The following is a 72,089-nucleotide window of genomic DNA, read 5'->3' on the forward strand; positions in this document are numbered from 1 at the left end:
AAACAGTCCCGGAACATACCTCTAGACCTACATATATATATATATATATATATATATATATATATATATATATATATACACGGAAAAAAAAGCTTGGTTGAATTTACCAAGTTTTTCTTGGTTACATATATATTGGTAACTACAACCATTGACTTGGTTGCCGTAACCATGTACACTGAGTTAGTTTGACAATTCAAATTTGGTAAGAACTATTGGTGCTTATAACCAACGCAATTGGTTGAGGTAACCAAGAAACTGTATTCCGATTGGTCACCCAGAAATTAGTTCTCACAACCAATAACCGTAGCTAGTTTAACCAAGTTCTTGGTGAATTAAGACATGGGGCCATGGCCGCCATAGCTGCATTGCAGTCGAAGCCTGAACGTGCTGACGTGCGGACGTGATGTCGTTTGACCTGTCGTTGCGTCGTGTCAAAAGTCTTCGATTTTTCTCATCGGCGTCGTGTGCGGGTATCGGCCGGGCGACGCTTGCGAACCCCGAGGGGCTCATCGACTTTTTCCGCGCGCTCGGTCACGTCGGCGACCGATCGGCGACCCGGGGCGGCGCGGCACCGCGCGCGTCACGTCGCGACGCGGCGGCGTGGCGCGGTTTGGCGCGGCTTCGCTCGGCTTGGCTTAGGTCTGGCTACGCTCCGCTTCGGTCGACTTCATAGATATTGGACACGCGCCACGTACGTACGCCGCCGTCTCGACCGCGAAAGGACGGACGAGGCCGCGAGGGGAGAAGTAGGAGAACTCGCGGCTTGATAGCCGCGGATCGCGTGGAGGTGAATTATGAGCGTGCGACGTTTCCCAGCGCGCCGTCATCGTCACCGTCATCATCATCGTCGTGGTCACCGTCCCGCGATCGCCGGTTGCTTTGCCGCAATCGAAGACTTTTGACACGAGTGCACCGACCGCGCGAATCTTCGTCGTCGTCGTCATCGTCATCAACAACAGAACCGCAATTAACTAGAAAATTATACATTTTTATGTGAAATATTTTTTGTAGCTCAGTTTATCCGTTAAAATATTTTTTCTTATTATATATAAGAAATATTATTATATAAGAAAAAATATTTTAACGGATAAACTGAGCTACAAAAAATATTTCATAATGTATAATTTTTTAGTGCTTCGATCTATTAATTTCATCAATAAAGATGGTTAAATTAACTACGGCCGTTGGTTACATCAGTCATGACAGTTGGTTCCATCAACCAATTTCTTTTGGATGGTCCAATCAAGTACCATGGTTGCTCCAACTACGGCAGTCTAACCAAGTGCCGTTGGTATATGTAACCAAGATATCAGCTGTCTTATATATAATCAAGGCACTTGGTCGAGGCGACCATTTTTTTGGTTATCTCAACCAAGTCTTTTTTTCCGTGTATATATATATATATATATATTAATAATATGAAATAAATGTTATTAGGCACGAAATCCGTTGAAAACCGTTTCCATCGTTATTTATAACGATAAAAACGATTATCAGCGGATCTTATGTCTAAACAACATTTATTTCAGATTATTAATATTTCATCATTAACATTAATAATTAATTTAATATACTGATGCTAATAAGCATCTTTATGTAACTGAATCTCATTTAAATCTACAAGAAATTTATTACTGAAAAGTATTCATTAAATATTATGACAATTTGCCTTATATAAACTATTTATTAGCATCATATTTAAAATGTATATTTTATACTAATAAACCTCTTGTTTATGAGATTAAGATTAAGATTTTTAAGATGCAGCAGCATCATTTATATAAAGAATTATATAATGCTCATTAGTATTGATATATTAAATTGATTATCAATTTAATGATAAATTATTTATTAATTAAACAAAATAAATATTGTAAGATTTGTTAATGGTGATTTCTGCCATTATTTAAACTTACATTAAATGAAATTTATTAGCCGACTTATAATTTAAATTTGCACACATAAACTAATTCCTGACTTTTTTCCTGTGCATAAACATTGTGTGCAAAAAATAATTTAAGTAATAAAATTATAATATATAATAATTATGATGGACTATGGTACGAGCTTTTTTCGTAAGAGAGAAGATGTCTTTCGTTTTCTTAATAAAATTTATTTCATAACCTGTATTGTCATCTCGACTTCTGTTTTAACGTTACTGCTACGGAAATCCGTCACAATTGTATTGCAATTTCGGGCGCTACAAAGTCCATTTTATTGTAAAAAAGATATGCGAGTGATTATAGGTGATGCACCGAAGTCAACGCAATTGTGAACGACCATGCGCGCCTGCTCGAATGGGCAACCCGCCGTACCGCTCTGTATCGTCTTGATATTACAATTTTGGCGTTCCGGGAAGACTAAAACTTTGCCTTTAAAGTCAGTTCAGCACAGATTTAAGAAAGTTTCTGATTTGAGGTCATTATTGTATAGGTGGGAGGCGTAAATTAAAAAAGATGGCACGAGAAATGAAAAATTATTACAAATTTCGAAGTATGTTTTGGATCAATTCAAAATTTCCTCTAAAAGATGGCTTTCTATTCATGACATTGATATAAAAAGATGTTCGAGAGCACGCGGTAGCGCGGTATCGCGCGAGGTAACAAAACGACCACAAAAAGAACAAAAATGAACAGCAAGTACAAATGAAAAATAATGTATATAATGTTCCCAAAATTCAAATATGTACAAGTTATTTACAGAGTCTTTAATATTTCCAGTGAAGGAAAAAGCCGTGAGCGCGCACAATGGTTAGCACGGCAAGAGCGGCGAGCGGTTACGCGAATGCGAAAATGCGGTTGAAGCAAAGTACAAGAAGTCGTATACGATGATACTTTAGCGGGTGATCTACGAACGAGAATCGAGCCCGCGCCGAGGCGGCGGTCGTTTTATCACCTCCGAGGCGAAACTCCCTCCAGACAAATTTCTACGAATTTCGGGAGGGTGATTGGCCGTCGGAGCCCTACGTCATCGCGCTGACGTCACTGTTCGCACGTGACGATCCGCGGATCGTTACTTGTTTGCGCTCGCTTTTGTTTATAGCATGGACCTTTCTATTGTGTAGCTTGACTTTGTTTGTTCACTCGGTCAACTGTGGCAATGTTTTGCTGGCGATTAACGAACTTTCTGGAATATGAGCGAAAGAAAGATCCATGCTATACTGACGAATTTAATATTGAAGGGGCGATTTGCAATGCGGTTAAGACGACACGGTGGAAATTGAATCTCGTCGACCGCCCTCCCTGCATGCATGCGTGTTGCGCGGTAAAAGTTTACAATAACTTACACAGCTCGGATTACTTTGACCTTGACATATGTTGTCAAGGACATAATACTGAGTAACTTTTCCATAACTTATTCGGCGGTCGCTTTTTATTAAAAAGTTATTAACAAAAAAAAGTTTGGCGACCTCACCGATTTCAATGACCTTGATATATGTTGTCAAGGTCATGACCCCGAGTGACCTTCAGAAGGTTTTAGCCGTTGCTCGTTATTCGTTAAAAAGTTATTAACAAAAAAAATTTGGAAAATACGTAGGTTAGATGACGCGCTTTACAAGTATTTAACTGTTTAAAGCGCGTCACTAATCTACATAGGTTAGATGACGCGCTTTAACAGTATTTAATTGTTTAAAGCGCGTCAACTAACCCATGCGTAAACTATTTCAGGGCTACCGCACCTCCCCCGAAAGCAGGGGGGGGTGTGGGTGAACCTCGGTTCGCGTGAAAAGTATATGCGTGAACTATTTCGGGGCTACCGCAACTCCCCCGAAAGCGTGGGGGGGGTGTGGTTGAACCTCGGTTCGCGTGAAAAGTGTATGCGTGAACTATTTCGGAGCTATCGCACCTCCCCCGAAAGCAGGGGGGGTGTGGGTGAACCTCGGTTCGCGTGAAAAGTGTATGCGTGAACTATTTCGACATATTAGATTAGTCATTTATGCCTTCCAATACTCAAAATAGCTGCTATATTTTTCAAACTTTTTTTGTTTATAACTTTTTAATAAGCAGCGACCGCCGACTAAGTTATAAGGAAAAGTTACTCAGTATTATGTCCTTGACAACATATGTCAAGGTCAAAGTAATTCGAGCTGTGTAAGTTATTGTAAACTTTTACCGAAAAATTATTACAAGCATCAAGCGAATTTGTTTCTAAAGTAAAATCAGAGATCATGTTAATAAGTGAAGACAATGTCTATAATTCCGATCAATCGGGGTTCAATTTAGAAACGCATGCAGGTCGCACGCTTGCTTTAAAAGGATCATTAAAAGTCCAGTGTTTAGCGCAATTTTTTAATTCTTGGACGCACAGCTACACTATTCAGCCAATCGTTTCTGCCAACGGAAATTTAAAGTCCCCTTTATTAATAGTCCTGCAAGAGACTAGTGGTAAATTTGGACCAATCGTTGAGAAAACTTTGTACAAAGCAGACAATATTGTCGTATTTGCATCAAAATCAGGCAAATTAACATCCGACCTTGCCATTAATTTTGTTAGATTCTTGGACTGGCCAGACTGAAAAAAGTTTGACAATATTAATAAAGATAATAAAAACGTCCAAATTTTTACGATTTCCGCTGGAACCACTGGTTTAATTCAACCGCTGGACGTTTACACTTTTAGGCTTTGGAAGAATTTTTTAAGACAATTTTCTGATATTGTCATGCTGTATAACTATGATGTAAATTTACATTTAAGGAATAACATCCTCAAAATACAAATACATAATCAGTTTTCCTCGCCCAGATTTAAGAATATATTTCGATACGCTTGGTGGAAGTGTGGGTATATTGCAGAAAAACCCGACAAATGCGAAGTCCCTGCAGATTTCTGTTTCAAAAAATGCAATGGCATACATGTGAACTCTGCAATGATATTGCAATAATTAAATGTGCTTGGTGTATGACATCAATGTGCATGCAGCACTTCTTTACCGTAACAAACGCTAACTCTCCACATTACTGCACTAAATTTAAAGTGTAAGTCGAAAAGCACCCCGATTCGTGAGAAGCAAGGGGACTCACGTTCTAAAAGCACCCCGATTCGTGAGAGGCAAGGGGACTCACGTTCAAAAAGCACTCCGATTCGTGAGAGGCAAGGGGACTCACGTTCAAAAAGCACCCCGATTCGTGAGAGGCAAGGGGACTCACGTTCAAAAAGCACCCCGATTCGTGAGAGGCAAGGGGACTCACGTTCAAAAAGCACCCTAATGGGATGAAAACCCTCTATCACGTCCACGTCGTTCATCCTGGGTAGCGCTAAGAAGGGATTGATTTTTAGATGCATCACTACTTGTAGGGATGGTTTTCGATGTTTCGTTACTGTTAGGGGTAGTTTTCAATTAAGACCTTTTTGCTACAAAGTCGCCTCAAAGTTATGCTCATTTCTTACTTTTTTGCAATTTTCGCACTTTTTGACAGAATGTAAAACTTTTGAAAAAATGCGACCGCCATATTGGATCCGCCATTTTGAATACTTAAAAACGGACTTCAGATTCGTTATCAGCGACCCCAGAAATCCTAAGTTACCTGATTTTGCAACAATCGTAAAAATAATTCGTAAAATAGTCGAACCTACCCCCAATATCGATAAGGGTGATTTCTACCCTTCAAACGGCTTTCGGGCCGATATAACAATATACGTGTCCAATAGTTTTCCATGTACTACTTGTATGCCAAGTTTCAGGAAAATCGCCGTATGGCACTTCCCTAGTGTTACTTGTGAGTCTAAAAAGTGCTTAAGAAGTTTACATCTAATAACTGAAGGAATTTTCTCCGTGTTATAATTGCCTGTGTTGCTAATAAAAGGATTATCGTGATATGGATTATAAGCTTTATGGATCATATCTTGAATAACTTTATTAATATATTCAGTCTGTGTTTGAAGATACAATTCAGTGGTGCGCACTCTGGGGAGATTTAGAATGATGCGGAGAAACTTATTTTGCATAACTTGTATGCGATTGATGTGCAATTTATGTGCTGCTGCCCAGACCGGAGCTGCGTAGAGTAACACTGTTCTGGCACAAGTTTTATACAGTAATAGTTTATAGTCCAACTTGAGATCGTTAGTTCCATTTATAAAAGGATATAGTTTTCTGAAAGCGCCCTGAGTTTTACTAATTCTATCATCAATAGCTGGTTTCCATTTTAAACAAGCGTCAATGTTGACGCCGAGATATTTCACTTTAGTAGCCCAAGGAACTCTAAAATTTGACATTTTTATTAATGGAGGTTTTGGAAATTTTTTGCTAGTAATTATTATTGCCTCGGTTTTCTCGTTATTGATAGTCATCTTCCAATCCCGAAAGAATTGAACGATGACATCAACGTGTCTCTGCAATCTATTGACAAGCAATGCCGGGCTCCAGGAGGAAGTGTACACGGCAGTGTCGTCAGCATAGATTGCGAGCTCTGTTTTAGAGTCCTTGGGAATATCGTTAATAAAAATATCAAATAGAATAGGCCTCAAGATAGAGCCCTGAGGGACTCCAGAAATAGCCTCACAAATAGATGAAGTTTCACCCTCAAAATTCACTATAAAGGGTGTGTTTCGATATTCACTGTAAGTACTGACGATATGACGTCATTGAGTAGAACTGCAGGAGCGTTTCTATGTTGCTGCTGTTACTTTCAGGCTGGAATAACGGAACGACGACCACAGTACTGCCAGTACTGCCAGTGAATGTCGAAACGCACCCGTATAAGAAAAAAATATAACCTATCTTAACCTATCTTAGACACGACGTGACACGACGATAGGAGCACCTATTCTAAATATATAAAAAAAAATCTTGTACTTAAACAATAATGTTACAAAAGTCATGTCTATAAAATAAATAACAGTTTTCAGATTTATAAAAATATCGAAATTATTTATTATTATATTAATTATATTAATTTAGTAGTAGTAGTAGTAATATTTTCAGGCCTTTTCCGCATCTTCGTAACTAACGATTACTGTATATTTCTCGTTGTTGCCTTCCAGGTCCACAAGGACCAAACCTATGATGTGAACCTGGCACCCGACTTCCGAAAAATTAATTTTTGTACAGAAAACGTTAGCATTTTGTTTGTAGTTGTTTGTAGTAACAAAAATTTCGTTTGTAGTTCAATACATTAAAAATGATAAAAATTAAAAAAATTACTTGCACCCCACTTTGAGATATCTCAAATCCGTTTGCGCCATCTTCTTTAGAATCATTTGTAGTTGTTTGTAGTGCTTTTCTTTTTGTTTATAGTTGCACCATTCAAAAGTTATTATATTTTTGCAATAAACAAAAAGAGTAACTTTGCCAATTTTGGAGATATCTCAAATCCGCTTGCGCCATCTTCTTCAGAATCATTTGTAGTGCTTTTCTTTTTGTTTATAGTTGCACCATTCAAAAGTTACTATATTTTTGTAATAAACAAAAAGTGTAACTTTGCCAATTTTGGAGATATCTCAAATCCGCTTGCGCCATCTTTTTCAGAATCATTTGTAGTTGTTTGTAGTGCTTTCTTTTTTTTTTGTTTGTATTTGCACCGTTCTATATATATCTAGTTATGATATTTTTGCAATATATAAGAAGTGAAGAAGAATTTTACTTTATATACCCCAAGGGGCCTTAAAGAGCGTTTTGAAGGGACGTACCCAACCCTAACCTCCAATTCATCCACTACCTTACTGTTTCCTCCTTTGGACCAACGGTTTAACGTCTCTTCCGAAAGACGGAGCCCAGTTTTCTCCGCATCTGCACGGAGGGGCGCGGTTTTTTCGGAAAAAAACTTTTCCATGATTCATGGCTCCAGTGGACTCGAACCTGGTTCCTCAGATTACGAGTCTGGCGCTCTACCACTAGACCATACCGCCGCCCTTATACCAGAAGTGTAACTTTGCCAATTTTGGAAATATTTTAAAACTAATTGCGCGACTCGATGTAGAATTGTTTGTAGTTGTTTGTAATAGTTTTCGTTCCGTTTCGTTTAAAATATCTCCAAAATTGTCTCTCAAAATTATCTCTTTTTGTTTATTGCAAAAATATAATAACTTTTGAACAGTGCAATTACAAACGAAAAGAAAAGCATTACAAACAACTACAAACGTTTCTGAAAAAGATGGTACAAGCGGATTTGAGATATCTCCAAAATTGACAAAGTTACACTTTTTGTTTATTGCAAAAATATAATAACTTTTGAATGGTGCAACTATAAACAAAAAGAAAAGCACTACAAATGATTCTGAAAAAGATGGCGCAAGTGGATTTGAGATATCTCCAAAATTGGCAGTTACTCTTTTTGTTTATTGCAAAAATATAATAACTTTTAACAGTGCAATTACAAACGAAAAGAAAAGTACTACAAACAACTACAAACGATTCCGAAGAAGATGGCGCAAGCGGATTTGAGATATCTTCAAAGTTGGCAAAGTTACACTTTTTGTTTATTGCAAAAATATAATAACTTTTGAATGGTGCAACTATAAACAAAAAGAAAAGCACTACAAATGATTCTGAAAAAGATGGCGCAAGCTGATTTGAGATATCTCCAAAATTGGCAAAGTTACTCTTTTTGTTTATTGCAAAAATATAATAACTTTTGAACAGTGCAACTACAAACGAAAAGAAAAGCACTACAAACAACTACAAACAATTTTGAAGAAGATGGCGCAAGCGGATTTGAGTTATCTCAAAGTGGGGTGCGAGTAATTTTTTAAATGTTTATAATTTTTAATGTATTAAACTACAAACGAAATTTTTGTTACTACAAACAACTACAAACCAAATGCTAACGTTTTCCGCAAAAAAATTAATTTTTCGAAAGTCGGGTGCAAGGTTCACATAGGTAAGGACCAATTTTTTCAAGGTGCCGCCATAACCTCCATGTTCTTACTGCGAATGCCTCACCTCGCGAGTCGCAGTAATGAAAGTAGGGAGTGACAACAAAATCTATGACGTCACATGAACACGAAAACGCTTTGACAGCTTACTGCCGCGTATATTGGAACGGATTTACAGTGCTGCCAGTACTGCGAGTGAATAGCGAAACGCACCCAAAGTTGCGTTCCTTTAGATAAGAGCGTAAAATCTTAATTATATACTCAGGCATACTAAGAGTATTTAACTTGTACAGCAAAGCCTTGTGCCAGACCGAATCAAAAGCTTTTTGTATATCGAGTAGCACCATAGCTGAACTTTGTTTTTTATTTATCTCCATGGCAAAAGATTCTGTGACTCTAAGTAGCTGTTGTATCGTTGAATGGCGCGATTTAAAGCCAAACTGTTCGTTTATTACAATATTATTCTCTGATAAAAAGGCATCAATCCGCGTGAGTAAGACTCTCTCGTAAACTACTTAAAGAGTAGCTTAATAGGCTTATAGGTCTATAATTAGTCGGTGAAGTTTGTGGCTTACCCGGCTTAGGAAAAGCAAGAATTTTAGCTGTCTTCCAACATGAAGGAAAATAATATAATCGAAATGAATTTGATAATATAGAATTTAGAATTTGTTCGATCGGCGCTCGTACCAGGCGTCAAGATCGAGTTGAGCGTCCGTGGTTTTCGCGATCGCGAGACGACGATCGAACTCATACTGCCGGAGCACGCGCCGATAGGCACGCCGAAATTCCGTCGAGTGAGGGAAACGGGATTTGGCGACACAAAGAGTTTATTAAAACTTCACAAATGTTCATTTATTGAGTGTTGAACAATGATGGGTGCCTCGTGGCGACACGCACAGGCGAAACACAGGCAAATCGAGCCGTCGCGGGGCTCCGAACCCAGCAAACGCAAAAGGATTAAAAAATATTAAAATTTTTTAATACCTTTGAATCTCTTTTTTGGCGGAATTAAATGAAATTAGATGGGATTCGAAATGAGATGGTCCAATCCCATGGAATCCAAAAAAGAAATTTTCAATTCCATCCAATCCTATGGAATCCGTAAAGGTTATGGAATTGCATGGCATTAGACGGTTTAGGAAACGTCTCGCGCCTCCGTTGGGCGACCAAGCGCCGTTGTTCGTCGGTGAGCTTTTGTGTATGCCTAAGGGCATTACACGCACTACTGCCGACGGGCAATTAGCCCGAAAATGAGATTTGTAAGATCTGTCAGGCCCCGTAGGAGGTCCCTTTACATAGCGGTCGAGACGAAACTTTGAACTCGAGAAGATGCCCCGGCGATGCGACGCCTAGCGGCATCGACGCGAACTGCCGGTAATGCAGATACCGCGCAGGCGTGTACTATTGGTGGCGCGTACCGCCACAAAGTTCAACACGGACACTTTTCAATCCCTATCCTGGCATTCAATGGTATTCATTTTATTGTCGGAATAGACGGAATTCAATGGAATTCAATACGGAAATTTTTAATTCCTAGTTTGGCATTCAATGGTATTCATTTCGTTAACGGAATCAATGGTATTCAATGGAATTCATCACGAAACTTTCCAATCCCTAACCTGGCATTCAGTGGTATTCATTTCGTTAACGGAATCAATGGTATTGAATGGAATTCATCACGAAACTTTCCAATCCCTAACCTGACATTCAGTGGTATAATATTTTTGTGTCAGAATTGGATGGGATTCAAAAAAAACAAATTCTTTCCAAAATAAGGAATTCCATGATATTGAAACTATTTCAATCCCTTTTTTGGACAGAATGGAATTCGGAAAGTCCTTAATTGAATTCCTGGCAATCCCGTTTTAATTCTTTTCAATCTTTTTTTGTTTGCTGGGAAGAATCCGCTCACAAACGACGGTCGATTCCCGAGGAGAGCAGCGGACTAGAAGATCGGGATATCAGTCGGATCGGAGGTGATCCGATCGCGGAAAACTCTCGGCAGTCGCGGACTGGAGATGTTCGGTGGAGCGATACCCGCAAACGAACGACTGCCACGAGCGTCGCTCCGTTGGTTCTTTTATCGGTTCTGACCTTCCAGAAGGTTCCCCGTGCAGGGAGGGGTATTACTTGCCGTTAATGAACCTTCTAGAAGGCCAGAGACGAATTGCGCAAATGAGCGTTTGCCAAATTACGGTCTTTGCACGGCGCGCGCTTGTAATTGGGCGTCGCGGTAGCGAGCGTCGTGGTAGGCTTAAGGCTGAGTTTCCACTGAGCGCGTCACGCGTCGCGTCATCCAATCAAAACATCCCATTTCGATTCCGTCACAAGAATGTAATGAAATGGGATGTTTGGATTGGTTAACTTGTGACGACGCGACGCGTGACGCGCTCAGTGGAAACTCAGCCTTAAGCTCGCGGTGCACTCACGTTGCGAGAACGTGTGGTCGCTGCGTCACGCGCTTGGGAGCGCGCGCTCGCTTCAAGCAATTTATCGGCCGCGATATCTGCAGCTTTGTATGTACAATGGGTTACATGTGTTTCTTTCAAGCTCATTTCTTCTCTTACACTCGATTTACTTTCCAATTTACGCTTTACTAACGTTTGTTTTACGTTTTATTTTCACCAGGGATATGCATACATACATCATTCGAACTCCTCTGTTCTTACCATCGGTAATTATACATATATATAAACTTTATAATTATATTATATAATAAAACACAACAAAATAAAGTATTACATTATTATTACTTTAACAGTCTTTTATCTCTACATTTTGTTTTTCTCTTCTCCCCTAAACTCCACCATCCATCTCTCTCCCTCTCCCTTGCCATTCAAAATTCTTCTTACTTTTTCCCTTACTCCTTCCCCCATGTCATCACCCCCTTTTCTCGCGCATTTCTCCAGTGTATGTTCTCAGGTTTCTTTCTCTGCTTCACATACTCTGCATCTTTTTTTTTCCTCTGATTCCTAGAGTCCTATATTAGTAGAGAAACGCAAACTTTACCCCCACTTTGCTGCCGTCGCCATCTTGTGATCGTACCCCCACCTTGCTGCCGTCACTATCTAGCCCATGGTGTTTCTACTTTTAGCCAGCGCAATCAGTGCTGTTTACTAAAATAAGTATTTATTCTTCGTTGCAGTTCAATACCTGTATCGATTTACCATTTGCCATTACATCAATTTTTATGTAAGAAATGAAATAATGAAATGCATCGAACGTGACATTTTCGAATATTGAGAGACTTGTTGCTCGTTTGAGGTTAGGCTCCTACCAAGTTTTACGCTTTTCAATAATTTTCTTTTGTGCAGGGAGAAAGAGCAAGTTGTTTCACTGTCATATCGGCGAACCTGCTGGTCCATTTCTGAATATGTGTGAGGTAAATTTAGTTTTTTTTATCTCAAATAAATTACAAATATCCGTCGACCCTAGTACTGTTACTTAACCTTGATCTTTCTGCAGAGCTCCAATTTAAATCTCATCTCTGCTCCATCGTCTAAGGTGGATGAAATACAGTATCTCAAATTCCAGACCAGAATAGTGGAAGAAAAATTAACAAATCTTCAAGAGGAGTATAACAATGACTTTGCTACTTTTGAAAAAGTGGTTTGTGAGATACACCTAATGAAGCAGGAGCTATACGTTGGCAAGCGCTTGCTAAAGGTTTTAAGCTATAAAGGAGTTTGTAAAGAGTCTTAGTGTTTTGGGCTCGTTCTGTCTATAACGTAATTATAAACGGACTAATTGTATATTTATAATTTATAATGTAATAATACAGTGCCTCGCATTAATATTCAGACATCATAATACTTGAAAAAAATTAATCCGTATATTTATTTAAGAAATGTTGTTTTTTTTAGTAAGTTGAAGCACAAAATGATACCCTACAAAATATTGAACTATTGAAGTTATAGTAATTTAATTCATATGTAAATGTAATTTATACAAAAATATATTTTTTGTTAAATGTCCGAATATTAATGCAAATCACTATATACATATATAAAATTGTATAATTGTTCTAATTTTGAAATAAATTATTATTTTCACAATATATTCTTTATTTTATGTAAATTTACATTAGTGGTTTATCAGTCTTAAAATATGTAAAAATAAAAATAAAATAAAAATATCCTGCCAGAGAGCATAACACAAATAATATACTCTGCATATGAGCATTGGTACATAGATAGATAGATAGAATAATTACTTTATTTGCCCCGAAGGGGCCTTAAAGGGCGTTTTTGAAGAACGTACCCAAACCTGTACAGTTTCACAACATCCTTTCTCACCTCTTTTCCGACATACACAAAATGGCGTTTTGAAGGGATGTACCCAACCCTGTACATTTTCCTCATCCTATTCCGTCCTGGTTCTTGGCTTGTACATTCTCATGCCCTCCCACCCCTTCTCGTTCTTTATCCCTTTCCGTCGCTGCATCCTTTCTTTCCATTGCTCCTATATCTCTTCTTCTTTTCTTCTGGAGATTTCAATGCAAGTTTGTTCTTTCTTCCTCTTTCCATCTCGATGCTCTGTCTCTTGCCTTTCCTTCCTTCCAAGATCCGCCTTCCTTCTAAACAATCAAATCAAGAACTGGTTGTATGACACCTTCCTTTCCGTTCTCTTCTTCTTCTTACTTCCTCTTCTCTCTCTTCCGTCATTCGCCATAGTCTCCTCCATATTCTCTGCCCCTCCCTTTCTTTTCTTACTTCTTTCCTCCCCTTCTCGGACTTCCGGCCGGATCACCTCCTCGTAGGAGTTCCTACTGTCCTTTCTGCTCACTTCCTCTATAGTCGCCGCTTCCATTGCTGTTCTCTTCCCCTTCCTCTTCTGATCTCTCCCTCATCGGCATAGCTCTTCTGCATTTCCCTGTCTTCTCTACGTCCCAGGCGTGCCACTCACCGCTCGTCCGTTTCTCCTCCCCTCCTCCCGTTTGCCTCGGCCGCCACGGTAGCCACGCCATTCGTCACCACTCGCGCAACGACTGTGCCCCGACAGCCCGCAGTGGTGCCAACCTACTCTTTTGGAGAGGTCAGCACCCCGCGCCATCTCCGCCCAGCCTGCGCCCGCTATCACCTCGCGCCGCCTCAGCTCTCACCTCAGCGCCCTCTCTCCTCACCGCTCGCGCATGGCTCATCACCTCGTGGCACCTCTTCCGGCTCTCACCCCTGCTCCGCGCGCGCCTGCGCTGCTCCCTTTTCTCGTCTCGCTCCGCACGTCTCGCACAAGCTCCGTCCTAACCTTCAAACTGCCTCCTCTTCGAATTACTTTGTTTCTCCTCTCACGCTCTGTTCTTCTCACCTCCTTCATTTCCTCGGCCTCTTCTATGTTTTCGCCCTCGATTCAGCCACCTCTCGGCGGCTATCTTCCTTTTCCTTTCCTTTTACTCCAATCTTCTCACTCTTCCATCCTCGAGCCATCCGCTCACTCCAACGATCCGACCGGAAGTCTGAGCATTGGTACATATTATATATATTTTATATAGAGATAAAATTTATGACCAAAATATATTATATATAATACTAAAATATATTATATATAATACGTATGTATTGTGAGATCATGAAATAAACAGTCATAAATTTTGCACAGGTAAGAGACCGAATCAGCGAACGATAGCAAACCTGGCTGCAGTCTTACTGTTATAAACACGTTCAGAGTTTATTTCAGTACGTTTTTTTCTTATTTTCAATCCATACATTTTCGCATTGTGATAAATCTCTTCAGGATTTTAGTAGTGACATCATGGCAGAGAGATACATCTGCTCCTTCCCAGACATACTGTAGCTCTTTTACTAAGACGTCCACAATGCTCATATTTTTGGCTTCAGTAAGTGTGTCTATCAGGTTGCGGAAAGTAATTTCACTCTTCAAGATTGCTTTGAAACAAGGATTTGACACATACAGAAGGCTCCTCTCTTTGTAGCTCTTCATTTGAACAACAATGGAATAAGGGTGATGCCCTTCACCTTTCCAAAAAACACTTTTGAAACAGTTATCGCAGACTGTCATGTTTGTGCACTTCACACTATGCACAACTGATTCAGCTATGTCATATATTATTGACCACTCCCATGGTATATATCATATATTATTGACCACTCATCAATGCTGTGCATCTGGTCATCAGTCACCTGTGGGACTTTAATAACACATGTTTTGAAAAATGCATTCAAGTCTTCTTGTTGTTGTCGTGAGATTGCTGCAGCTTTAGAAAACTCCAGGAAATCGTGTCCAATTTTTTCAACTACAGTGTCATCAACATCATTATCGTAGTTGGTGTTTTTCTTGGTATTGATGCACAGCTGTGACAAGGTAATCATTTTCAAATTTTGTTTCAGATGAAGAGCGTAAGGAACAGGCTGTCTGAAGCGCAGAAGAGAAAACAGGTTTTTGAAACAATCCTGGGTGAAGCGGCTAAGTAATAAAAAAGAGAAACCAACTTTATTCAAAAAATAATTCTGCAGCAATAATAGACAATCAACTGCCATGAGTAGTCTGGACTGGTTTCCAGTGACCTTTTGTACCAATCTTCATGTGTTGGAATACATAAACTGTGAATTTAAGACGCTCAATGGCTTTGTTTTGTGTATGCATCTTCATTTTTCTTACTGACAAGAGCTAACTTCTGACCTCTGTTAGTGACAAGACTGACAAGAGCAAACCAAAGATCTACAAGGGAAATGAAGAAAACTGTAGTGAGAATTTTTGTATCTCCTGTGGTCTTAGCATAGATCTTGAGGCCAATTACCGTTCTTTGACAAATGACAGACCTTGCTGTGGAAACTTTTATTGTGGAGAAGTGATTACTTTTCGTGTGAAGACTAGACTCTTTTAATTTGTTTGCGATATTAAATTCAAACTTGTTTTTATGACGCATTAGTTCTTCTAAGTGTTTAACTTCCACAATAGGATAGCTGAGGCCTTGAGCATGCACAACTGATTGAGGCAAACAAATCACTTTCTGACTCTCCAACATGGAACGGATGTTTTTGAATAAATGCACAGGATCAGGCATGATGCATAATCTGTCTTGTGGTCGTGCTGGGTGAGGGATGGTGCATCTCACTTTATCGTTTTCATAGCGTTCAACATTCCAAGCCCTCCACAAAGATAGATTGTCAGGCCCCATGTTTGAAGTCACAAAGGCAACTTTCAGACCAATGTTCTCAGCTCTTACAATGATGTCTTACTGATGATGTCTTTTAATGCATTTTTTGTAACATTACAGTTTGTTTGGTTTGATTCGGAATCAATCTTGTTTGTGAAATAATATGCCACGGCGTACTTCCACCGAGTGGTGATTCCTGCTAATGCAATGATTAATGCTTTCTTTGCCAGGCCAGTGTGCCCAGGAAACGTACATAAGTCAATGATCCTTTTACTGGAAGAGTCATACATTTCACCGGGCTTAATAGCCATTTCATCTAATGCTACCATGCAATGCCTCTCACAAAGTGCCATATATGGAACTTGACACTTAACTACATCAAATACTTCTTCCAGAATGCCTGACTCAAACTTTATGTGTTCAACAGCTTGCTGAAGTTTTCTGACTGAAGGAAAAATTGGAAACTTTCTGACGAAATCTGAGTAGCCTTGCGTGCCCCATTTTATTTTGTATATTAGTCCGTCAGTAATAAAATAGTTGGAGTGCTCCAACACATCGTGCGGGCAAGTATCGTCACGCTCGCTCGAAAGGGAATCTCGCGAACGTATTAATTGAGATATTGTGTTGTACTCGTGGAGAAATCGTGTTGTACTCGTGGAGATATCGTGTTGTATCGGTTGTATCGGTTGTAAAAAATTGCGTTGTGTCGGAGATAGTGCGCTGTACTCGTCGAGGGTCGAGCAGGTGCTTCGAGTCGTTATATCGAGACTCACATTATATGGAATTGAGACCCACAGCCTATAAAATATATTTTTATTGTTATTATTTAAACTGTGTCGATTGCGCTACGCTCCCTCTCCACCTTCCCCCCTCACGACATAGAACTACGCTCTGAGCTTGTGTCTGGACTGCAGAAACGGATATCGGGAATCGAATTGTCAAAACGTGGTGCGCGTAATCGCACCTGGCGCCCATTTGGAATGTTTCGTCGGGAGGAACGTATACTGTGGATACTTTGGAGAAATTGATACCGCGGATACCTCGGAGCTACCGTCTGCCCATTAGTTAATTTGCGGCAGCGCCCCTTCGGCTAGCGAAACCGAAGGAAAACGGGTCGTACTCTGCACTCTATCTCTTCTATACTGCTTCATCCTTCTTCTCTCTTTCTTTCAATCTCTTCCGCTGCATATCCTCTACACTCGTAAAACTTTCTTTGTTCTATTTCTTATTTTAACTTTTCTTTTCTTACGTCTTTCTTTATTTCCTTCCAGCATGCTCTTGCTATTTTGTTTCCCCCTCCGTTTTCTAAATTTCTTCGTATCCCATTGCCCTTTTTGCGAACCTGAGGTACGCGAGCACACCAGCACCGTAACTCCCGTTGGCCGCGAGGTCGGCGGGGGTTGGGGAGTCTATTCGGGGACTTGCGAGGTAGGCGGCCTGTATAAAAAGTCCGCCCGGTCGGACGGGACCGTGAGGGACGAACCAGCTTAGGCTGGCTCCGTTACCCGGCCGTCCTATGGGAAGGAAAACTCAGAGAAAAAACCGGGGAACCGGCTGCCCTGCTTAGGAGACTGGCTAGCTTCCGCGAACCAGCCTCCAACAGCCGGTAGGGGAAGGCGACCCCGACTACAAACGCCCGGTCAGTCGGGACCATTAGGGAGATTGTGATTCTCCCACCGGCCACCTAGTGGGGTGGGCCTTCCTCCGTCCATTGCACGCCGGTGCTCCGGCAGGATGGAGGACAGTCTCAGGATCATTGCCTGTTGGTGGTCCGGCAGATCCTGGGATTGCGGGCCCACCTGGGGCTGTCCGGGCCGCTCGGAAATGATCCGAGACCGGGGCCGGGCAGCTCCGAAGGAAGGAGGACCCACCGGGCCGCCCGGACGTTTCCGGGTTAAGGCCGGTGGTGTCCTGCCGCCGGACGGAAGAGCCGGCGGCGCGATAGGTAGCCCGTCGGTCGGCGACTGTGACCACTGGGGGGGATTGTGTTCCCTGTGCCCTATTCTCTCGCGGGCGGCGGGGGGCCGAAATAGAGTTTGCTCGGCTGGAGCTCTGGCCTCTCGCTTTGCGCGCGGGAGGGGTATGGTGGGGGTCCCCCCTACCCAAAGCTGGCCGACGAGTGGCGGACTTTAGGCTGGTCACTCTGGTGGGAGGGGCGTTGGAGGGGTCACAGTCTCCTTCGTCTCGAACGTCGGGGGGGCCTTTCCCCTGCGTGGCGGCGCCCTCCGCGGTGCCCCCGGGTCGGAGACGGGGGACCCCTGAAAGCTCACGGTGCGGCGGCTCCTTGATAGGCCTCGCCCGTGGGTGAGTAAGAAGCTGGGACCCGCCCCAGATGTACATGCCTGGGGTTACGGTGTAGCCAGCCCCCCGGGGGAACTCGGGGCCCGACCGGCCCTAGAGGACCGGTCGGTGAGGGCATGCCCTGGCTGGCAGAGCCGCGGAGAGTCTAGGGGGAATATATTTTCATGGAAAACATTAATCTGGGGAATAACAAAGGGGGTAATGGTAATTCTAAACCTTTTGGAGAAATTGTAGAGAAGGACAGAAAGAGAAAGGCGGAGAATACTTCACCGCCGAAGGGAGGGAAGAAAGTGGAGAAGGATGAGCCCAAGGATAAATTAGTCCCGGACACGAGTAAGGGTCCATCCTTGGCTGAGGGCGAGTTTGAGATGAACGCGAGAATGTGGATGTCCGGGGGACAGGTAGATCCGGACCTGGAGCAGGCGATCTACGTTAATAAAACGCTTGATCCCGAGATGAAATGGGGCAACTTTGTTGCCAGAATGAGGTTGTCAACCGAGATAGCGAAGCCTACGGTTGCAAAAAACTTTAGGAGGTTGGCATTGATGGCCCCAGCTCCGTTGGAGGATCATATCAGGGTGTTTACCCCTGACGAGATGCGAAAGTTCCAACGTTTATGCCCGTTTACTCGTTGAGCCCTATCCTGGGGAGGAGGTGTCGGCGCTGGAAGATACCTATGCCAACGTTATAGAGGAGACGATAAAGGAGCTGACGCGCAGAAATAATGCGCATGAAAAAGGGAGGATAGCGTCACATAAAAAGAGAGATAGGCTGGAGGAGGAGTTGGAGAGGTGCAAGAAAGAGATGGCTGACCAAAAGGCGGACTACGAGAAGCAACTCAATAAGTTACGGACACGCGTGGCTTCATTGGAGATGCGGGCGGAGGTGGAAAAAACAACCCCTCCTGCCCCCAATACTCTGATGGAGGTGGAAATGACTTCGGTGAGACCTGCGGAGTGCAGGGACTCCTCTATCCAGACGGAGGGCTCCCCTGTGGTGAAAAAAAAAGTCGTCAAGGGGGACGCTGGTTTGGCCACATTGGACCGAAAGTTGGAGGGTATGGCAAGGGAAATTAATTCTCTTAAAAGCGCGATGGAAAAAGTTTCCTCCCTCTTGAAGGTGAGAAGAGATCAAACGGAGATGGAGACCACCGATCGCGTGGGCGGGGGCAATAAGCCTGTGCTACCGTCGTCGGTGGTCGGAGGGAAAGGTGTTCCCTCCTCGAGGACCTATGTCGCCGTTACTGAGGGGAGAGAGTGCGTCGGGCCGGGGGTCGGTTTTTCCCCTCCCCGGGGGAGGAGCCACCGACTCGAAAGGTCGGCGATCGTAGGGGGAGAAGGACGCGTACCCTGGTTTCTCCGCGGACGGCTGCGGTGATCATAACCGCCCCGTCCGGAAATCGCGCCGCATATGCAAAAATTGTGAGGACTGCCAGGGAGAAGATGTCCCTGGCGGACTTCGGCATGACCAGCTTGTGATTTAGAAGGGCCGCCACTGGGGGTCTCTTGTTGGAGATCCCTGGTGACGGCTCTGCTGAGAGGGCGGACTGGTTGGCGGCCCGACTTAGAGAGATTTTTGCGGGAGGGAACGTGTGGGTCACCCGGCCCTCCAAGCGTACCGATGTGCGCATTGGGGGGCTGGACGACTCATTTTGTCAGTCACCAAGAACGAGGTTGTCGAGGCTCTGTCCAAGATGGGACGGTGCTCACCCGGGAAGGTCAGGGTCGGTGAGATCCGTCGGCCTCCCCGGGGTCTGGGGACGGTGTGGGCCCAGTGCCCAATTAGTGTTGCGAATGCGGCAATAGAGGAGGGCGGTGTTGAGATGGGCTGGGTGAAAGCCCGTCTCGAAGTGTTGCGCCCCCGCCCTCTAAGGTGCTTCAGGTGTCTGGAGGTTGGACACACAAAACTTGAATGCGCCTCCTCGGTGGATCGCGGCAGTTGGTGCTACCAATTCGGCGACGTGGGCCACCGGGCCAACCTGTGTCGCGCGGCCTCCCCGAGGTGCCCGCTCTGTGCGGACTCGGGGGCGCCGGCCGGGCACTGGCTGGGAGGGGAGAGGTGCGCGGGCGTGAGGGGTGGCGAGGGGGACGAGGGCCGCTGGAAACGGCGGTTTCTCTTCCCCTCTCTGGGACGGGTGGCGGCTTACGCCGCCGCCCGCCCCGCAAGAGATAGGGTGTTCTGCAGCTTGGGGGGGGGGGGCTCGGGCGGGTCCACCCACGGTCCTGCTATCGTGCCCCTCCCGGGTCGCGGGGAGGTCGGGGCCCGGGGCTCGGGCCCCTTACCCTCCTCCTTGGAGGGCGCGGGGGGAGAAGGCGCTGTTCACAGCGTTCCTCCTTCCCTCACCCGCCTGGGGGCGGGCGCGTGAGCTGTAAACCACGCGTCTAACTGCTGGCTCTTTTTTTTCAGAGCTGGCAACCCAGATAGAGGGGGTGGCGGGCTGGGTTAGTTTTTCCCAGTCTGCCACAAATTAGAGGTATTGCCTGTGGAGCGATCTTCCACATGGAACACATCGGTGAATGGATTGTCGCACGAGTGTTCGTCCTCGTGGGATCCAGTACTTCTGACAAATTGTTGCCAGTGTGAGTTGCACGCCCCCGTGCAACGTTTGTCTGTACGCGGCCTCGATCATGAGGGTTGTGAGCCTCAAGTCTCTCGGCAGAATCGCGGGGTGCCGTTCATCACGGCTCAAAACGTGCTTGAGTCGCCCGCCTACCCTCATGGTGCCGTTCTCGTCCAGAAATGGATTGAGGCGCTGGAGCTGGCTCCGCCGGGGAATTGGTTCTTGCCGGGAGAGAATCCTCAACTTCTCTGCATGCCAGATGGCCTGCGTGATTCGAACCCAGGCCCAATGTGCCTCCTCCAGTTCCTGCGCCGTCAAGGAGGTCGTGGCACCTTGCTTGGTGGGGCGAGTGCGAAGCACTCGAAGCCACCTTCGACACCAAGCAGTGACACGGAGTAGTCGTTTCAATGAGGAGAATCGGAGCAGCATTTCAGGCTCCGTGGACTCGTGAACGGCCACGTGAACTCGAGCCCGCTGTTCCGGGACATCGACCTCCTCGTGTGGTTCGGTGGGGCTTGGGATCTCTTCGTTCAATCATGCTGGCCTCTTCCACCATAAGGTGTGGTCGATGAGTTCGCGTGGTGACAGTCCGCGTGATGCGCAGTCTGCGGGATTGTCCTGGCTTGCGACGTGATTTCACACGGCATCGGGAAGCTCCCGCTGGATTTCAGCGACTCTGTTGGCCACGGAAGGTCTATCTCGTCGGGTGTCCTCGAATCCATGCCAAAGTGACTCTCGAGTTGGTCCACAAGTTGATTTTCGCTCCCTTCAGCTTTAGAGTTTGTTGCGCTCGTGCTGCCTGCTTCGTTAGGAGCACGGCTGCCTTCAATTCCAAGCATGGAAGTGAAACTCGCTGGATGAGGGCAATCTTAGTTTTGGCCGCGAGCAGAGTAATTACGTTCCGCCCGCCGTCGACACTCGTCTTGAGGTAGAGCACGGTGGCGTAGGCGCGCTCAGAGGCGTCAGCAAATCCATGCATCTTGATTGCGCAATTCTCCCGCTGTGTGTAAAGCCAACGGGGAATGCGCAGGCACGATATTGTAGGCATTTCGCGGAATAGTCGTCGCCATGCCTGATCATCTGCCGCCGGCAGCGGTTGGTCCCACTCCAAGCCCTGCAGCCATGTTGACTGGAACAGGATTTTGGCGCGGACAATGACTAGTGCCAGCCATCCTAGCGGGTCAAACAGGCATGCCGTTTGATATAACACCGTGCGTTTGGTCACGCTTTCGAGCTGAAATGGCTGGACCTTGTAGGTGAAGGCGTCCTCCTGGGGTCGCCATTGGAGGCCGAGTGTCGCATGACCTACGTCAGGCTCCCATGAATACAGTTCCTTTTGACGATGTTTTTTTGGGGATGTTTGTCAGGATTTCCTCATCGTTAGCGGCCCACTTCCGGAGCGGAAAACCTCCCGCTGAGCACAAGGACGTGAGTTCTCCGACGACTTCTCGAGCTTCATCCTTCGTGTCTTTTCCATTGAGGACATCGTCAACATAAGTTTCTTCCTCCAAAGCCGCGGCCGCTTTTGGATAAGCGGGCCGTTCGTCAGCAGCGAGTTGACGTGTTGAGCGAATCGCCAGATATGGGGCAGGACCTTGTCCGTAGGTCACCGTGTTTAACAGGAGATCTATAATATGGCGTTGTCGTTTGGTCGACGCCACACGATTCTCTGCATATCACGGTCAGCAGGATGCACCAAGACTTGTCGGTACATTTTCTCCATGTCTATTATTACATAGCGGTGGAACCGCCATCGCAACAGGACATCAGGCAGTGCTGGCAGCAGGTTCGGGCCTGTGAGCAAGTGCGAATTCAGGGACTCTCCGGGGGGCAGTTTTGCCGATCCATTGAACACTACTCTGATCTTTGCTTCTTCGCCTGTCCCTTTCAACACTCCGTGATGCGGGAGGTAGCATTTGGGCCTTGCCTGATCTTCATCCTTCTCAGGCACTCGAATCATATGCCCGAGTTTTTTGTATTCTGTCATAAATTTTAAATAACTTTCATGCAGACCAGGGATCTTCTTGCCCCGACACTCGACACTATGCAAGACACGCAGAGCGATGTCTCTGGTTTTTGAGAGGTCGGGTGGCGGCGTCGTCCTGAATGGAAGCCGAACCATATACCGACCGCTCGGCAAGCGAACGTGGGTGCGAGTGAACAGATCCTCGCGGAGCGCCGGGAGTTTGTCGTCGATGGAGCATTGAAGAGATGTCACTGCGGCGCCCTTCTTGGTACAGTTGGCTAAGCCAGAAACGAGCCAGCCTAGCTTCGTGTTCTGCGCCATTGGAGTGCCCGGGCCGCCTTTTTGCAGCCCGTCCTCGACAATGGAGGCGTATACGTCCGCGCCTAGCAGAAGTTCAACCGCTCCTGCGGTTTGCAAATCTGGATCAGCTAGACGGAGCCCCTCCAGGTGGGGCCACCTCGGGTAGGCTGCCCCGTCATGGTTGGCGTGAGCAGTTATTCTCGGGATAACCAGTGCCGACACATTGATGGTGGCGTCCGTCACCCGAGATTCTATGGTCAGTTTGACGCGTCCTTGAGCTCTCCCCGTTCGCTTTCCGCAGACTCCAAGGATAATAGTAGCGGCGGAAGAGCGGGGAAGTCTTAAACGCTGGGTGAGGGCCTCTGTCACGAAGGACACTTCTGAGCCTGGATCGATGAGGGCGCGTGCAGCAACAAGGTCGTCGTGCGCCCCTCTTATGTCAACCTTGGCGGTGGCCAACAACACCTTGCCGACATGTCCGTCGGCTTGACGGACGTGGAGCGAGGTGGAGGCTGTAACGGCGTTGATAGCGGTTGCTGAGCACGCGTCGTGCATCATGCTGTGGTACCGTCCTTGGCAAGCAGCACAGTTTCTCTTCGAAGTGCAGTTGTCAAGTGTGTGCCTCCCGTAGCAGTTGAGGCACAACTTGCTTTGTTCCGCAAATTTTCTGGAGTGGTAATTTGCGGCGGAAGTCCTCGCAGTAGAGGATATAGTGCTCCTTTCGGCAGAGCACGCATTTGTCGGCATCCTTGGACTTCTGGACCGCCGCGTGAGATCTCGCAGAGCTTGGCTTGGTGCTCTGTGCATCTCTCTTGGGGGCGGGAGTTGGATGGAGTGCCTCTAAAGTGCGTACTCGACACTCCAAAAAGTTTTTCAGAGTGTCGAGTGATGGCGGGTCAGCGGTTCCGCTGACAGCGGTTTCCCATTCCCTTCGGGAACAGGTGTCAAGCAACTCCACGACAAGGTGCACGAACAGATCACTGCAGTCTGTGATTGGTCGTCCAATGCTTTCGAGAGAGCCCATGGTGTTAATCATTCCAAGGAAGATTTTTCGTAGGTCACCTACTGTTTCGTTCTTTATCTTTGGCAGCGACGAGAACGAAGTGAAGCAGGCACGCACCAACGAAGTGAAGCAGGCGCGTGTTGGCGTAGTGCTCAGTGAGCATGGTCCAGGCCCGAGAGTAGCTCTCGGCCGTGGTCGGTAGATTGCGTATGAGGGTACTAGCCTTGCTTTTCAAGCTTGTCTTGAGATAGTGAAGCCTCTCGACATCCTCCAATGAGGCATCTCTATCCACCATTGAGTGAAACAGATCTCTGAACGCGGGCCAGTCCTCGTATGCACCAGAGAATTGTGGTAGCAGGATGCGTGGCAATGTCTTGCGCATTGCACTCTCAGCTGGTTTGGCGTTCTCCGGTCGGTCGGTGGATTGGCGATTAAACCTAGCCAGCAGGTCAAGACATTCTTATTTCTGAGTGAGGTAGGTTTCCTCAGCTATTGCGTAGAAATCGTTCTTTATGTACTCGTGCTCGCCGAGGGCCTTCCAATGAGCGATCATTATGTCATCGTGACTTTCTTTGAATTTCTCCCAGTTCGCGTCAAGGGCGGCCATGCGCGCTGTTGCTGTTCCTGCAGTGATTATGGCTACGGTCAACGTGACGCTACAAATGCTTTGGAGCGTTCTTCTTCTCTTTCTTTCTTTATTGAAAGAAAAGAGAAGAGGAATGCTTCGAAGCATTTGTAGCGTCACGTTGACCCGTAGCCTTTGTCAGCCCCCATTTTCCTCAGATTGTCAAAGGCTCTTGCCATTCGACCGTGTACCTCGTGCTGGCTTGGCACAGCTCTTTCTGTCTCAGGATTCATGCTGCTTTACTATTAGTGGAACTTCCCTTTCCGTGCCTTCCGATTAAAGTGCGGAGATGAACAGTGGATGCAGTAATTTCTGGATAGCCTATCCGGCTCGAAGGACCATGTTTCGAACGGCAGGGAACTTTGAGGAAGGAAGTCTGAGGCTCAGTAAAGCATGAATCTTGTGTGGCGTAATGTGTAATGTGAATCGAGCTTTATTGCATCTTTAGGTACATTGTCGAGTTAACTTTAGTTTTTATTACGCTTGTGCACAACGGCACAGGTCTTTTCAAAAGATGCTTAGAACAAGAGTTTCAATTTGACTGCTTGTCTAGCGTTAAGTGGCCGACCAGGAAGGTCTTCGTCGTAAAAGACCTCCTGGTTGTTTTTGGGATCGGTCACTTTTCCCGGAATGTAGGGGCCCGATCGAGGGGTAACTCCGGGATAACTGGGGAGGGCAGGGCCGGCGTGACGGTCTTCCGGTCCTTGCTCCTCTTCTTCTGCTTGCTCTCCTTCCTCTTCGGCTCAGTCTGAGTGCCGACAGTTGTCCAGGCTCCCTGTGGCAATGGTCTTAGGGCCCGAGGGTCACCCGGAGCTAGGCTCAGCCCTGGTGGACGGGTGAGTCTCCGGTGTGACTCGGGGAGGCTTAAGAGAATGAGCTGCCACCTCGGCTCAGGTGGAGGCGTCGGTTTCCTTGCCAATTGTAATCTCCTGATAATGGAGGGCCTCCTGGCTCGCTTCCTGGTTCGTTGGCGTTGTCGTCCTTCCCTGAAGCCTCATGTCGAAGAGCCCTTAGCCTCGACCACCACGGAGCGCACTCGGCAAGCTCGACGGGTGGGAAGGGCGGAATCTACCGGATGTAGAAGTTGACGCAGGTCAACTCTCCTCCTTCGTTCTAAAGAGCCGTCTCAAAAATTCCTTTGCTCCAGGATGGAGCTGGATTACGTATTTTGTCTCGATCGCCTTTTCCTCGACACCCGGCTTGTTTAATGTCACGGGGGAGTATTCACTGCGAGAGAGAATAATTCCTTGTGGGCAGGCTTGCCCTTATATTCCCTTATGTTGATATTTTGAACTCGCAAAAGACAGCCGCCCCGCGGCGACATGTATTACCCGCGCTCGCGGCGCGGGATGTTGTTGTGCTTGACGGGCGAGGTAGCGCATAACGGGTTGCCGCGCTCGCAGGCGTGCCGTTCGGACCATGGATCCGAACAGACAATTTTTTTCAATGTTGTTCAAGGTCTAGAAAAGAGAATAAAATGCTTATATTGTTAAAATTTTAATTTCAACATAGTATAAAAAATTAAGATTGCCAAAAAAGTTGAAATATTGGTTTTTACCAAACAAATGAATCGTAAATCTGTAATTTTTAATATTTTTACTTAAAAATTTAGCAGAGTACTCTTGAGATAGTATATTTTAAGGAAAAAGAAACACCGATATTAAATTGTTAAAAAAAAATATTTATTTTGTAATGTAAAGTGTGATTTTTTTTCATACAAAAGCACATCATAAATAACGCTGCAGGCATACATATTTTTTATAAATTTTATAAAAAAATGTTTTCAATTATAGAAAATGTATTACTGTAAGTATAATAGGGGAGAGGAGGCTACCTTGTGACACAGGCAACAGTGTTACATTGCGATTATTTTGCGATGTGTACGTTTTATGTGCAATTTTATCTGTGGTTATGCTTTATTTATGTGTAACTGAGATCATATTAATCTAAAAGAGGGATTAACACAAGAAGTAAAAAAAATACAGGTAAGAATCTCTTTCGACCATACTTAAAAAAATATTTTGTCTCCTAAACTTTTTGTAATATTTATCGCTGCGGTGCGTATAACCTAAGTATGTACGCATGTATTTGTAGGTTAGTTTGTTGCAAAACGTATTATATGCATTATAAAACAATTATAAGTCATTAAATATATAAATTTTGCAATAAATGTGTCCAGTATTGTGTGGGGTACCTTGTGACATAGGCTAGACATACAGCAAATAGGTTATAGCGTGATCTATATGTGTGGTCTATTTTGGTATTCTGCAGATTATAAGAAGATTGAATGTCTTTTCAAGATGGACAAAACGTCAAATGCAGAAAAAAAAAACAAAATTAGCACAGCTAAGGTGGACGAGGCGACAATGAAAGCTGCAGCGCTGTTTCAAGTCGTCAAAGGAAATCAAAGCATTCGAAGCACAGCAAAATCTTTCAATATCAATCACATGACACTAACAATAAGTCATCGCTGGGTCACTAAATATAAAGAGGCCACCGAAGAGCACACTTTATTCTGCCTGTCACACAATACCCCATCAGTTGGGTAAAGTGTGACATTTTTCATTACATTAAGTTATTTACAGATTACTGTTCGAGAGCGCGCGGTAGCGCGAGGAAGCGCGAGGTAGAAGACGACCACAAAAAACGACGCAGCGAGTAACACAAAAAATAATGTCTATAATTGCAAAATGAAATATATACAAGTATTTACAACGGTGTACAGAGTTCCTTGTATTTTTAGCACAAGCAACGAACCGAGAGCGCGTACTGAAGCTATACGGCAACGCGACGCAAGCAAGCGAGCACGAATTTGCGGTAAAGGCGGTGTAACAGCGGTCGTGTACGAAAAGCGGTTTTACTCTGATCTGCAAGCGAAATCGGTTCCGCGGCGCAGCGGCGGTCCTTTATCGTCTCGGAGACGAGCCGCCCTCCAGGCTAATTGCCGATGATTTCAGGGAGGTGATTGGCCACCGACGGCCTACGTCACCGTGCATACGTCACAGTGCCAAGTGACGATTCGAACCGGTCGTTACATGTTTTCGAATGCGTTGTTTATAGCATGGATCTTTCCTTTGTGTGAGCGCAGATGAGTCGTATGGACTGTCGAACAAAGCTTGACCTTATTATTGAAAACAATGTTAAAGTTAGAATGCTAATCACGAAAGATCCATGCTATACTGAATATTACCGAGACAATTCTTTAGCGACATTTGACGCGAATATTACTTCTCGCAAGCGTGCATGCGCTGACATTCAGCCGAACGTAATTGCTTCGCGATGATGATTATTGCGATCTCAAACAATTACAATATTTTTTTATTCATACTAATACGTCTATTTCATTCCTAAAGGTTCAATATAAATGCCAATAAAGTTATTTTTTACAAATTCCACGCTAAAAACAAAAATTTATTGCTCCGAAAAAAAAGTGTCACAAGGTAGCCTGGTCTCCCCTATATGACTAAAAAGTAGAAATGTCGGATCTTGATACGCATCATTACGTATTAGTGTTTCTCTAACGCTTCGACTCCGCAAACTATACGCCATCTTAAAAACATATAAATAAATGTAATAACAAAAAAAATTATTAACACTGTGCACAACCATACTAACCTCAAAAAATTTTTCACCACTCCGATACAGGAAGTACGTTAATGACCAACTGGGGTACTGCGGACCCCACCCCTACTTTGAACCTCTCTAAACAGCTGCTGACAGTAAACTGCACAGAACATATATAATGAGAAGAGCAAGCTCCGTGTTAAACGGAAGCAACACAAAATTGATCGTAGCGCTCGCAGTGGCTTGGCTTGGTACTAGATAGTACTATACATATATATATATATATATATATATATATATATAAAGTATCAAAATACTTAAGTATTAATAATGTAGAGTTTTCTACTGGAAAAACTTGTAATAAAATATTGAAATCGAAAATGTGGTCATTTCGCTGAATCAAAATTTTTTCATTTTCTTATAATGTCCGGAACTTATTAGAGCTTGTGATTGTACTAGACGTACTGTTTAAATCATTGGATACAAGTGAATTTACCGAATTTAGTGGTTGACAATAATTAGTAGCTTCCGGATCATTTTGGAAAGGTGTTGAAATTTCTATCGGACATAAATTGGAGTCACTTTGTAATTGAGAAGGAACTACGAAAGAATTCAATGCGTGTTTTGTAAAATTTACAAAATCTTCTTTTTTAAAATGATCCTCGCAAATATATTTATTACGACAATTTTCAGTTAGATTGATGCCACAAATCTTTTTCCATTGCACGGCTGAGTTTGTGGGGAATCTATAAAAATGTTTATTTTGTACTTTTTTAAGCCCACCTTTGCACCAGTAATACCCATTATTGCATTTAGGAAACTGGCAAGAAAATTTCTTGCGAAGAGGCATGATAACAAAAAAATTACATATGATGTAGCTGACACTACGAGGGAATAAGAAAGTGACCCCAATTTCAAAGACACGAAATTTCAACGAAAGTATGGAACTCATAATATTATTAATATTATGGAAAATGACTCGTATGCATGTAAGAAATCGGGACATTACATACCTTATGTAATAATATATACTAATATCACATCATATCATCTTACTAACTTATTTAACCATTCCACGCAAAAATGCCATTATGCAGACAACTCCGCCAACAGAAGAGACCATCCTGCACATGTAGATGATCTTGTGCAACTCCTGGAAAAATGTTACGAAAGCATATGAAACCATAATCGTTACAATAATCGTTTACACAAACGTGTCACATAAATGTTGTACATAATTATATTTCATAATATTGTGTAAATATAACTTACACAAAATAACTGCACCGTTGAAACCATTTTATTGACATGGCAAAAACGTTTTCTTTCCACAAAAAGATTCCTTTCCATGTCAGATATGACCTTTCTACATATTTTACGATAAAGATAGCTGAAATTAAATAAAATTAGAGAATTAGTTGAAAACAATCATATTATTGACACTGGTCAATGTATGCAAAGTACACTTAAATATAATGTTTACTTACTTAAAGAAGTAAGGATTCGTCGAACACAAACATTCAAGTTATGTACCATGACAACGACACGCACACTGACTGCAAGAAGATCACGGTCGACTCCGACAAGACGGCGCAGGATTGTGCAACAATTATTCGCGAAAGGTCCGTTCATGCAGGACATATTCCGCAAGTTTGCGAATCGTTTGAGAGTTGCGAGAACAGATCGAGTCGTCCATGGGAGATTCTAGTTGCTTAGAGGATGCGTCGATTATAGCGGTGGCGGCTTTGCTGAAGGATTTCTTGAGATCTTTGTTGAATCCTCTCTTGACCTCCCATCTGTTTCCTCTCTCGATTAAATTACTAATAAATAGAAATAGAAATAATAAATATAGCGTTACAAATAATTACGTATTTATAAATTAATCGACCCTAACCTCAAAAGACGCGATAAAATAATATATATGCACGACACTTTATTTAAACATTTATATTAAAAAATTCATACCATTTAGCGCAAGCGGCGTCGTAAAAGGAAGTTGTAGGCCTCGAAAGGCGTCGATACAAAGTTCTGATAGAAAACACAATGCAGTAACAGTCGCAATACTTTTAAGTACATCGGGGTCGGGAATATCGGGATGGACGGGATGCTAGGATGTCATTCGGTTCAGCTTCGGTAACAATCGGCACTTCCCGGAAAATGACGTCACGCACGCATGTATTTATCCCTGTTTTCGCTTGCTTTTATCGGCCATATTTGTTTCCACTTTTCGTATATTAGTTTCACCCCTATGGTAAACTGAGTACTGCTAAGTGTACATACACACGTGTGTATGCCCTGCTTTATAGAAGTTGTGATTTTCGTTAAAGCAGAGCACACACACATGTGTGTATGTCCTGCTTTATAGAAGTTGTGATTTTTGTTAAAGCAGAGCACATACACACGTGTGTATGCCCTGCTTTATAGAAGTTGTGATTTTCGTTAAAGCAGGGCACTCACACACGTGTGTATGCCCTGCTTTATAAAAGTTGTAATTTTCGTTAAAGCAGAGCACACACACGCCCCCGTAAAACAGGTACGTCGCATCTGCGTCGAATCTACGTAATACGTGGATGGAGATTCATCCACGAGTTATCCACGTAGATTCAACGTTTCTTTTTCATCGTCAAAATCGAAGAACCTTATTCGCGTGGATTCAACGTTTCTTTTCTATCGCTAAAATCGATGTACCTTATCCACGTAGATTCAACGTTTCTTATCCATCGCCAAAATCAAAGTACCTTATCCGCGTGGATTCAACGTTTCTTTTCCATCGCCAAAATCGAAGTACCTTATCCGCGTGGATTCAACGTTTCTTTTCCATCGCCAAAATCGAAGTACCTTATCCGCGTGGATTCAACGTTAATATTTCCATCGATAAAATCAAAGTATCTCATCCGCGTAATATCAATGTAGATTTTGCGTAGATATTTTCACTGTTCTACTGACAGATAATTTATCAATCTCAGGAGACATTGATGTTGTCAATCGCAATTAATATAGCTAAATGGAACGTTTTAATGAATAATTAATGAAAATGATAGTAAGACATTTTAAAATTGAAGAATTTTATTATGTCGTAAAAATACAAAAGTTATGTGTTATAATAATAATCAGTTTTTAAACTAAATTTGTTTCTTAAGATAATTTTTAAAAAATTATATATTTGCGCTGGTTATAACATATGTAGACTATATATAACACTTACATCAAATTAAGAAGTAGTCTACCACGTAAGGCAGTTGGCTCACGATCCAGAGGTCCCGAATCCCACCAAGGTAAGTGTGTTTTTATATGTGTTTTTAAATTCGAGAAAATATTTATAATCATAGACTGCATCTTAAAAAACAAATTTAGTTATAAAATAGTAATAAAATTTCAATAAAAATAATTTTTTTCTGCCGGGTGAATATCGGAAATCAGTGTCCTCTAGTATTAAGAGGTTTTTTTTGGGTGAGTATAATTCAATACTATGCACCAGTAGTTCTCTGTGTAATAAATTACTACCAGTAATCCAGTACTGCCCAGTACTCGCCAAAATATTAAGACGTGAAACTTTCACGTAAATTCCACGTCGAATCGATGATCTCATCCACGTGGATCCGACTACCGTTTTTAAGCGGATAGTAGTGTATATAGGCCGATTCAGGCCCGGGGGCTCCGAGGGGGGGTGAGGGAAGGGGGTATCGGATTTCGCGGGGAAGTGAGGGGGAGGGGGGAGGAGCAGGGTATCGGGTTACACAAGGATATCGGGTTACACAAGGATATCGGGTTACACAAGGGTATCGGGTTACACAAGGGTATCGGGTTACACAAGGGTATCGGATTTCGCGGGGAAGAGGGGGGGAGGGGGTTGACCTTGACATACCACCGGGATGATTCACCGGGATGACTCACCGGGATGATTCACCGGGATGACTCACCAGCGCCGCGGGTTCGCGGTCGCGGTCGCGCCGCGGGGTCCGCGTGGGCCGCGGGGGCCGCGGGGGCCGCGGAGGCCGCGGGGTCCGTCGGGCCGCGGGGGCCTCGTTCGCAACGACGCCGTTAGGCGGCGCACAATGGTAAGACTAACTCGATAGCGCACTGCGTAGTAGCGTGTTTTTTTGTCGATGACGCATCGAACCTGTCGGAACATGTTCGTCGTAAACAACATTTTTTTAGGAAAAAGGGGGCGGTTATCGCGTAGACTAAACAATCTATTTACGCAGTACGTAAAAGAGTAAGGAAAAAATGACGTCATCGGGACGATGATCGACCCGATAACGCATCAAACCTGTCCAAACATGTTCGTCGTAAACAACATATTTCTAGGAAAAGGGGGGTGTTATCGCGTAGACTAAACAATATATCTACGCAGTACATGAAAGACAAAGGAAAAAATGACGTCATCGGGACGATAATCGACCCGATAACGCATCGAACCTGTCTAAACATGTTCGTCGTAAACAACATATTTCTAGGAAAAGGGGGGGTGTTATCGCGTAGACTAAACAATCGATTATCTCGTAGACTAAACAATCGAACCTGTCGGGACACGTTCGTTGTTCTCAAAATTAAGTGGATTTAGAGATTCTAAGGCACTTTCTATACATCGCGTTATACGTCATACGTTTAGGTGAGCTGATTCGTATTGAACGCATCGCTAGCGTATATTGCATTCGACGCTTCCCTGGGATCCGTCACGTTGGACGCGATATCGGAGAACTGCTCTATCTACGCAGTACGTAAAAAACAAAGGAAGAAATGACGTCATCGGGACGATGATCGACCCGATAACGCATCGAACCTGTCGGGACACGTTCGTCGTAAACAACATATGATAAAAGTTAGGTATAGGGAAGGACATGCACGCAAAAGAAAAATACATCGTTTGTTTTAGGGTGTAAAAAAACCTGTTTATTTAACTCTTCTTTTACATAATATATATATTACATACTAAAAAACTAAAGCTGCGAGCTCACAATCGATGATCTGATTCGTATTGAACGCATCGCTAGCGTATATTACATTCGACGCTTCCTTGGGATCCTTCACAGTGGACGCGATATCGGAGAACTGCGCAAACTTTGCATCGACCGTCGCAAGTATTCTGATCAAACGATCGAATCTCGCATCGATGCACCGATCGAGATCGAACATACGATGCAACATCGATTCGGTCATTCTCAAGCATACGTTTGCAAATTCGAGACGTATGAGTTTGATGTTATTAACCGTACAAACTCTCACCGTTAGCGGTCCAACGTTTATAAAACTATGGATATCTTTAAAGTCATTGCGAAAGAAATTCTGAATATTTTGCCGTTGCTCGTATAGTGCCTTCCACGTTTCGAGAGACTACAGCAGTTCCTTTCCTCGGCGAGGATCTCCAACGGCGATCTCCACGTAGCTCGGTGGACCCACGTTGATACCAATTTCGAGGAATTTGTATTCCGTAGCTGTCAGCGCGTATCGTCTACTGAGTATACGAATCGCGCAACGATCCAACGAAATGCTGTATAAAATAAATGAAATTAGTTTTATCGTAAGTATTACAATTTTGCTAAGATATAAAAACTGGGGTAGGCTCTATATGTTTTTTTTTTATCCTAAACGAAACTTACCTATTACATTTCTTCTCATACGTTTGAGTTTCAACGTCGTGAATCGGCACGTAATAATTCATGGTATTCATGCGTTTTGCACCGTTGTTGCTGCTGCTGCTGCTGCTGCTATTGCATCCTTCAAAGGAGAACATTTTCGCTCTCTAGGCTCTGAGAAGTTGACCGTCAGTACAAGCGATCGCGACAAGACTGATCATATAAAATTAATCGAGTATACGCGACAATTCCCAAAGTAATGATGTGGTGGTGGGGGAAGGAGAAGCGGGAGGGGGAATTAATGTTTATATAGAACTGCGCATTAGTCAGTGGATTTTTTTAGGAGAGAGGGAAGTAAAGCCTACTCTAACGGTGATGATGGGAGAGGGGAGGAGGAGTAAGAAATAACACATTATAAAAAGTTATATATAATATATTTATTAAAAAAAAAGATCGCAAATCTTTATGGCGTCGCGCGCGACCACCAATTAAATAGTTTTATTACATTTTGTAACGCGCAATTCTTTTCATGTTTTCCACATCGCATAGTATTGGTGTCATCTAGTTTATTCAAAGATTCGATATCTTTGTAATGCGCATCCAGAGTCTCGACGATTAGGTTTTTTCGCGCATAATTCTCCAGCAGATCCACCAGCCATTCTCGTTTCTGGCATCCCTTGACGTACACGAGAGTCGGCATCTCGTCCTCATCGTCTTCTTCTTCTTCTTCTTCTTCTTCCATACCAAGCACGGCCGACGTAATCAGGCGTTTCACCATGCTGTACGGCACGTTTCCGTCTTCCCATCGTAATCCATGGTGATTGTGAATCAACCAGGTAGCGCACGATTTGTCCGATTTTGTGAGGAGATTCCACGGCATGGGGTACGTAAAGATGTAATGCGTCAGAACGCAGTCTTTTCTCAGCACCGCCACCTCCTTCACGACAAATTTCATCCCGACGAGGAATCCTTGCAGGTCCACGAACGTTGGTACGGACATGACGAACATTTCTTTATGTCTCTATCTCCCTCGTCGATGCGTCAATCGAGAGGAATGACGCGCAACTCTGCGAACCGTCTCGCGACACTCTGATTTATACTTCCCCCTCCCTTGTCCCTCTAAATAATGGTATCGGAGACTCATGGAAAGAGAGAGAAAGAGAGAGAGAACAAATAATATTCACGTCGACGTTGCCGCGAACACTCAGACTATTTTGCGCACCACGTTCGTCAATCGGTTGTACTCAATCACGCGGTCGTGTATGATGAGACAGTACGCGGAGGTATTCGGCGGTACATTCTCCATGCAGTCAAATTCTATTCTGACATCCACTGTGGCGTTTTTGACGGATTTGTTTTGGCGGGAGCAATCTATGATCACGAACGGGCCGTTACGTAGAAAAGTCGAGACGGTAAGACTCGGCTCGAGATATTCGTATCCGTAGTAGCCCTTGCAGAAACGCGCATACATATCGTACAGAATCGCCCATCTGTGTTTGCCAAAGTCCAAATTCAGATCGTCGTACGGATAAACTTCCGAGTTTAGATAGTTTTACGTTGGTCAAGTTGCAGTCGTCAAATCGGCTTGTGTCGGCGGACATGACATTCTTCCGACCCGTCTGCAGAGCGAAGACGACGTATCGCGGTTTTTCGAGCTGAGTCGCGGTCTTAATGGCTCACGAGTGCTTGGTCGTGTTCTGCAACAGGGGATACTCGTACAGATCCCACGAACGGAAACCCATACTTAGATATCGTCCGTCTTCCAAGGCGCGCAGCATCGACAGCTTGTTGATCTCGTTCAATACCACGTGAGGCATTCGCCATTGTATCTTGAGTATTTTGATAGTAGGCTCCAACGCGAGACTTCCCACCAGGGAATCGTTGTCGTTGCGCGCTCGTATCAAGATCAATTCGTGACGAGCGTTGATCACCACGCGTTTGTAATCCTCGCAAAATCCCAGTAACAAGTTGAGCGGTACGCAGAAATTGAAATATCCATTCGGATTATTATGTGGTTCCCAGCCCGCGTTTCGCAGGATCACGCTTCTGTCGGACGATACCGTAACGTAGTTCTTGAGCGTGCTGGTTATTCCTACGTTTCTGCAACGATCAATCTCCATACCGTCGAGCTCGTATCGAATCTCATCGAACATAAACGCGACGCAATTAGTACCCAATACCACATTATCGACTTGGTCGGCTGCTCTGGTCACCGTCAATGTTCCTTCGATGTAGAGAAAACTTTCGCACGGCAACGTATACAGATCCTGCTGTTGTATGGGTATTCGTATCTCGTCGCTATAATCAAACGTTGTGTTGGCGTACGGGTTGTACGTGTGAGTCTCGATCTTGACGATGCGATCGTCAAAGACCGGCTCGCTTCCGATGTTGAGAATTTCAGTCATCGCTCAGATGTTTCGCACCGCGAATCCCAGAGATTGTAAAAACTTAACGTTCGACGCGTTGAGCTTCTTTCTCGTCGCTTGTTTAACGCCACCGAATGTCGACTTGACGATATCGTCGATCGGTGCAGCCGTAAAGATATTACTGTTATCTGTCGCGTGCTCCGAGTCGTTCAACACTAGCATCTCATGTGTCGCGCGTACACTCACGCTCACGCACACACTGACGCGTACACTCACGCTCACGCACACACTGGCGCGTTATCGCTCTTGCCGTCGTACGTGCAATCTGACGGTGATCTCTTCTCCGCGAAAATCGAGCAATCGTTTGTCTTGATCAGCGACGCGTATCGTTAGATTTGTAACGCTCCGCGCGATGATCGGCAGATAAATGATCTGCGCCGGCGTTTCCGATATCTTATATCCCGGTGGTATGCTCGGTGAAAATTCGTGTATCGTATGAACGCGTTTGTCGTTGCTGTACGCACCCGCGGTCACGTTACACTCCACGCAGATAATGTTTACGTTGATAATATTAATCGGTGCGTCCGATTCGTGCCACTGTCCCGGCTGCAATATACGCGTCGACGAGAATCCCAGCAGCGATCCGACGTTGTTCGGTTTGTTAAAGTTCACTCTGAAAGCGCACTTGATCTCGCTCTTCATCGTATTGTAATTTGCGCGAAGCACTATCGGGTATTCCGCGACCTCGTCTTCGTAGCCGTTCGCGCGAACGGTCTCCTCTCGTCGTTGGAACGAACCACGCGTCGCGGACGTTTACGTGAAATTTCACGTTTCAAAAACTCGTGTATGGCTCGTATCTCGTACGATCCCTCGGGAATCGTAATTTCCGTGTCATCCTCGTCGAAATAAAATTTATTATTCGAAGAATTTACGTTCGGAATCGTGTGATAAGTCTCGAAACACGTTAGACCGAGCTCGTAGTCACCGTCGCTCAGATCCACGGCGGGAAAATAGTGCTCCGCGAGGATGCTACTTTTCCCGGTCAGCGTAAACGTTATAGACATATCGGCGGAAGCTGGTCGACGAACACTGAGTCTCCGCACGGCGCGTCGTCAGGTTTTAAATTAGCGCCGATCGTCATCGATCGTCCGGAGAAATTGCAAGCACAACTGGCCACAGATTCTCTGATCATAGCGCTGATAAGACGTGTGATTGTACTCAATTTTCGTCACGTTCGGTCCGAAATATCGCACCAGTTCTTTCGGTGGTCGAAGATTGCCGAAACTGTCGAAATATACGACTCGATCTCCCCTCTTGGCGTACGCTACCCAATGAGTACCGGGGCCGGCTGCATCGTCCAAATTCACGATACCGCTCTCGTTTCGACGTACACCATCGACGATCGGTAACAAATCACGCATGAAAACACCTTTGAAGAACGGTACGCGCATTCGCCTTGCCAGTCGACTCAATTGTACGTTAGTCGTAACACCCGTGGGCATATTTAACGTCTTCTTTGATGTTTTTTTTTTTTTAATCTTCAACGCTACTCCTCGCCCGCGTTTGTGCGGGCCGAGATACAGTCCTTGTCCATATTTGTACGGAGCGAGATAAAGTCCGCGACCTTCCATGGCGCGATTGTGACGTTGCGTCTCTTCCAGCTGACGTCGCGCGGCTTTGCTAGCGTTCATCGCCGTTGTAATTCCGGCCGCTCCGCCGGCCAGAGAACCGAGAACTCCCAACAACGGTAGAATCGGCAATACGCCGCCTCGTTTCGCTGCCGGAAGTATCCGTTTTTTCGAATCCGCTCTCTTCTTTATCTTCATCTTCGTCTAGGTCTTCGCTTTCGTCTTCGTCTTTATTTTCAAACCCATTCCGAGCTTCGTCTTAGCCTTCATGGCTGCCCAGACGGCTGTAGCGGCAGCTCTCTCTCCGAGAGTCGAATCTCTCGCGATGACGCGTCCCAACGCTCTCTCGGCGAGTATCTCGTCCGCCGCGTGTCTCTCGGTGAGGCCTTTGTTACGCGAATAGTCTATGTCGTGCTCGCGACACGCCGCGTCCAATGGATTTACACCCGGATCACCTCTAGCCAATCGTTCTCGCAAACGAGTTCCCGGACCGCAATACTGATAGCCGGGAATGTGCAGTTCGAACGGAAGTGCACCTATCGCGCAATTAAACAGGCCTCTACCTGTTTTTATTTTTTTCGTTGACATTCGCCGCAATCCTTTATCATTGGCGCGGGACCGTCGATGTGCGTTCGCTGCCACGGTTGATTGTAATGTGCGTCACAGCGACGATAGGTCTGAACCTCCAAATCCGCCTTTATATGCTGCGGAAGCTTGTCCCACACATAGTAGACGTGATCACCGCACACTTGCAATAGAACGGCTTTCGGTACGAATTGCAGCTGTTCGGCGCTAAAATCGCGAATGTCCGAAGGTCTCGACAGCAGGACGAACATCTTTGCGACTGAGCGATTTGCGGTGCCGCGCACCTATAAATAGACGTTCGAACGAGAAAGTTCGATTCAGTCGTACAAAGTGTGAGGAAAAAAAATGAGATTCGTGCGACAACCGTTAGCGATTCGCGTGACGATGCTGCCGGCTACTATACGCGCGATCATTTGCGGTCCCTCGAATTGCGGTAAAACCAACGTTCTGATAAGTTTGCTGGAAAGTCCGCACGGTGTACGTTTCGAGAACGTGTACGTGTACTCGAAATCGCTGCAACAACCGAAATACCGATATCTGGAGAATTTATTGACATCAATCGACGAAATCGGCTACTACACCTTCTCCAATAACAGTGACGTCATTCCACCGAGCGACGCGTGTCCGAATTCGATATTCGTCTTCGACGACGTGGCGTGCGATAAGCAAGACACTGTGAGAGAGTATTTCTCGATGGGCAGGCACTCGAACGTCGACTGCTTTTATCTCTGTCAGACGTACGCGAGAATACCTAAACATCTGATACGCGACAACGCGAATCTGCTGATCCTGTTCAAACAGGATGGTACTAATTTGAAACACGTGTACAATGATCATGTAAATACCGACATGTCGTACGATGAATTTTGCTCATTGTGCCACGATTGTTGGCAATGCAAGTACGGATTCGTAGTGATAGACAAGGACAGCGCGCTTTTAAACGGTCGATACAGAAAAGGATTTAACGTGTTCGCGATACCGCAAAAGCGGTCAGTCGTCGTCGATACGTCGTCGAAGGTGAAACAACATTAGTGTTACGGAGAAAGAGATCGACACTCTGCTTAATTTTTTCCCCCCACGATGGCTACGATCGACGGGAGCGAGACGATTCGCGAACGCGAGAAGATTGTGAAAGATATTGCGAAAACGAGTAATTCGATTCGCAAGAAACTTCGCGCTTTGAAGACCGGTAAGATCGAGAAGGACATTGAGTTGGACACGCACTTTAAACCTCTCATCGAGCCGTTGAAAAAGATCGTCGACAACTCGAGCTTGATCGCGGTGAAAAAAGAGGAACCGACGGAGAGCGACGCTGACGTGAAAATCGAACCGCTCCCTGTTTAAAATAATAGATACAATATGATCAGATTACATTATATTACATTCAATTTCAATGAAAATTAATAAGGTTTTTATTCATTTACATTGAAATTGAATGTAATACAATGTAGTCTGATCATATTGTATCTATTATTTTAAACAGGGCTATCCGTTCAACAGCGCGAGGAGGAGGTGGAGGATGCTACACCGAAAAGAAAGAAGAAACGATTAGACTCTTGGTCGGATCTGTCATCGACACCGCGTAAATCTAATCAATTGATTGTACTACCGATAACCTCTACACCGATAACCTCTACACCGACGCTAACCGTGCAAAGTACAAGTCCCGAATTTCTTAAAATCGTGGATGTTTTCGAAACCACGGACGACTCGATCGGGACGACCGTTAAAAAGCGGTTGCAAACGTCGAAGGGTCGAGAATGGTTTATAGAATCGTTGCAAGATCACTTGGGTCCCCTGAGCCGAATTTACATCGCGTCTGCTTTGAGCGCCTATCCAACGATAGACACCACATACGGCGTTTATCTCGGCAAGAATGAATTAATGTTTGGTAATAAACGTTTTGACGTGGATAAAGCGGATAACATTTATATCGACGGCGTACGATACGCCGGCACACCCGGTATTTACAAGTTGAGTTCTCTTCAAGAGAATACCCGATAACGATATCTACACGGAGGACGATATGCAAAAGTACAGGAGCATATTGTTGGCAACGAGTGCTCATAAATACAAGCACGATCCTCACGAGCGACGAAAGGGCAACGTGGGATACAAGTATACACAGGTAATCGCACCGTTGATGTCGACCGAATCCAGAAGAAAAAATCCGGAAAGGGATTATTCGCGCCTCGCGCGATGACGCTAACCGACAATAAGATCGACTACGTGCACTGGGATGACCCCAACGAGCTGGTGGATCGTCTGCGATTGCTCGACGCTTCGCGTCAAGCTGGCAACAATGCCCACGACAATGAGATCATGTCGATCATCGAGGAACTTCGCGAGGCTGGGCTTATTATAAATTAAACGGCGCGACAGCGATCCGTTCAATCGATGTCGAAATGCCGATCAATAAATTTTGATTGTTCGAGCAGCGCGAAGACGCGACGAATACCATTTCCTATCATTATCGGTGGAGCGGATTAGTGAGAAATTTCGTGCGCGACAACGCTCTGTGTCGCGCCGCCACGGACTTTGATGCAAGATCGCACAAGATTCGTCGCGTAGCGCAACCTGAGACTGACGGTGACGCTGTTAACAAAATATACGTTGATCAGTGCTTTAAAAGTCTGACAGATCAATGGAAAGAGTCAGACGAGAAGCTTACCGCGTTCGAGAAGAATGTGCGAGCGTTACAGGCTGCGGTGAACGAGCTTCGACGTGCAAATATCGGTAGATTGGAAAAGGCTAATGAAGGATGAAGAAACGGTTCAGCAGAAACGACTATCGAACGGCGACGAGTGAAGAGAAGCAACGGTTAATTAACGACGGTGACGAACAGCAACGAACGATTCGAGAACAGTTGTCGGACGGCTGTCGAGCGTTCAAGAACGGTTGTCGGACGGTTGTCGAACGGTTTAAAAACAGGTTAGGAACGATTACGAGCGGTTTAGAAACAGCTGTGAACTACGCGGAGACAGGAAAGGCTACAAACGGCTAAAAAACGTCGACGACGACGACGACGATGAGTGACAAGAAACAGTTAACTGACAACGACGAACGACAACGAACGGTTCGAGAACGGCTCGATATGGTTTCTGAGCGGTTCAGAAACAGCGATGAACGACGCAGAAACATAAACAGAAACGGCTACATACCAGCTGAAGAACGACGACCGACAGTCAACGAAACGCTAACCGAACATGAGACCGTTAAAATCGACCGATGTGGATAAAAATATCGAAAAGCGACGGTTGGTGGACGAATTGCACGCACCGGCGAGAAGAAATTTTCCCCGCAGACACGTCATAGTGCGAGGGTACGACGACCTGTGGCAGGCTGATATCGTCGAGATGCGTCCGTACTCGCGTTTCAACGGAGGCTACCACTACATACTCACCGTCATCGATGTGTTGAGCAAGTACGCGTGGGCCGTGCCGCTCAAGGGTAAAGGTGGCAGCGAGACAGCTGACGCTATCGCTGAGATAATTTGAGATAGCGGGAGGTGCCCTAGTAATCTACAAACCGACATGGGGAAGGAATTTTACAACACCGACGTGCAACGTCTCGTGAGAAAACACGGTATCAATCATTATTCCACGTATTCGGTGATGAAGGCGTCGGTCGTCGAGCGATTCAATCGCACATTAAAAAACAACATGTGGAAAATGTTTACGCTCAATGGAACTTACAAGTGGTTTGACGCGTTATCACGACTCGTGTCGGATTACAACGCGCGCAAGCATCGAACGATCGGCATGCGACCTGTTGACGTTACCCCCGCGATCGCCGAAAGACTCTTGGCTACGGTGTACAGCGCGATAAAGATCGCGGGTCCGGCAAAGTTTAAAACGGACGACTCGGTACGCGTCAGCAAATACAAGACAATTTTCGAGAAGGGTTACACGCCGAATTGGACCACCGAGGTGTTTAAGATCATTAAAGTGCAACATACCAATCCCGTAACCTACCTACTCGAGGACTATCGTGGAAAATCCGTCGCTGGAGCGTTCTACGAGTACGAGTTGCATCGCGCGACTTATCCTGACGTGTATCTCGTGGAGAAAGTACTGCGCAGGAGGGGCGACGAGGTTTACGTGAAATGGCTGGGATTCGATGAATCGCACAACTCATGGATACATAAGGACAATGTGATTTAATTCGTGCAAACTGTATTTTATTTAAATCAATTGTAACAATTGTGATGCCTCTTATGTGGGGCAAACCAAAAGGCAATTAAAAACAAGAATTAATGAACACAGAACCAACTTTAAATTGGATCCATCAAAGCATTCGGTCATAACGGAACATATGCAAAATCTCAACCATAGTTTCAATTGGAACAATCCTGTAATATTAGATTTTGAGACAAATTATCATAAAAGGCTGATTTCCGAAATGATTCACATAAAGGAACAAAAAAACGGCATTAATTCCAACAAAGATACTGAATTACTTGATGGGTCATATTTTAGTATCTTAAGCGAACTTAGTAACAATTCATAGGGACTTATTTTTCGTATAGACCGACAGTCTTTATTGTTGGTTGACTGTGTCACGACGTTGTTGCCCAGTCGCACGGAAGATTCGAATCAGTACGGTACTTGAAAATAGCTCTCGGTGTTTCCACAATTTAGTACGTAGAATCGTTAACATTTGTTACTATTTTACTTTTTGACAAATAACATAATTCACTTCATTACATTACAGTTCACACGCGTTCTAATTTTATATATTTGACTCCTATTGTGACGAACTGGCTTCGCTGACTGACACGATTGATTCCCATTGTCCACTGAGGAAGTAATCATGGATCCTGTTCGATTTAAAATGAAGATTTTCAAACAAATGCGCACCGAGATAACTCAGGCTGTCAACAGCATTGAGATTTACTGGTTAAATCCATACGTAGTTATAAATTTCGTGCGACTTCATAATATCTAAGGTATTTTTTTTATTGTAAAAATAATCTGAAGCGTATATTTTAATGTATATTATGAGGCTGAAGAAGGCACCGTGTGCCGAAACGTCCCTTCAACATTGTTGACAATACATTTGAAAAAATCGATAATTCTAACTAATTTGTTTTCGCTCGTTATTGGCCGATACCCTCCTTTACTGTATTTTATTCTAAATATAAAAATGATACATGTAAAGTGTTTGAAATATGTAATACATATAAAGTATATAATAAAAAATATTAAATACTAAATACATGTGCGATATCTCTATTAATATCCCTTCTCATAATACGATATTTACTCGAGGACTATTTCTTACATACATATATATATGTTATACTACATACATTACATACACCTGCGGCAGAGGAGAAACTGCTACCAGGCGCGTCTCCATGAGAATTGGAGAACGCTCGCTGTCCTTGGATGACACTAAGAGACTAAGTCTCTCAGTTGATAAGGTACAGAGGGTAGGAGTTAAATAAAATACGCTCCCGTGAAACAAACTCCCCTATAAAGGGTTCGGTCACTCCATCTGACCGTGCAAGACGATCGTTCCCTGCTGTAACTCACTGGGAGTGTCCGGAACCCGTGTCGATTATTTCCGACGATGCGGGCTACGGCTGATGTGAGCTTGCTCTGCCAAGGTGTAAGTTGCAGCAGTGGATCAGGAGCCAGTCACCTCGGGCCTTGATCAGGAAGTACGCAGTGAGTGATAGATATCGGATCTTCACCGCCCCGAGCGAGTCTAGTCCGTCCGTGTATTCCGGGACTAGCTAAGTGTCGGCTAGGCCTCAGAGGACTGGGGTAGGAGTACTATCTCCGAGGGTACACCCGTTCCTAGTTATGACAACCCGCTCCACTCCGTACGATGCGCTGGTAAAACAAAAACAAAAGCATGCAGAAGAATCAGGAAATAAACAAGAATTTTAGTGGGCCTCACGCCCAAGAAGCAGCGATTCCAGCAAGCGCTGAAATGAAGAGAACGCAAGCGCTGGAACGCCTTGAAAAGTTGACCAGCGAATTGCATGAGTTTGTCAAATCAAAGGTCAACATCCATAAGGAGATAAAGACCAAGACAACCAGTGTAGTTAACGCCCTTCAAAGGTTTAAAACACTGGATGAAGAATGGCAGTCATCTCGACGACTCACTCCCCGTGTTACTCCGGAGAAAAGCAGTCAACCTACTGCTGAGACGGAAGAAGCAATGGACACCGGAGTCGATGGTGACAATGAATCTGTCGCTGGAGACAAAAGCGAAACTGGCACCAAGTCTAATAAGAGAAAGTACCGAACCTCTCCGGACCCAACGGTCAGCCAAGTCACGAAGAGGAAGAACTTGAAGAGGAGCCCACTGCAAAGGGCAACAGTGCAGAGCGGCGAACATAAAAAGACGACTGTTTGGCAGATAGTTCAGTCCAAGAAAGAACTGAAGAAGCAAAGAAAGGAGCAGCTCCCAAAGCAGCCGCCAACGGGACCCCGACCTGAACCCAAGCGAAAGAAACCGCGTAAATGGATCAGACCGGATGCTCTTATTATCCGACCAGCCCAGAAGGAGAAATACGCTGACATCCTGCGGCGAATAAAGACGGACGTCCATGATGACCAGGCCCGCTCGTCTGTAGAAAAGATCCTTAAGACCAAGAGCGGTGACATGCTCATCACCCTTTCGAAGAAGAGCACTGACAAAGGTCAAGCATTGCAGAAGGCCATTGCGGGCATCCTCAAAGAGGACGCTGAAGTAATCTGCAAAGGACCGCAAGAAGTCATCGAGATACAAGACGTGGATGACACGACAACGAAAGAAGACATCCAGACCGCTCTACGAAAAGAAGCTGGGGGAAATTGTGAGATACCACTGGAGGCAATCAAGATCCGTAAGGCCTACAGAGGTACTCAGACTGCTACAGTGACTCTACCAGCGGTTGTAGCTCAAACACTGCTAGGAAGAAACGGTAAAATAAGGATCGGTTGGGTCAACTGCCGAATAAGAGCAACAAAGAGACCGATCCAATGCTTCAAATGCTGGAACTTTGGACATTTTGGTTCCCAGTGTAAAAGTGAAGTGAACCGGTCTAATCTGTGCATCAGATGCGGGCAAAAAGGGCACAAGATCGCTGACTGTAAAAACCCAGCTAAATGCGTACTGTGCATTGAACGTCACGGCGCAGAGAAAGCTGCCCACCATGCAGGCACTCACAGATGCCCGGCCTTCCAAGAAGCGCTCCAGAAGATAACGAACACAAGAACATGAAGATATTACAGCTCAACCTCAATCATTGTGAGGCTGCGCACGACCTGCTCATGCAGACCGCGCGCGAACTTGAGCTAGACCTAGTAATAGCAGAGCCATACAAACACCTGAATACCCAACCTTAGGAATCGGACAGCACCACCAAAGCTGTCATCTGGTCTTGTGGCAAATCTCCTTTCCAGGACGCAATAAATAATAGAGAAGCTGGATTTGTAGCAGCATGGGTAGACGGTATACGTTTCTACAGTTGCTATGCACCGCCAAGTCTCTCTACTGAGCAATTCGCAGATTTCCTTGATCGACTAATCGAGGATGCAAGACAATATTACCCCGTAGCAATAGCCGGTGACTTCAACTCCTGGGCGATAGACTGGGGTAGCAAGTTCACTAATCCACGGGGAAAGGCACTACTCGAGGCAATGGCCACACTAGATGTTGTCCTCCTTAACACCGGTGAGACACCAACATATTCAAAAGGAGAGGCAAGCTCAATAGTGGATCTTACGTTCGTCAGCAGCAGTCTAACTAGAGGAAGCTTTTCTTGGGAAGTGATGAACACCTATACAGCCAGCGACCACAGCGCAATACTGTGGGAAATATCGACTGGTCAGAACTCTAGAAGAGCAAACAGACGATTTAATGCAATTGGATGGAAGGTAAAATCCTTTGACCCAACTGTTTTGATAGCAGCTTTAGACAGCGACCAGTTTGTCGCAAGAAGTGCAGAAAAGAAAACGAAGGAACTAATAAAGAGAGTGACCCAGGCTTGCGACGCCTGTATGCCCCGGAAACGTGGCATAAATCGAAGACCCTCGGTGCACTGGTGGAACGATCACATTAGCGCCCTTCGTACAGAGTGTCTCGGGAAAAGAAGAATATCACAGCGTGGCTTCCGTCGACCTAACTCTGCAGAGCTGGTGGCAGAGTACAAAAAGGCCCGCCTGGAACTGAATAAAGCCATCAAAGATAGCAAAAAACGCTGCTGGAAGGAGCTCGTCGAAGAGGTAGATAAGGATCCATGGGGCAGACCGTACAAGGTGGTCATGACCCACCTGAAGAGCCAGCCAATGCCGTCACCTACGTGTCCACAGCTTCTAGAGAGGATCGTAACTACGCTGTTCCCTCGACAATGTGAAGTCACATATCGACATGAGCAGACTAATCCTGAAGACATCCCAACTGTTACGCAAGATGAGCTGATGGAGGCATGTAACCGTGTAGGGAATAATAAGGCGCCGGGATTGGATGGAATCCCAAATATTGCTTTAAAAACATCTATCAAAGCAGTGCCGGCATTATTCTTAGAGGCCTACAATACGTGTCTCAAAGAAGGAATCTTTCCTAAAAGGTGGAAGCAGCAAAGACTTGTACTGCTCCCTAAAGGAAGGAAGCCGCCGGATGAGCCATCATCTTACCGTCCACTCTGTATGCTGGACACGGCAGGTAAGATATTCGAACGTATAATCCACCAAAGGATAGAAGCAGTAGTCGACCCACTTCTAGCAGACAACCAGTATGGTTTCCGAAAAGGAAGATCAACCCTAGATGCAATTAACCTGGTTGTTAGTACGGCCAAGGATGCAATTGCAGGGAAAAAATGGAAGGGCGGAAAGAAGAAATACTGCTTAGTGGCCACTCTAGACATTAAGAATGCTTTCAACTCTGCCAACTGGGACTGCATTATGCGAGCCCTTGAAGAAATGAACGTACCAGAATACCTCCGTAAAATTGTAGCGAGCTACTTTACGGACAGGGTCCTTAAATATGACACGAAAAACGGCCCAGAAGAGTACGCAATCACCGGAGGAGTACCACAAGGCTCAGTCTTGGGTCCCTTACTGTGGAACATCATGTACGATGGCCTCTTGAGAATAGCCTTGCCAACAGAAGTCAAACTTGTGGCATATGCTGATGATGTAGCAGTAGTGATCGTCGCGAAGCACCTTGAAGAGATAAACCTGGCTTTTGACATCACATTCAGAAGAATTAACATGTGGATGAATACGGTGAACTTGCAACTAGCTCAACATAAAACCGAAGCAGTGCTGATCACAAGCAGAAAGCAAATTGAAACGATCAAGCTAAATGTTGGAGAGCACGAAATAGAATCACAACCATTTAGACGATATTTGGGAGTGATGATTGATGCCCGACTTAATTTCAAGCAGCAGGTTGAACACGTCAGTGCCAAAGCGTCAGCAGTGAGAGCTAGCCTCGCACGACTGATGCCCAACGTCGGAGGCCCAAAGCAGAGCAGAAGACTACTTCTATCATCTGTAGTCACATCAGTGCTCACATATGGCATATCCATTTGGGCCGACGCACTAGACATACAGGAAACATGAAGAAAAGAGGGTCCAATTTATCGACAGAGCGCTCTGAGAGTAGCCAGCGCCTTCCGCACAATATCAGAGGAAGCAGTGTGTGTCATTTCCGGAACTCTGCCTCGAAAGAGGTCAACTACCACACTAAGCGCTGAGGAGATTAGAACAGAAGAACGGCAGAACAGCATAAGCCGATGGCAACTCCAGTGGGATGCCGCAGAGAAGGGAAGATGGACACACCGTCTGATACCAAGAATTGACGTTTGGCTGAACCAGAGGCATGGCGAGGTCAACTACTACCTTACGCAGATGTTGTCAGGACATGGCTGTTTCCGAGAGTATCTACATCGCTTCAAGCACGATAATTCTCCGAAGTGCCCATCCTGCCCAGGAGTTACTGAAGATGCAGAGCACGTTTTCTTTGTATGTCCTCGTTTCAATTCACAGCGTAATGAATTGGAGAACATCTTGAATCAGAGAATCCAACCAGAGACATGGATAGATGCAATGTTGTCAACTCAAGCTGCCTGGAACGCCACAAGCACCTTCGTCACAGAAGTCCTTATAGAGCTGCGTTCAACGGAGAGGAAGAGAGCTAAAGAAAGCAACTAGAAGAAACGATGAAGTCATCTTAGCCACCAGAGGGAAGGGCAGTAGCTAGATCCTCCCCTCACGAAGTAATGCCTAACGGCGGTTTCCGTGAGGATCAGAGGCCAGAGTTTAAGGGGAAGTTTTAGTCGGTATTAGCATTGACAAGTCACCAGTCAATGTTCGAGTCCGACATATCCGGGCAAAACACCTAAGCCTGGAATGCGTAAATGCATTTTCTTTCACAACCCCTAAAAAAAAAAAAAAAAAACACACACTACATACATATATGCATACATACATTATATTACATATACTACATACATACATTTATATGTTATACTACATACATAAATATATATATGTACATACATACATACATTATATTACATTATATACATTACGTTATATTCGGTAATGTCCCCACGGCAACGTATCGGTCGAATCCGGCACGATATATCGCTTATCGTCGTACGGACTCAGAGCGATTTTCGTCTCGCTAATAGTGTACACTTCGTGCATTTTCGATCTTATGCACGACTGTGGTCGAGTCATTTCGATCTCATCGTTCAGACACCGCGTGTAGTCGTCGAATGTGATGGTGCGCGCGATGACGTTGCTTTTGACACCTTTTTTTACAATCTTTTTTGCCATCGACTCGCAAGGCGTACATTTTCGCCCTAAGTCCAACGAATTCGGTCATGATCGCACCGTTGTTTTCATCCTTCATCAGGCCCGGCACTTTTTTATTGACGAGAGGCATATCATAAGCGTTATCTACCGCGTAGTCACTTGTGTCGAACCGGGCTATATCATGTTTCATGTTCTCGTACGCGTCGTCGCACTTGATATAATAAATCAAACTGTCCGTGTCGGTATACATGATTCTACACGAGTCGCGATACAGGGGAGACATGTATTCGTGGTGAAATTCGTATAGGCACACCTTCGACAAGTCGAGGATGCACATGCCGATACATAGATCGGTTTGTCGAATTTCACTTCGAGTTTGCGCAGTTCAATGGCTACCAGATTTTCTGAAAACACGCTACTGCTGTGGAAATTCAGTCGCGCGATCATTGCCTCCGCGCCGTATCTATCCTTCCACGTCATCACTAATTTTACATCGACGTGGTTTCGTACATTCTCCATTGTTTTCCCAAAAACAGCGTTATTCATTAATTTATATAATGTTTTTTCGAACTCATTTTTTGCCTGTGTCCTGAATTTTGTATTGAGTTCGATGTAAGAGCGGAGCCACTCAGATTGAGCAAATTGTAATACGCGATGTATTTTAGTGATGCGAAGGCCATGACGCATGCACTGCTGCAGATTGCGATAATGAATAACATAACGCTCCTTATCGTGCAGCGTGGCGAGAAGTTTGTCCTGCCGTTTGCCGGGCGGTTTATCGCGCATCGGACAGAACGGTAGGTCAGCGTGCGCGTCATGTTTATCCTGCGGATACTCGAGATCGACCTCGAGAATATAGCCTGTAGGCGAATCCAAAGCGATCGCGTTAACGTCGAAATTTGACGCGTCTTCGACCCATCGAAACTCCCCGTAGGGCAGTGGCTTACACATCGCCCAGCCGTACAAGTTGTTGACATCGAAGTACATTAGGTACGACGACGATTTCGATGAATCGTACGACTCCATATACTTGTTGTTGGCCTTCGCGTATCTGCCGGAACATTGACTCAGGCCGCCGCGTATACCATGTTCGACAAACATGACCATGTCAACGTCGGTCAGCAGTTCAAAATTGATACACGTATGTTTCAACATGGCGTCCCACGTAAAGCCTGGTAAAGTGTAGTAGTACGCGGGATCAAGTTCGTAACTCGCGACGCAGCTGTCGCGGAAATTTTCAAACACGTCGGCCAACAGCAAGACATCGGTTTTCAGGTATAGATCGCTGTATTCGCCCAAGGTTCGAACGGAGAATCGCTGCCATACGTTCGCGGCGTGCGCGTAATCGCTCTCGGATACGGTGTCACCGGTCAAGGAAGTGTAAAATGAATCGCGTGGCGGTAAACACGTATTCTCCAGCTTTTCGACGCTGTCCACGTATTCGTATGGAAAGACACCTTTTCGCGTCAATAATTCGAAATCGTTGTCGGATAACGTGGAAAATTTTGAACGTATAATTTTTAATTTATCATTATCTAGGAAGGATGCCAATTTTGCGAGACTCGCGCTAAGAAATTTATATGAGTCGATAAATCTTAACATTATATCGTTTCGCGAATCAGATTTTTCCGCGGTGTCTTTCACGTGTTTAGTAAATGAGATGTACTTTTCCTTTGTTATAGGCAGTACATCGATCTTGCCTTCGAACGCGGCAGCTATCTCCTTGATAATAAAGTGCGCGTCATAGCCCGACAGATTGTGAAATATTATTGGGATGAAGTGAGAATCCTTATAATTCAGATTGCACGTCGAGTGTGCTGGACCTCTGTACCGCCCGGTCAGGTGGCAATGATTGCGCACTTTACTATCATCAGGCGTGAACTGTTGTTCGCATATATGACATTTCGTCGCGCTGTGAAATGTCTCCCACTCGTCTCGCGTTAGGTCTACCATGCATACAATGTCGGACAAGATGTTTTTTACGCGATGCGCCAATCCGTTGAGTTCCTCGACGAACCACGCGACACAGTCGTTATCGCGACGAAATCGATACGTCGATAACGTTTCGTCGTACGAACACTGTACGTAGTATGCTATACTACATACCCGATGATGTTGGTAGGCGTATGACGCGTGTTCCGTATCCGGTTGTCTTCTGCAGCACGCACTCCAGATCGGCGTACACCACGAAGGGAAGTCGCTCTTTCCTGCTGTGGTTCTTGAAACTGAGCCACTTGTTGTCCTCGCTCGGTAATCGGATTGCGCATTTGTTTACCTTTCGACATTCCACGGTGTGGGCTTCCAATTTCATGCTCGAACTAAAGTAGTGAAGACATCTGTAAAAAAATACAAATATTATTAATTTTTTTTACAAAAAAATATAAAATGATATATATTATTAATAAAAGTATAGGTACTTACCGATCGCAAAAGTACTTTGTATGTCCATGTTTATTAATTTGTGAGCTCACGAGGCGGGATAGATGTTTAATCCATGCGAAATGTCCAACATTGTCGTCTCGTGGGTCCTGCATGTACAGCAGATTCACATGTTTTTTATCAATCGTGCGGTCGGTAAGCCGTATCGGAAGAACGTTTAAAGTCTTCTGTCCCTCGATGATATAGACATTGACGGATATATCGTTGAGTCGTTCGAACTGTTTAATTTGCCTCAACGTCATTGGAAACTCAATGTCTTGTATATTCAGTACCGTTGAATAATGCGGGTATGAAGATTCCCGTTCTGGATGTCTTTCGGCTGGATGCAAAGCAGCCGTCACGGCCCACGCAAAACACGCATTGTCCATAGACAACACATTGATCACCGCGTGCTTCACTTTAATATCTTTAGGCAATTCCAAGTGATATCCCGCGCGCAAAGGATTGTACTTGTTGACGCTCACCGTCAAATTGAGGATTCGAGTCAACGCCCAACCACTGTCGCGTTCCTGGAACTCCTCGAGTTTCGCTAATGTGGGCTCGATAACATGTAGCTCGTACCACTCGCGCAAATGCTATGTATCACAGAGTTCTATGTTATTTGTACATATACTCTTATTGGCACGGTTATCACCCGCCACAAACTCCCCGTTGAACGCGGTGTTCACTTTGACACAGTTATGTGTTTTTATAATGTCTCGCACTCGCTTGCACACGACGCTGCAGGCGTCTTCCAAAAACTGTCGCGGTTCTATATGGTCTGTATTAATTACCGCACCGGTCATTATTCGCGTTTCGAACCCGGCGTCGATTTCTCGCCATACGAGTTCTGCCGCGCGCGTGTTGCCACTGGTACCGGCGTTCGCATAATCACCACCGCTATGGATAAATTGTCTTTCCAATCGCGACTTCACACCCTCGAGTCGCGCTATTCGGGCAACCAACGATTGCCTCTGCCCGATCGTTGGATTGTTGGAGAGCCGCTGACGTTTGGCACTACAGCGTGTCTTGAGCTGCTCGACGAATTCCGCGCATTGCAGCGCTCATGTGAAAAATTCACCCACGGTAGCTACTTGGTCGGACAGCTCCAATAGATCGCGTTCGGTTTGCTCGAATTGATCCATGTTTGATCACTTTCGCACCAGTTCTTTTATTATATCACTTCACAGCACTTGCACATGATAACGTGATAACGTGTTTAACCACACAAAAAATCTCGATACTCTTTGACCGATGTATCGCTCTAAAATCTCACTAATGCGGCTCGATGCGCTTCATCCCTCGTTATATACCCTTTGCTCTCTCTCTCGCTCCAACTGATTTTTTGAAAAATCTTTTCCTTTGTCTCGCGTACTGCGTCGTAAAAAATAGCGCGAAATTGTTTAGTCTACGCGATAACACCCCCTTTTCCTAGAAAACATTTGCTTACGACGAACGTGTCCCGACAGGTTCGATGCGTTATCGGGTCGATCATCGTCCCGATGTCATTTCTTCCTTTGTTTTTTACGTACTGCGTAGATAGAGCAGTTCTCCGATATCGCGTCCAACGTGACGGATCCCAGGGAAGCGTCGAATGCAATATACGCTAGCGATGCGTTCAATACGAATCAGCTCACCTAAACGTATGACGTATAACGCGATGTATAGAAAGTGCCTTAGAATCTCTAAATCCACTTAATTTTGAGAACAACGAACGTGTCCCGACAGGTTCGATTGTTTAGTCTACGAGATAATCGATTGTTTAGTCTACGCGATAACACCCCCCTTTTCCTAGAAATATGTTGCTTACGACGAACATGTTTGGACAGGTTCGATGCGTTATCGGGTCGATCATCGTCCCGATGACGTCATTTTTCATCCCGGTGAATCATCCCGGTGAGTCATCCCGGTGGTATGTCAAGGTCAACCCCCTCCCCCCCCTCTACCCGCGAAATCTGATACCCTTGTGTAACCCGATACCCTTGTGTAACCCGATACCCTTGTGTAACCCGATATCCTTGTGTAACCTGATACCCCGCTCCTCCCCCCCCCCCCTCACCACCCCTCGCAAAATCCGATACCCCCCCCCCCCCCCCCCCCCTCGGAGCCCCCGGGCCTGAATCGGCCTATATACACTACTGCGGATGATCCACTCGATTGTCTACGTGAATTCTACGTTGCTGGTCCACATGAAAGAAACGTGGATTCCACGTTCCTACATGTGTGTACATATGTCCTGCTTTATAGAAGTTGTGATTTTTGTTAAAGCAGGGCACACACACACACACGTGTGTATGTCCTGCTTTATAGAAGTTGTGATTTTTGTTAAAACAGGGCACATACACACGTGTGTATGCCCTGCTTTATAAGAGTTGTGATTTTCGTTAAAGCAGGGCACACACACACGTGTGTTGCTTTGCTTTATAGAAGGTGTGATTTTTGTTAAAGCAGGGCACACACACGTATAATTAGTTATTTACGCCTTCCAATACTCAAAATAGCTGCTATATTTTTCAAACTTTTTTTATTAATAACTTTTTAACGAATAACGAGCGCGGGCTGAAACCTTCTGAAGGTCACTGAGGAGGGTGACCTTGACAACATACTAAAATATCAAGATCATCCAAGGTGATCCCCCCCATCTAAACAATTACCATATTTATGCATTATAAGTATGCATACGTTTAAAATTCGCACACTTTTGCATGCGCGTGCGACCACGGAGGCATGCGCGTGTGGCCGTGGGGCATGTTCATGATCGCTACATCACGTCGGTATGACTGGATTTTTAACCTAAGAATCGTCAACTTTAACGCTAAATATCTTGCTTCGCAGGGCAGACCGCCGCATTTTTCTGCAGATTCTTTCATTTCGTGCCAAAATGCGTCGAATGAGCCTATTTTTATTAATTTTTGAGGTGCAGTAGCTATTCTATATAAATACCATCTATTTTTATTACAATTGAATGTGATTTTATATTATCATTTAAGGGGATCCTGCAGCCCACGATTTACCGACATTATCGTTAATCGATGGATCTTTTAAGGTGGTCCTTTCGTGAGAACAAGTATTAGATAGGTACCTAAATTTGATATATGTTAAATATACAGTAATAAGGGGCATGTGTACGAAAAATCAAGTGAGGTTACCGACACTTTACAAGAAATAAGTCATTCTAAATGTGCGTTCGCGGAGCGTGCCATTGTCATTCTATCCTTGTTTACATCTAATGAACGAGAAAGATAGAATAATGCAAATCGCCACGTCCGAGGTTTTCAACGAATAATACATGTACTTAGCGATCAGATGAATACATTATTCATGTCTTAAAATATTCCCTGAAGTTTCCGGATTTCGTACATACCTTGAAAATAATGGCTTGCCGAATGTTTTGCTCTGATATATGAGGTTAAATAAGTAGTGGTCCAATCGCATATTGCTTACTGTCATTGCCTGACCTAACCTAAATCGAGTCCAACCGCACTACTATTGTGATATTTTTTTAATTAGTAAATAATTAAATACGATTAAATCGTGCGTGTAAAATCATATTATATTATTATAATTATTGGGATGTTGTGTAATGTTTGTCAATATGTCTGTTTTCAATTACCTCATGACGGACTGTTACTTGACTAGCTGGGTCTGCGAAAGGACCACCTTAATTGGCTTTACAGAATTGCAAGTTTTTGATCTAGAATTAAAGTCCGCACAAAAATCTAGGGTGGAAAACGCGATTTTATATCAAAAGCACCAAAAAATTAAAAATATTACTTATTGGGGCACATACACAGCTGTCACCTGACGACAATATTTGCTTAAAACAAAAATTCTACAGTTTATACATACATAATGTTTATCATCCACCCTTGGGAAAACATGTAGGAATAATATCGTGTAAGTAGAAGTAAGATTCAATGCGTACAAAAAAAGATCCATCTAATAATTATTTTAGTAATGCAAATACGGATGCAGAATGACAAGAAGAGCAGCAACAGTAGTTGCCGGATCTTGCGTAAGATGGCGAGCAATCGAAAAAAGGACAGATGTCATTTCGTTAGACCAAGACAGATATAGGGAAAACGAAATTAAAAAGTAACAGAGATATTGCGAGCGACCCGAAAATTAAAAAGGTTGACATTATTGACATCGAGGAAGTTCGCCAGTCACTGCAGGATCCTCTTAACACTGAAATGAGAATACATAACCTCAACTATAAATCATCAAATTAGCTAATTGATAAATATAAATTATTTAGAAAATGCGATATTGCGAAGCAGTTAATTGTGGCAATTCAAGTAAAAAAGGCTTCAAAATGTGCCATTTCCCTACCTCTCCGAACCGAAAAGCAAAATGGATAAAAAATGTGGCGCGTGATAACTGATCTCCTAAAAAGTATTCAACATTATGTGAAGTAAGTATTCAAGTTTTTTGTGATTTGAGTTTACTTATATTTAACTTATATTTCTTATTCTAGAAACATTTTTCGGATGAAATGTGGGAAAATGCACAAAAAATTGGGAAAAAAATTAAACCCAACAGCAGTTCCCAATCGTTTTGACCAGCTAACCCTTCCTTTATCTTCACTTACAACTATTTTAGGTAATTATTTATACTATTCGAATAATAATCATAAAAAAATTGGCAAGTAAATGATATTACTTCGATTTCATTTTAGAAGAGTATATTGAAGAACAAACTTCAAACTTAAACCTGCATGTTTCATTTATTATTAATATTGTTACGCTCCGTTCGCTATTCGTGTCGCGCGCACTCACGAACGCGTCCGCGTACTTTCGGGATCGCAGAAATAACCACTCTCGTTATACAAAAACTCGGGTTTATTTAAACTCAGAACGGAATACAAGAAAGTTCTGGGAAACCGGACCGAACGATTCGAGTCACCAGATCAATCTGACAGGCGGTAATTAAATCAATAATTCTATGCGTCCCCGTTGTCAAGGGACGCGCTTCGGCTTGAAACTTCTGCGGAGCGAAGCCAATTTCAGCCCACGAAAACGACGTCTCGGCACGGGCGAGCGGGCGTAACACTGCCCCCCCTCTTCAGATTGTCGTCCCGACAATCCGGAGGGGCAGTTTCCTGACTGGGCGAACTTTTCTGTATTCCAGGGTACCGGGACGGCCCCCTGCCCTACCCTGGGCTGCTGCCACAGGTTACCGGGCACCGTCCTCTTCTCGGTCCCAACCGTACTCTGGAAGTCCAGGATCATGTCCTCTTCACGGCTTCCTGCCCTACCCTGGGCTGCTGCCACAGGTTACCGGGCACCGTCCTCTTCTCGAGTCCAGGATCATGTCCTCTTCCTCATGGAGCGAGTCCCCAATCGACATTTTCCGGAAGAAGATACTCTCTCCCCCCTGCCGACTCCAGGGCGACCCCTCATCAATTCCCTCGCAGGAGATCTCGCCTCCCAACACAGGCCTCTTCCTCTCAGCTCCCGAAGTCGTCGGAGATGTCGCTGCTCCTCTTCTAAATCTTCGGACAAGGGGGGGAAGCTTACCGTGGACCCAACGTCTCGAAAGACTCCCCAAGTCCCTGCCTCGGCATTTGCCCTATGTCTCACGGAAAAACCACGGATCAAACAACCGTGAGAGAGGCAGTCTTATCCTTCGCCGGTAATTAGGTTCGGCAACAAGCCAGCTCCCAAGATGTCCAACTCGGTGAGGAGTTGCGACCGCTTCGGCTTCCGTAAATATCTAAGAACAAAATAACACGCGCAGTAAACAATGCAACACAACAATCTTAATTTCTACCGTAATTAACCTTCCCCGCAAATTATTACACCCAACCTAGTCCATAATATCCCTATCAAACTCTAATGTCTTTCGGAAAAAGAAGCCAACCTATCCGCATGCACAATTTTCTTCTTATGTCTCACAGATCTTTGAATACAATAGACCACATCATTCAACTTTTTCACTATTAAGAAAGGTCCTTCCCAATTGCTCTGCAATTTAGGGGCTCTACCTTTCATCCTACGAGGATTATAAAACCAAACTTTCTCCCCTTCTTGAAAAAGAGTTTGCCTGGCCTTTCGATCATACCAAGACTTTGCTCGTGAAGACTTTATATCCATACATTTCCTAACGTTGGAATGGATCTTGTCCAACTTCTCTTTCAAATTCCCAATAAAACCTTCAACTGACTGAGATCCTCCCCTCGGAGGACTTCCTAAAAGCAGATCTAACGGCAACCTAAGATCTCGGGCAAAACACAGCTCGGCGGGAGTTACTCCAGTAGTCTCGTGTTTAGAAGATCTGTAAGCTAATAAAAACATAGGGACCCAGCGATCCCAATCTTTCTGATTTTCAGAAATATACTTCGCCAAATAATTAACAATAGTCTGATGTTGCCGCTCGACTTGTCCATCCGATTGCGGATGTAGAGCAGTTGTTCTCGTTTTCCGAATTCCAAGGAGATTCATCAATTCCGCGAAAAGTTTGGACTCAAAATTCTTCCCCTGATCCGTATGGACTTCTAAAGGGACCCCGTGTCTAGAAATGACTTGATTAACGAAGACTTCTGCCACTGTACTTGCCCTAATATTCTTGAGAGGAAAAACTTCTACCCATTTGGTGAAACAGTCAACAATGACGAGGAGATATCTATTTCCGGAAGTAGTAATAGGAAGAGGGCCAAGTATGTCCATTTGTAATCTTTCGAATGGGGCCCCAACATTATAAATTTGTAATGGAGACTTTCCCTTCCCCAAAGGGCCTTTTTTTGACACACAAACTTTGCAAGTTTTGCACCATTCCTCCACATCTTGTTTACAGGTAGCCCAATAAAATCGCTTTCGGATTTTTTCAAGAGTTTTATTGACTCCAAAGTGTCCTCCAGAAAAAGAATCATGCGCTTCTTCTAGAATCTGGTTAACACGGTTTCGAGGAACAATAAGCTGAAAAATACTTGACTTAAGATTCGGTGCTTCCCATCTCTTATAAAGAACCCCATCCTTTAAACTCAAAGCATCCCAATAAGACCAATATATTCGGGCGGAGACATTTCCAGCAGGTATTTCAAAACGAGACGGACGTATTCCCGTTTCCTTCCCGCGGTAAATAAAAGCAATGCTAACGTCCTCTAATTGCTCCTTGCGCCAATCTTGAAGAGTTTCTCCTATGAGAATAATACGAGCGACTGATTTTCTTGATTCTTCAATCTGCCTTCTCTCCACTTTGACACAATATTCGCAACCAAATGATTCACATTGTCGTCTAGAAAGCCCATCGGCATTCTTGTGAATTAAACCTTTGCGATGAATAATCTCGAACTCATATTGCTGGAGTCTTTCCAGCCAACGCGCCAATTGCCCTTCTAAGTCTTTAAAGGACATCAACCACCTAAGAGAAACATGATCCGTACGGATCAAGAACTTCCGCCCTAGAAGATAATGCCGGAAAAATTTAATAGAATCGACTATCGCCAAGAGTTCTCGACGAGTAACGCAATAATTCCTCTCAGACTTACTAAGTACACGACTGAAATAAGCAATGACTTTTTCTACTCCCTCTTGCTTTTGTGAAAGGACTGCGCCAATTCCAATATTCGAAGCGTCAGTGTCCAAAATAAATTCTCCCTCCTCACTCGGGAAGGATAACATTGGAGAAGAAGAAACACTCGTTTCAACTCTAAAAATGCACTTTGACACTTCTCGTCCCAAGAAAATTTAACCTGATTTTCTGTTAGAGCATATAAAGGTTTGGCTAAAGAAGAAAATCCTTTTACAAATTTCCGATAATATGAGCAAAACCCTAGGAAACTTCGAAGCTGCTTCTTGTTATGTGGAATCGGCCAATCCTTCACAGCAGAGATCTTTTCCGGATCTGTAGTAACACCTCCTGAAGAGACTATATGTCCCAAATATTTTACTTCCTTTGCAAAGAGAATACACTTTTTAGGGTTTACTTTAAGATTAACAGAACGTAACCGTGAGAGCACGTTCTTTAAATTCTCTAGCATTTCATTAAAATTTTTACCTAAAATTATTACATCGTCCAAATAAACCAAACAAATTTTATATAATAATCCTCGCAATACTTTTTCCATTAAACGCTCAAAGGTAGCAGGAGCGTTACACAGCCCAAAAGGCATTACAGTGAATTGCCATAATCCACGTCCAATAGAAAAGGCAGTCTTTTCCCTATCCTCAGGACGAATCTTTACCTGCCAATAACCACTTTTAAGATCCAGAGTGCAAAACCAAAAGTTTCCCGAAAGCTGATCGAAAATGTCATCTATTCTAGGCAAGGGAAACGAATCTTTTTTAGTTATTGCATTTACCATTCTATAATCGACGCAAAATCTCAACGTTCCATCTTTTTTTCTTACCAAAACAGCAGGAGAAACCCACGGACTTTGCGACTCTTCTATGACCCCTTGCTTTCTCATTTCCTCAATAATCTTTTCTACTTCCCCTCGCATTCGTAAGGGAATTCGACGAGGAACCTGCTTAATGGGAGAAGAATCTTCTAAATTGATGACATGTTCGACGACTCCACAATTACCAGCAACAATCTCCTCGGAAAATACATCCTGATACTCCTCTAAGAAATCCGTAAAAATTTCTTTCTGAGCCTTATTTAAATTTGAAGAATTATTAGTATAGAGTTCTTTCAAGAATGGAGCTCTTTCGGAAGAAACTTGAATTCGAGAACAACTCAAAACCTTTTCTTTATCGGATTCCGAAGAAATGAAAGCAAATTCAAAAACATTTTCTAAATTTATCTTCCTTAAGAAATCTACACCTAATAAACAATCATCATCCATGTCTATTACATACATAGGAATTTCCACGAAATATTTTCCCAAGAGAACTTTTGCCATGACCTTAAATTCGATGGGAACTACCTCTCCAGTGGGATATCTAAGAGAATTGTCCTTAATCTGAATGATGTGCTTGCCCTCTCTAACCATTCTCTTCTACTAAGAATCAAAACATCCGAACCCGTATCTATCTTGAAACAACACTCGTTACCATCCAACATCCCCTTATAACTAAAATAATTTGAACTTGACTTTATTCGATTAACAGAAAAAGTTTGAGAACAATTAACACTCGGGGTAATGCCCACTTCAGTTGTTCTTCCCCCGCCGAGAGCAACTAAACCGAGTTTCCCTTGTTCTCAGGACACTCAAACCGGAAAAGTCCCTCCTTTCCACAATTCCAACACTCTTTTGTTCTATTCCAATCCCTCCGCTCATAACCATAACCTTTCTTTCCTCTTTCTTCGACTTTTTCATCTCCGTCCCCCTTTTCATTACTCTTCACGCCCCTATCCTTCCCCTTCTCAAATCGCTTCTCAAAATCCCTCCTTCTTTCAAAATTTCCTCCCTGTATAATTTTGACGTGCCTTTGCCCTCTCTATGGCCAACTTCAGCGAGGTAATCCCTTCTAGCTGAAGAGTCCTTCTAACAAATCCGTCCGAAAGGGAAGAAACAAATTGAGCGCACGCGATCTTGTCTCGAACCGCGTAGGGACACTCAGGATAAGCTAATCGAGAGAGCCTTTCCAATTCGTGACCGAAAGTAGCTAAATCTTCCCCGAATCTTTGCCTTCTGTTCGTAAACTGAGTATAATAATTTTGCGAAAGTTGCCCCTCACCGAAACGTAGTTCTAATTTGGACTTTAGTTCTTCGTAACCCAAATTCTCTAAATTTTCTACCGATTCAAGAACAGAACGCGCTTTTCCCCTTAAGCACGATGCTAAAGCTACGGTTTTGATCGCATCGTCCCATTGATTCGCGCGTGCGATTAAATTAAATTGCGAGAAAAACTCTCGCAACGGAACCACACCGTCAAACGTGTCAGGTTTAAGTTTATATCCGATTTCACTGCGCGCGCCATTTCTTACACCAACGGCTTCTACTTCCGGACCGCGATTCGCTCTAATATTGGAAGGACTTAGCTGTGTTTCCTGAGAAGGCAACCGGTCTCCCCGTAAAAATTGGAGCTCCTCATCGTGCCGGCGAAGCATTGCGGCGAGTTCCTCATCACGTTGCGCCTGCTCCTCGCGCATTTGCCGCATCTCCTGTAGCACGGCTTGGAGAGCTGCCGTCTCTGAAGCTGCCGACTCTGTCGCAGGCTCCGAAGAGTCCACCAGGCGTCTCTTTCTCGTCGCAACTAGCGTCGTCATGGCACACACACTCACACGCGCGATCCCGGACGAGCCCCCAAAAAGTGTTACGCTCCGTTCGCTATTCGTGTCGCGCGCACTCACGAACGCGTCCGCGTACTTTCGGGATCGCAGAAATAACCACTCTCGTTATACAAAAACTCGGGTTTATTTAAACTCAGAACGGAATACAAGAAAGTTCTGGGAAACCGGACCGAACGATTCGAGTCACCAGATCAATCTGACAGGCGGTAATTAAATCAATAATTCTATGCGTCCCCGTTGTCAAGGGACGCGCTTCGGCTTGAAACTTCTGCGGAGCGAAGCCAATTTCAGCCCACGAAAACGACGTCTCGGCACGGGCGAGCGAGCGTAACAATATTATTTATTAATAATATTCAATTTTCATTAATTCATTTTTATTGTTATTTTCAGGCAAAAATATCCCAAGAACGTGTAAATCAAATCATGCAGACCATTATTATTCATCATATATAAATGTTCAACATTAAAATCAACAAGATTTTTTGTATTCATAATTTTTTGCGTTTTTTGAACACGAACAAAAATGTCTATAATTTAAATTTTGTTTAATTATAAAAAATTTTAAATTGTACATATTATTTCAAAGTGTCAGCAAATTGTTTATATCTGTCTTATTTGAGCGAAGCAAAGACTAATACTTATCTCGAGAAATCACGCTTTTGACTTATTAAAGAAATAAAAATGTTTTCTTTATTTTATTCTTAAATTATTTAAAAACTACTGAACCCATTGATTACAAATCCTCTTTCTGAACCCTTAAAACATGGAGATGTATTAAGAATACAATTTTTGTTAATTAAACTATACTGATCGTAATATTTTCCTTATTTTCTAAAAAGTTTTAATTTTCAGAGTTAGAAGTTAATAATATCTATACATTTGCTCAGACTATCGCGTCAACACATTTTTAGTGTAAAAATAATTTTCAAAATTGTTGTTTTTTTTTATTTATTGAATTTACAAATTTGCTAAATTTATATAAAAACTTAAAAAAAAATTATTTATTGCATTATTTACTGCATTTATTTACTTTTTGTGTGTTGGAATGAGTATGCTCATGTGTGATCGCCGTGTGCGTTCGGGTATCTCCGGGGAAAGTAGTTCCGCTTTGGTAAACAGGTATCACGAAGCGCCCGCGTTCTTCCCGGCTGATCTCGCAAGCCGTTGGATGTGCTTGTCTGCCTGTCTTGTAACGCGCCTCGTTTACGCTATCGCTTATATGTACTTATATTATATTAACGTACTGTGCAATAAATCGTTTCTGGCTAAACAGGTTATGGGCCCAGGTTGGTGATTTAAGTGATATATAGCGAATTGCGGCCTGTGCAGTCGGTTTATTCGCCTCGAGTTCGAGTTCTCGTGAACACGTGGCTAACGCCCTTCTCGCCATGCATTCGACCGGCACGCAACACATCGAGAAATTGACCGCGGACAATTATGAAACGTGGAGACTCCAAATGCGAAGTGTTCTCGTGTATAACGGTCTATGGGGACACGTAAGTGGAAGTGTTGTGAAACCCGTGGAAGAGGCGAAGTTAGTAACATGGACAATCGAAGATGAAAAAGCGCTCGCACTGATCGTGTTCGGCGTGTCTAGCAGCGAACTCGGGCATATCAGAAAGGCCGTTACAGCTTCAGAGGCTTGGAGCGAATTGGAAAGAGCGTTCAACTCCAGAGGACCTGTGAGAAAGGCGGTTCTTTATCGTCAGCTATACCAGATGAAGAAAGATCCAGAAAAATCGATGTCTCAATACGTCAGCGATTTTATGCGGACAGCCGACCAATTAGACGAGGCTGGAATAAAAGTGCCGTCTGAGTTACTCTCAATTATGCTCCTTAGCTCCCTGCCACAGGATTTTGAAAACTTTCGAGTAGCGATAGAATCCAGAGATGAAATACCGGATATCAATTTCTTAAAGGCAAAATTGATTGAAGAAGAAGCTAGGCGAGTGGGAAGCGATCGAGAAAAAGATCGTGGAAGCAGTGCATTATTGACCGCTGGAAAAAGCGACACTCATAAAATAACGAGCAGGAAACCATTTGGGCAACGCAAGGTACAGGAAAAGCGAGGCGCGTGCAGCGAGGAAGAGCGAGGCGTACAAAGTTTTGAGGGCAAGTGCTTCAAGTGTAGAAAAACCGGCCATCGCGCATCTGACTGTTGGAAAAAAAAAGGTCTGACAATAAGACCGTGAGTCAGGCTGCGTGCGAAGATGCCATGGAAGCGTCGACAGTGATGCTCAGCCAGTTAAAAGACAATGAGTGGTGCCTGGACAAAGGCGCGACGGCACACATGTGCGGAAAGAGGGATCGTTTTTCGTTTATAGACAGTGACTGTGATGGTGCCGTGCAGACAGCGGGAAAGAATGATCGGGACATGCAGACCGTTGGTGCCGGAAATGTCGTGGTTGACGTGAGCGTAAGGGGTGTCGTAAAGCGCGTAGAACTGTGCGATGTGAAGTGCGTACCGGATGTGAGAAATAATCTGCTCTCGGTGGCCAGAATTACGGAAAATGGCTACAAGGTTGTGTTTGAAGGTGACAAGGGTCAAGTGCTCAGGAAGGATGGCACGCTTGTCATGAACGCAGAGAAACGTGGACGGTTATACGTCGTTAACACGAGAGAGGGACAGATTGCATTGTGCGCGGACGGGAAACCCGACGAACGGCTCATGAAATGGCATCGACGCCTCGGACATTTGAACTTAAATGACCTTAAGAAGCTAAAAAGTGCAGACATGGTCGACGGACTGGACTTCAAGCTAAATGCGGACGATTTTCCTTGTGAAGTGTGCCTGAAGACGAAAATATGCCAGTTGCCTTATAAGGCATCATCTTCGCGTGCTGAGAGGGTTCTCGGACTTGTACATTCAGACATTGCCGGACCGTTCAAGGTCGAGTCGTTGGGAGGAGCGAAATATTTCGTGACCTTCATAAACGACAAAACAAGATTCATCACCGTAGCGATGTTGAAGAGTCGTGCCGATGTCTTCATGGAATTCAAGAAATTTATGCATCGCGTTGAAAGAGAAACTTGGTGTAAACTCGTTAAGTTTCGTTCGGACAATGCAAAGGAATACGTGTCGAAGACATTTGCCGGGCTACTTGAGGATGAAGGTGTAAGTAGGCAATTAAGTGTGGAGTACACCCCTCAGCAGAACGGAGTCGCCGAGCGGGCAAATCGTACATTGGTGGAAATGGCCAGATGTATGTTGGTGCAGTCGGGCTTGCCGATGACATTATGGGCCGAAGCAATCAACACCGCGGCGTTCCTGAGGAATAGATGCCCAACGAAAGCCTTGGAGGGGAGAACACCGCTTGAGGAGTGGATTGGAACGAAGCCAGACGTCAGATTTTTGCGCATGTTTGGGTGCAAAGCATTTGCGCTTCAGAAAGGGCCAGGAGTAACCAAGTTGGATCCCAAAGGTCATGAGTTTGTTATGGTAGGTTATGATCCCGAATCAAAGGCGTACCGCTTGTGGAAGCGAGGTACTAGAAGGATCATCAAGAGTCGCGATGTCCGATTTATCGAAGATATGGATTCTAAAAATAAGCGTGACGTAGAACTTGTCGAAATGCCTTTGCCACACGTGGCGGAAGGAGTTATGGCGGATGAGCACTCATCCGAGATCCGGGCGAAAGTGGAGCCGTCTCAGCAGCCGACCGACAGTGTGAGCGAGGACTGGAAAGAGCCTGCAGCTGTCGAGGAGGAAGATGGTGCCTGGAGCATGGCGTCGGAAGTTACGCCAAAGAAGGCTGTGGAGCCAGTACAGCGATCAGGTCGCGGAAGGGGAAGGCCGAAACTTGAGCGTACCGGAAAGAAAGAAAGGCCTCGAAAATTATATAATGAAATTGCTAGCCTTGTTACAGATGCCCTCAGCGACCCATCCACTTTGGAAGAGGCTATGTCTCGTGGCGATAGAGAATTATGGCTGGAAGCCATGAAAGCCGAATACGATTCATTGATCGAGAACGGGACGTGGGAGTTGGTCGACCGCCCGGTCGATCGTCGCGTTATATCATGTCGTTGGGTATTTAAGATAAAGAGGCGGCAGGATGGCGGAGTCGAGCGGTACAAGGCGAGGCTCGTGGCGCGTGGATGCGAGCAGAGATATGGAGTGGATTATCAGGAAGTCTTTGCTCCGGTCGTAAGACACGAGTCGATACGCGCGTTTCTCGCCGGCTGTGTCGAGGAGGAGATGCACGTCCACCAGATGGACGTAGTTGCAGCCTACGTACAGGATGATCTCGATGATGAAATCTATATGGAGCAGCCAAGCGGACTCGTGGTGGCAGGTCAAGAGGAAAAGGTTTTTCGACTGCGTAAGCCACTCTACGGTCTAAAGCAATCAGGGCGAAAATGGTACGAGAAGCTCCGTAATTTCTTGTTAAGCATTGGAATGTCTAGATCAGATGCGGATCCGTGTGTCTTCGTCGGCCAGGTAGACGGGGAGACTGTCATTATTGCTATCTACGTGAATGACCTATTACTCGCATCAAGAAGCTTAAAAGCCCTGGAGAAGGTCAAACAAAGGTTGCAGGGGCAGTTCAGGATAAAAGATTTAGGTTGCGTTGGAGATGTACTGGGTCTTCGTGTTGAAAGAAATAGCCCGACAGGAAGCATGAAGTTGACGCAAGAATCTTATGTGAAGAGGCTCCTAGAAAGATTCAATATGATGGAGGCGAATCCCGTTGCAATGCCTCTAGAACCTGGGAATCAATTATCAAAAATCAGCCAGCCAAGACTCTCTGAAGAAGACGAGATGAAGAACATCCCGTACAGAGAACTCATAGGCGGTTTAAATTATTTGGCGGGCGCAACGCGCCCGGATATTGCGTTCGCGGTAAGTTTCTTGAGTCGTTTTAGCGCAAACCCGCGAAAGACGCATTGGACAGTGGCGAAGAGAGTTTTGAGGTATTTAAAGAAATCGAAAAACTACGGTATTATCTACACCAAGTCACAACAGAAAATGTTAGCTTATGTAGATTCTGACTGGGCAGGTGATATAGACGATAGGAAGTCCTGCTCCGGTTTTTGTACATTCCTAGCGGGCGAACCAATAAGCTGGTCAGCAAAGAAGCAGAAATCTGTTGCGCTATCCACGATGGAGGCAAAATTTATGGCCTTATCAGAAGTAACGAAAGAAGTTATATATCTAAGAAACCTTTTTACTCAAATAGGACTTGCTAAATACGTGGATGGCTCAACGGAAATTTACTGTGATAATCAAAGCGCGATTTGCTTAAGCAAGGACACCGTGTTCCATAAGAGAAGTAAACATATTGACATTAGATATAGTTTTTCTCGTGAGGCACAAGAAAATGGCGATATCATGGTAAATTATATACCCACTGGCGAAAATGTAGCGGACATACTAACGAAACCGTTGCCTAGAGATAAGCATGAAACGTGTGTGAGATTGATGAATATGGAGGTATGAGTGATAAACTGTTGGAATGAGTATGCTCATGTGTGATCGCCGTGTGCGTTCGGGTATCTCCGGATGATCCCGGAAAGTAGTTCCGCTTTGGTAAACAGGTATCACGAAGCGCCCGCGCTCTTCCCGGCTGATCTCGCGAGCCGTTGGATGTGCTTGTTTGCCTGTCTTGTAACGCGCCTCGTTTACGCTATCGCTTATATGTACTTATATTATATTAACGTACTGTGCAATAAATCGTTTCTGGCTAAACATTGTGATAAATTAAATTTATCAGTATTTATTGTGTTATTATTTACTCAATTTATTAATTTACTGAATTTATTTTATTTAATTAAGTTTTATTTATTTAATTAAGTTTTATTTAATTACTTCAATTTAATTGAATTAATTCTTCAATTAGAATTAAATTTATGTAGACATATTTTCGATACAGTTATTTTGTTTTATTCAAAAATGACGCGTGCCGTCACTTCCGCTCCCATTAATGGCGGCTTTGTCTCATCCCTCGTTAAAGGATCCCTAGGACCACTTTCCACGCACGTGTGATATAAAAGCACTTGTAATATACGTAATTGTTCAGAATATAGCATAAATTCTTGTAAATAGAGATGGCATACAGAGCTTTCGTTGGTAAAAAGGTTACTATGGGTGCGTTTCGCTATTCACTCGCAGTACTGGCAGCACTGTAAATCCGTTCCAATATACGCGGCAGTAAGCTGTCAAAGCGTTTTCGTGTTCATGTGACGTCATAGATTTTGTCGTCACTCCCTACTTTCATTACTGCGACTCGCGAGGTGAGGCATTCGCAGTAAGAACATGGAGGTTATGGCGGCACCTTTGAAAAAATTGGTCTTTACCTATGTGAACCTTGCACCCGACTTTCGAAAAATTAATTTTTTTGCGGAAAACGTTAGCATTTGGTTTGTAGTTGTTTGTAGTAACAAAAATTTCGTTTGTAGTTTAATACATTAAAAATTATAAACATTTAAAAAATTACTCGCACCCCACTTTGAGATAACTCAAATCCGCTTGCGCCATCTTCTTCAAAATTGTTTGTAGTTGTTTGTAGTGCTTTTCTTTTCGTTTGTAGTTGCACTGTTCAAAAGTTATTATATTTTTGCAATAAACAAAAAGAGTAACTTTGCCAATTTTGGAGATATCTCAAATCAGCTTGCGCCATCTTTTTCAGAATCATTTGTAGTGCTTTTCTTTTTGTTTTTAGTTGCACCATTCAAAAGTTATTATATTTTTGCAATAAACAAAAAGTGTAACTTTGCCAACTTTGAAGATATCTCAAATCCGCTTGCGCCATCTTCTTCGGAATCGTTTGTAGTTGTTTGTAGTACTTTTCTTTTCGTTTGTAGTTGCACTGTTAAAAGTTATTATATTTTTGCAATAAACAAAAAGAGTAACTGCCAATTTTGGAGATATCTCAAATCCACTTGCGCCATCTTTTTCAGAATCATTTGTAGGTGTTTGTAGTGCTTTTCTTTTTGTTTATAATTGCATCATTCAAAAGTTATTATATTTTTGCAATAAACAAAAAGAGTAACTTTGCCAATTTTGGAGATATCTCAAATCCGCTTGCGCCATCTTTTTCAGAATCATTTGTAGGTGTTTGTAGTGCTTTTCTTTTTGTTTATAGTTGCACCATTCAAAAGTTATTATATTTTTGCAATAAACAAAAAGTGTAACTTTGTCAATTTTGGAGATATCTCAAATCCGCTTGTGCCATCTTTTTCAGAAACGTTTGTAGTTGTTTGTAGTGCTTTTCTTTTCGTTTGTAGTTGCACTGTTCAAAAGTTATTATATTTTTGCAATAAACAAAAAGAGATAATTTTGAGAGACAATTTTGGAGATATTTTAAACGAAACGGAACGAAAACTATTACAAACAACTACAAACAATTCTACATTGAGTCGCGCAATTAGTTTTAAAATATTTCCAAAATTGGCAAAGTTACACTTCTGGTATAAGGGCGGCGGTGTGGTCTAGTGGTAGAGCGCCAGACTCGTAATCTGAGGAACCAGGTTCGAGTCCACTGGAGCCATGAATCATGGAAAAGTTTTTTTCCGAAAAAACCGCGCCCCTCCGTGCAGATGCGGAGAAAACTGGGCTCCGTCTTTCGGAAGAGACGTTAAACCGTTGGTCCAAAGGAGGAAACAGTAAAGTAGTGGATGAATTGGAGGTTAGGGTTGGGTACGTCCCTTCAAAACGCCCTTTAAGGCCCTTGGGGTATATAAAGTAAAATTTTTCTTCACTTCTGGTATATTGCAAAAATATCATAACTAGATATATATAGAACGGTGCAAATACAAACAAAAAAAAAGAAAGCACTACAAACAACTACAAATGATTCTGAAAAAGATGGCGCAAGCGGATTTGAGATATCTCCAAAATTGGCAAAGTTACACTTTTTGTTTATTACAAAAATATAATAACTTTTGAATGGTGCAACTATAAACAAAAAGAAAAGCACTACAAATGATTCTGAAGAAGATGGCGCAAGCGGATTTGAGATATCTCCAAAATTGGCAAAGTTACTCTTTTTGTTTATTGCAAAAATATAATAACTTTTGAATGGTGCAACTATAAACAAAAAGAAAAGCACTACAAACAACTACAAATGATTCTAAAGAAGATGGCGCAAACGGATTTGAGATATCTTAAAGTGGGGTGCAAGTAATTTTTTTAATTTTTATCATTTTTAATGTATTGAACTACAAACAAAATTTTTGTTACTACAAACAACTACAAACAAAATGCTAACGTTTTCTGTACAAAAATTAATTTTTCGGAAGTCGGGTGCCAGGTTCACATCATAGGTTTGGTCCTTGTGGACCTGAAAGGCAACAACGAGAAATATACAGTAATTGTTAGTTACGAAGATGCGGAAAAAGCCTGAAAAGATTACTACTACTACTACTAAATTAATATAATTAATATAATAATAAATAATTTCGATATTTTTATAAATCTGAAAACTGTTATTTATTTTATAGACATGACTTTTGTAACATTATTGTTTAAGTACAAGATTCTTTTTTATATATTTAGAATAGGTGCTCCTATCGTCGTGTCACGTCGTGTCTAAGATAGGTTAAGATAGGTTATATTTCTTTCTTATACGGGTGCGTTTCGACATTCACTGGCAGTACTGGCAGTACTGTGGTCGTCGTTCCGTTATTCCAGCCTGAAAGTAACAGCAGCAACATAGAAACGCTCCTGCAGTTCTACTCAATGAAGTCATATCGTCAGTACTTACAGTGAATATCGAAACACGCCCTATATAAGTCGAATCAATAAGATCGCGAGTTGCATTACCGACTTCCCTTAAACTCACTATCGATATAACGGCGCTGTTAGTCAGTAAATAGATCGTAACCATGGCGCTGATGCTCATCTATACGTGACGCTCTCAGCGACAGCTTTTCTACGTGCGACTCGTGTGTCTTCGTGTCTTCACTTCCGTTCGGCAGCTCGTAATATTAGTGAGCACGTAATATTTCTCAGCATCGTATATCTCAAATATTCTGAAAGTGAAGGAAGGAAGGAAGGAAGGAAGTGCGTATCGTATTCATCCGAGCTTCTCAGCTCTGGCATCCACCTTATTCGAGACTCTCAGTCTCTGATTCGGTTTCCCGAATCGATAAATAATACGAACAAGCCGTTCGTTTGTCTAAGGAAATACGGAGATCGATAAAAGGAATCAGCCATTGAGATTCCTTGTGGCCGCCATTAACGTTTCCTTCGAAACGTTTGTCCTTTTGACACTCGAAGGTAAGAAACCTTAGCCTGTGTGGCTGTTATTGAATATTGAAGGAATACTGTAATCAATTTCTTGATTACAGTAAATTCAGAGACGTCTCGCCGAGGCACTTCGGTGCGAGATTTAGTATTCTATGTTATGCGCATAACTCGAAAAGGACGTAGTGATCTTTTAACCGGAATAAATATCCAGCAAGGACGTAGTGAGCCTTTAGTCGAAATAATTATTTATAATCGGGAATGATTATTGAGACAATTGGCCTAGTTTACACCGGACCGTTTGATACGCGTACCAAGTACTATATCCGTATCAAATCCGTATCAAATCTCGGGTTATCCCGGTGTAAACCAAGATTTGATACGAATTTGATACGGATATGGTACTTGGTACGCGTATCAAACGGTCGGTGTAAACTAGGCCATTGTCACGTGAGCAGATTATTCATCATTAAGTGAATTCGATAATATATTGTTTGCGTCTACGTTTAATTCTTCGAACACTGTTTTGCGGCACATATCTTATTGATTCGAATCTAATATTGTTCTTAATTGCGTCTTTTTTTTCACATTAGTTGCGTTTACTTTTCAGTATAAACAGTATTAACTTTAACTTTAACTCTTAGTTCTGAGTGATTATTATTTTCAATTGGAATAACCAAAAGCGTAATAGAGATTTTTCTGGATCTCAAGTAACTTGCAAGAAATTTCCTTTATCTTTTGTGCATGCTCTGTTTATATTCTTTTTTTGGTAATTGGATATGTCTGTATATAATGTATATGAATTCAATGATGAATTGATCCGTTTGATTGTCTGAAATGCCCTTTCGGCAAGACTATTCCTACTTTCTATTTACATTTCTATTTACCTTTATCATCTTAGTCAGGAATTCAATTGTAAAGCTTGCTTACAATCATCTTACAATTAGTGCTTAATATTAAAGAACGGAATAGGATTCTTATCGTCATTGAATTCAAAGATTCTTATTTTAAGTATTGTTCTCAATTACTGAATTGTCTATTTATGAAATTGTCATATTTACTCAAATTTTTTGATTATTTGTTCGAATAATTATCGAATGTGTTCTATATTATAAATGAAACTCTGTCTGCTGCAATATAGCG

The 72,089-nt window shown here is 43.9% G+C and overlaps 3 protein-coding genes, 1 long non-coding RNA gene and 1 pseudogene across 4 annotated transcripts; 2 read left to right on the top strand and 3 right to left on the bottom strand.

Moving 5' to 3' along the window:
* The first annotated feature begins 2,747 nt into the window (after nucleotides 1–2,747).
* Nucleotides 2,748–4,980, top strand: LOC139809043 (uncharacterized; annotated as a pseudogene).
* A 20,132-nt stretch (nucleotides 4,981–25,112) lies between these two features.
* LOC139808398 (uncharacterized) lies at nucleotides 25,113–31,531 on the bottom strand. Its single transcript, XR_011730852.1, has 6 exons — nucleotides 30,213–31,531; nucleotides 29,735–30,067; nucleotides 29,520–29,637; nucleotides 29,308–29,400; nucleotides 28,299–28,407; nucleotides 25,113–26,143 (listed from the first exon to the last, which is right to left on the bottom strand). It is a non-coding gene; the product is annotated as an uncharacterized lncRNA (long non-coding RNA).
* Nucleotides 31,532–35,027: 3,496 nt separating this feature from the next.
* Nucleotides 35,028–36,411, bottom strand: LOC139825175 (uncharacterized). Its single transcript, XM_071797678.1, has 3 exons — nucleotides 36,247–36,411; nucleotides 35,504–36,093; nucleotides 35,028–35,313 (listed from the first exon to the last, which is right to left on the bottom strand). Exons 1-3 carry the CDS (start codon nucleotides 36,409–36,411, stop codon nucleotides 35,028–35,030), a joined length of 1,041 nt encoding a protein of 346 aa, XP_071653779.1.
* Nucleotides 36,412–48,743: 12,332 nt separating this feature from the next.
* Nucleotides 48,744–52,728, bottom strand: LOC139825192 (uncharacterized). The gene is made up of 8 exons (XM_071797728.1): nucleotides 52,678–52,728; nucleotides 52,378–52,617; nucleotides 51,587–52,179; nucleotides 51,272–51,501; nucleotides 50,832–51,111; nucleotides 49,479–50,732; nucleotides 49,204–49,419; nucleotides 48,744–48,783 (listed from the first exon to the last, which is right to left on the bottom strand). The coding sequence occupies exons 1-8, from the start codon at nucleotides 52,726–52,728 to the stop codon at nucleotides 48,744–48,746; spliced, it is 2,904 nt and encodes a 967-aa protein (XP_071653829.1).
* Nucleotides 52,729–62,966: 10,238 nt separating this feature from the next.
* Nucleotides 62,967–63,954, top strand: LOC139825193 (uncharacterized). Its single transcript, XM_071797730.1, has one exon. The coding sequence runs from the start codon at nucleotides 63,151–63,153 to the stop codon at nucleotides 63,952–63,954; it is 804 nt and encodes a 267-aa protein (XP_071653831.1). The 5' UTR covers nucleotides 62,967–63,150.
* Nucleotides 63,955–72,089: the final 8,135 nt, after the last annotated feature.

Source organism: Temnothorax longispinosus, chromosome 2 (assembly GCF_030848805.1).
Source record: "Temnothorax longispinosus isolate EJ_2023e chromosome 2, Tlon_JGU_v1, whole genome shotgun sequence".
Taxonomy (NCBI): domain Eukaryota; kingdom Metazoa; phylum Arthropoda; class Insecta; order Hymenoptera; family Formicidae; genus Temnothorax; species Temnothorax longispinosus.

Bases quoted from the DNA above. Each gene is read 5' to 3' on its own strand.
- LOC139825175 (XM_071797678.1), bottom strand. From the start codon at position 36,411: ATGCTAGTGTTGAACGACTCGGAGCACGCGACAGATAACAGTAATATC. The intron at 36,094-36,246 runs GTGCGAAACATC...CCCATACAACAG, and splicing joins TACAATCTCTGGGATTCGCG to CAGGATCTGTATACGTTGCC. The intron at 35,314-35,503 runs GTGAGCCATTAA...TGGCAAACACAG, and splicing joins CAGAACACGACCAAGCACTC to ATGGGCGATTCTGTACGATA.
- LOC139825192 (XM_071797728.1), bottom strand. From the start codon at position 52,728: ATGGATCAATTCGAGCAAACCGAACGCGATCTATTGGAGCTGTCCGAC. The intron at 52,180-52,377 runs GTAATTAATACA...TGTGATACATAG, and splicing joins CGCGAATAATGACCGGTGCG to CATTTGCGCGAGTGGTACGA. The intron at 48,784-49,203 runs GTACGCCTTGCG...TTTTTTTTTTAG, and splicing joins GTTGGACTTAGGGCGAAAAT to GGGTTGTGAAAGAAAATGCA.
- LOC139825193 (XM_071797730.1), top strand. From the start codon at position 63,151: ATGCATTCGACCGGCACGCAACACATCGAGAAATTGACCGCGGACAAT.